Source organism: Rana temporaria, chromosome 5 (assembly GCF_905171775.1).
Source record: "Rana temporaria chromosome 5, aRanTem1.1, whole genome shotgun sequence".
NCBI lineage: Eukaryota > Metazoa > Chordata > Amphibia > Anura > Ranidae > Rana > Rana temporaria.
In genome coordinates, this window is record NC_053493.1 from 104244955 (window position 1) to 104317043 (window position 72089).

At 43.3% G+C, this 72089-nt stretch overlaps 1 protein-coding gene across 1 annotated transcript; it reads right to left on the bottom strand.

The window, feature by feature from the left end:
* Nucleotides 1-32247: 32247 nt before the first annotated feature.
* LOC120940241 lies at nucleotides 32248-34316 on the bottom strand. Its single transcript, XM_040352963.1, has 3 exons — nucleotides 34118-34316; nucleotides 32988-33141; nucleotides 32248-32911 (listed from the first exon to the last, which is right to left on the bottom strand). Exons 1-3 carry the CDS (start codon nucleotides 34153-34155, stop codon nucleotides 32390-32392), a joined length of 714 nt encoding a protein of 237 aa, XP_040208897.1. The 5' UTR covers nucleotides 34156-34316; the 3' UTR covers nucleotides 32248-32389.
* Nucleotides 34317-72089: the final 37773 nt, after the last annotated feature.

A 72089-nucleotide genomic window follows, 5' to 3' on the forward strand; every position in this document is an offset into this window, starting at 1 on the left:
GAGGACCAAGACCTGAACTGGATAATGGATCAGAGATCCCTGAATGTATATGAGAGGAGCCTGGGAGATGTATAAACCCCGAACAGGACTTTTCCTGGCTCTCTCTGAGATGCTCTGCTACAATATACACACATAACAAGCTCACATTTTCCCCTCTGAGTTTCTTCCGGGTTTGCGGCTCCAGCGATGTGAGTGGCCAGAGCCGCGATAACGGCACTCCCACAAATGCACGCAGGAGTCTAATTTCCAGCAAGGAGCTCTGAATTTCTGGCAGCATCCACCAGAACTTCAAAACACATGCGCCGCTGACGTCAGTGGCTGTATGCATGGTAAATATCTCCTAAACCATACAGGTTTAGGAGATATTCATTTTACCCACAGGTAAGCCTTATTATAGGCTTACCTGTAGGTTAAAATTTACTATAGGGGTATACAACCACTTTAAGTGCTGTTCAGGCTAGGTTCACACTGCTGCGAATTCCAAATCTCGGTTTTGCCGCGATTTTGCCGCGATTTTGGCCGTGATTTAAGAGACATCTGTGCAGGGTTCAATGTAAATCGCGGCCCGAAATCGCAAAAAGTAGTACAGGAACTACTTTTTGAAATCGGTGCAGCGCCGCAGATGCGGCGTCGCACCAATTAGGACGGTGCCATTGCCGACAATTGCCGGCAAATGCCGCCAATTTGAGATGCGATTTGACATGTGAAATCGCATCTCAAATCGTACCAAATCGTACCCAGTGTGAACCTGGGATTAGTGTTTTTAAGAAGCCAGTGATATAAATAATATTCTGGGGTACCAGTGATGCTGAAGAGCCATTCCACGACAAATCAAAAAATCCATCCATATAATCCATTCATGTATATATTGACTCATTTACTCTATCTATCTATCTATCTATCTATCTATCTATCTATCTATCTATCTATCTATCTATCTATCTATCTATCTATCTATCTATCTATCTATCTATCTATCTATCTATCTATCTATTTATCTAACTATATATCTATCTATCTATGTATCTATTGTACTGTCTGTCCATTTCTTTGTCCATTGGTCCATCAATCCATTTACTGCCCCATCATTCTCTCTGTCTCTGTCTCTATCTCTATCTATCTGTATCCTACACCTGTTTCATTTATAAGAGGGTATTGTACATTTGAGTACATTTAAATACAAAAAATATATAAAGGAAAGCGGCTGAGGAAAATAATATGGCGTGAGTTTATCAGAAAATAATATTGTGGCGAAGAAAAAAAAACATGTGTTTTGTGGTCACTGAAAGATTGCTGATGGGTGCATAAATAAAGCATGCTAGAACATCTGTTCTTTGTTGTGCATTCAGCTTTTTAATGTCTTCAAAGAGCAGCTCTGACGCATCACTGACTACCACTCCCCATTCAAACTACATTTCACTAGAATATAATAAGCCTTTCTGGCAGTGATCATGAGCTAAGAGTCCAGTCCTAAGGCTTCTACAATTATCTTTTTTAACTGTTTCTCCTTCCTTGTTATATGCAGCGTATAATTTCATTTTTGCACAGAAAATAACACTAAAAATTCACAGCAAGGGCTTTTCTGCATTCCGTTGAACAGCGTACAGCAAACATATTTCTACGTTATCTTTTTTCTTTAATCTTTAAGAAAATTTATGGTAATGTTGCATATATTACGGTTTAAAAATGATCCAGTTTGTAACTATATATATACAATATATTTATTAGCCAGCCTCTAAACTATATGACTTTATTTAGTCCAACAATGAAAAAATAATAAATATACAGTAAAAAATAGCAGCTTGGCTTCTAAAATAAAATCTGGCAGGATGGATCTATCGCCACAGGCTATCAGACTACAGTTTCAGATTCATCCTCGGAACCATGGAAGCGTGTGCGCTGGGAAGGTAGTGTTGACATCACTGTGCATAAATATTTTTATGGGATTTTGTTGTATTAAAAAGCCTGTACGGTTATATCATGGGGAGCAGAAAGCTGTTAAGTGTTGCAGTAATCTGATGGCCTCTGCAAGCTCGTGGTGGCAATTTTCTTGTTTATTTTTAAACCGTTCTTTTTGAGTCAAAGCTCAGCTATATTTGAAAAGGCAATTTGCTATTAACCAACTACATCTGCATTGAGCAAAACTACATGAGAACAGTATCTACTTCAATGAAAGAGAACTTCAGGAAGACACATGGTGAGGTCTTTATCAATCAGATTTGCGACACAGATGCAAATCAGGCTGCCTCTTACCTAGCAAAGTTTCTGCGATCAGATTACCATTGTATTTATGACCTGCTGCACCTGTATTCCTGAGCAGCAAACTGTGACAGATTTTCAAAATTCAGCAGCTGATTAATTTTTGGAGATTATCCAAATTTACACTTTAAGCAGATGCACAAATTAAGGTCCGCAAACACAATCAGAAAATCTGAAGTTAAATTCCGTCCGATGAGCGATTTGCCGATTTTCTGATCGTTAGTATGCTGCTTTTCACAGCCGATTACAAATTTCCGTCAGACAAAAACTGTGGGCCAGATTCAGGTACATCTGCGGCGGCGTAACGTATCACATTTACGTTACGCCGCCGCAAGTTTTACGCGCAAGTGCTTGATTCACAAAGCACTTGCCTGTAAAGTTGCGGCGGCGTAGCGTAAATCCCTCCGGCGCAAGCCTGCCTAATTCAAATGATCTGGGTAGGGGGCGTGGATCATTTAAATTAGGCGCGTTCCCGCGTCGAACCTACTGCGCATGCTCCGTTTTGAAATTTCCCGCTGTGCTTTGCGCGAAATCACGTCGCACCGACGTCATTTTTTGAACATAGACGTGAGTTACGTCCTTTTCTATTCACGGTCGACTTACGCAAAAAAAAAAAAAAAATTTGACGCGGGAACGGTGGCCATACTTTACCATGGCAGGTCTATCTATACGCCACGAAATAGCAGCGTTAACTATACGCTGGGAAAAGCCGACTAGCGATGACGTAAGAGAATGCGACGGCCGCGCGTACCTTCGTGGATCGCCGGAAAAAGCTAATTAGCATACCCGACGCGGAAAACGACGCAAACTCCACCCAGCGGGCGCCAAAGTATTGCACCTACAACCCGAAGGTGTACGAAGCCGTACGCCTGTCGGATCGAAGCCAGAAGCCGTCGTATCTTGGTTTGAGGATTCAAACTAAAGATACAACGCGGCAAATTTGAAAGTACGCCGGAGTATCAGTAGATACTCCGGCGTACTTCTTCTGTGAATCTGGCCCTGTATGTGCAGGCTCCAAAATTTTTGTCTGATAAGACCACAGTGTCCGATTTTCTTTTCATTAGTATGGTTTTCGGCCCCAAAAAAATCTGAAGAGCAAAACTAGGCATGCTAAGAAATAAAAGAACACATACAAAACAATTCAACACATTACGTCACTTCTGACGTTGAATTTTGTCCTACGAAAATGTTCTGATGGTGTGTATCCTCTTCACTTTCGATTTGAGACTACCATGCAACAAAAAATGAAACAAAACAAAAATTTGTCCAATAATCTGATCGTGTGTACAAGGCTTTAGTGAGGTCGGCTACCATATGTTGTAGGTGTAAAGTAAAAAAATAAACATTGTATATTCGTTATAAGACGTGGTCAGGGACAGGTCTGTCACAGTGCTACTTTACAGCAGCTTTATTCAGAATTTATAGTTCAAGCAGTAACCTTCAAATAAATCTGTTTGACAAAAATTATAGATATCCCAGACTGTGGCCCGGATTCTCAGTGGAGATACGGTGGCGTATCTCCAGATACGCCGTTGTATCTCTGTGTTGCGCTGTCGTATTTATGCGCCTGATTCTTAGAATCAGTTACGCATAGATATCTGTTAGATCCGACAGGCGTAAGTCTCTTACGCCGTCGGATCGTAACTGCTTTTTTACGCTGGCTGCTAGGTGGCGCTTCCGTCGAATTCCGCATCGAGTATGCAAATTAGCTAGATGCGTGAATTCCCGAACGTACGCTCGGCCGACGCAGTAAAGTTACGCCGTTTACGTTAGGCTTTTCCCGGCGTATAGTTGCCCCTGCTATATGGTGGCATAAGTGCAGCGTAACAATGTTAAGTATGGCCGTCGTTCCCGCGTTGAAATTTGAAAAAGTTACATCGTCTGTGAATGGGGCTGGACGTCATTTACGTTCACGTCGAAACCAATGACGTCCTTGCGGCGTACTTTGGAGCAATGCACATTGGGAAATTCCACGGACGGCGCATGCGCTGTGTTCGGGAAAAACGTCAATCACGTTGGGTCACAGTACACTTACATAAAACACGCCCCCCCTGATCCAAATTTGAATTAGGCGGGCTTACGCTGGCCGATTTACGCTACGCCGCCGCAACTTACGGAGCAAGTGCTTTGAGAATACAGCACTTGCCCGTCTAAGTTGCGGAGGCGTAACGTAAATCGAATACGTTACGCCGCCGCAAAGATACGCGGTTCTATGTGAATCTAGCCCTGTGTGTCAAACATGAGTGAGGCTTTTTACCTGTGTCAGTTTTTTTTTTAATTCACAAATCATAGGTGTGCATTAGGGTGTGCACCCCAAAGCTCAGACACACATGCGTGTGTGTGTGTGTACATATGCACTCTTCTCCTCTCTCTCTCTTTCCCTCTCTCTAAAATACATACTATGGGCCAGATTCACAAAAGGGATACGACGGCGTATCTGCTGATACGCCGTTGTATCCCTGTTTCTATCTATGCGACTGATTCATAGAATCAGTTACGCATAGATATTCCTAAGATCCGACAGGTGTAATAGTTTTATACTGTCGGATCTTAGCATGCAGTACCGCGGCCGCCGCTGGGGGGAGTTCGCGTCATAAACCAGCGTCGGGTATGCAAATTAGCAGTTAGGGCGATCCACGAAACTTTTTCCCGTCGTTACGTCGCCGCAAGTGTTAGTTTGCCGTCGCAAAGATAGGGCACCTTTTACAAAGTGTAAAATTAGTACACCATGTAAAAGTATACCCGTCTTTCCCGCGTCGCTTTTGAATTTTTAAAAAAAAAAAAAAATTCCCGGCGCAAGTCTTTTTTTCACGTCGCGATTCACAAAACGTCAGTGTGTCGTAATTTCGCGCAAAGCACGTCGGGAAATTTGCGTCGGGAGCATGCGCAGTACGTCCGGCGCGGGAGCGCGCCTGATTTAAATGGTACCCGCCCGATTTGAATTGGCCCGCCTTGCGCCGGACAGATTTAGGATACAAGGCCGCAAATTTTAAGGTAAGTGCTTTGTGGATCGGGCACTTAGCCATAAAATTTGCGGCCGTGTAACCTAAATCGGTTAAGTTACGTTGCGCCCGGGCTACGTGAATCTGGCCCTAGATTACCAATATATAGTATATACACCGTGGGCCAGATCCTCAGCCAGCGGTGCAAATTTAGTTTGTCCTAACTTATGTGATTTAAGTTACGTTGCCCTAAGTTGGTGTCGTAAGTGCCGTATCCACAGCGCATTTGCGTCTAAATGTGCGCCAGCGTAACTTAAATTCAGAGGCGTAAGGCGGGGTTTTTGCAAGTGGGAAGGAAGTGGGCGTGCTTCATTGTAATGAGCCGTGACCCCATGCAAATGAGGCGCCGGCCGTACTGCGCATGCGCGCACGAATCGGGACCTCACTGGGCATGTGCAGAACTGATCTCGGCGCAATCAGTGAGATAGGTAAAAGGCCAAGTGTACTTAGTTTGAGGATCGCCTGTGTCTAAAAAGCACCACACACACACACTTCCCTTGCTAAAGTATATCCCATTGTTCCCCTTCCATGAGCAATTTGCTTCTGCTCTGTTTGTTTGTGTGTTGGTAAGTTGTGTTTGTGAGAAAAGTGTTTGAGGAGTTGGAGAGTCTAGTTGTTGTTTGTGTTTGAGAAGTGTATTTATTTAATTTGTTTGTTATTGTTTTTGCTGATTGTTTTTTGGTGTTTGTTTTTTGTTTGTTTGTTGGTGCGTGTTTCTTTTTGAATTACTATTAGCTGTGTCCTTGTGTGTTTAGATTTTGTTTATTTTTTGTGGTATAGATTTTTGTCAGGTTTTTGGGTGTGTATTGTCGATTGTTTGTCGGGTGTGTTTGTTGTTGCTGGGTGGTGTATGAGATGCCCCCTAAACGCAGGAAGCTTAATTTCACCCTGGGAGAGAAGCAAATTCTTGCTCGGGGCATTGTGAAATATGGGCGATTTCTGCATGGCCCTGAGAGCCAGAACACCACCCCGGCCAGGAGGAGGCAGCTTCTTAAAAAGATCACGGACCAGATCAATGCGGCGGGGGGGGGGGGGGGGACTAGGACCCCCGCTGGCATACAGAAAAAAATAAATGATCTGAGAAGCGTCGTCCGGACTAAGATGGCAAGGATCGACGCCCATACCAGGGGCACTGGAGGAGGGGGACCCTGCCCAGTCAGACTGACGGAGGAGGAATGGGCAGTGGCCCAGTGTTTCCACCCACAGCAGGTGGTGGGCCTGCCTGGCTATACGTCAGATGTTCCTAGGAGGACAGGTAGGTTTTTTGGTTTATTCTCTGTTGATTAGCATGTGTGGGTGGGGGAAGGGAAGATGTGCCAAGTGTGTGGTTCCTCAAACATGTGATTGTTTTGTGTCCTCCACAGATGGCCAGGAGGTTCCACGCCAGGAGGTTGGAGGCCAGGAGGTTCCACGCCAGGAGGTTGGAGGCCAGGAGGTTGGAGGCCAGGAGGTTGGAGGCCAGGAGGTTGGAGGCCAGGAGGTTGCAGGCCCATCGGGCCAGGCTGCAGCACCACCCCCAAGACAGGCAGATGATGAGTCCCAAGAAGGGCAGGATTCCCCAGGGGAGGGGATTGGCCAAACCTCCACTCATGAGGAGGTTGAGGGGGAGGAGGTTGAGGTTGAGTGGGAGGAGGATGATGAGGGGGAGGAGGAGGAAAATATGCAGATTGGCCGGGAAGTCCTCCTGGCCACTGATATGATGACCTTTGAGTCTTCCCCTGAGACTACCCCTGAGGCTGGCACCAGTCAGGCCACCATCAGGGGTAGCCCCTCCCACTTCTCCCCCAACAGGCCTCCAGTCACCAGGGTCACTCTCTCCCCTCCTCCAGGCCCGCAAGACTCAGCGGCAGCCAGGGGGACAACCCAGGAGACCGTGGCTGTGGGCGAGCGTCTGTCGGCCAGTGTGGTGAAGGACAATGCCCGGCAGACCCGCATTCTTGGAAAAATTCTGGAAAAACTGACGCAGATGGAGCACAGCCAGGGTGAAATGATGGAGGCACTCGGTGATGTGGCCACCAACTCAACGGCGGTCATTACATGTTTGAATGACATACAGACCGCCACAACGCGCGTGGCCCATGAGCTGAGTGCCCTGACCCAGGCTGTGCAGGACAATACAAGGTCTGGCCAGGCCAATGCGGCTGCCCTCACTGCCTGTCTCACTCGCATTGCAGGGGCCATGGAGGGCAGGCCAGCAGGGGCGGCTCCTCCTTCCCCAGCTCAACCCCCCCAGGAGGCTCCTCCTTCCCCAGCTCAACCCCCCCAGGAGGCTCCATCTTCCCCAGCTCAACCCCCCCAGGAGGCTCCTCCTTCCCCATCTCAACACCCCCCCAATGGACATCCTCCGCGACGGCGTGGCCGTGGCCGTGGCCGTGGCCGTGCCCCTGCCCGTGCCCCTGCCCGTGCCCCTGCCCGTGCCCCTGCCCGTGCCCCTGCCCGTGCCCCTGCCCAGCCAAGGCGTAGCAATCGGCGCCGCTAATAAATTTGCTGGGATACTTGTTTTTTTTTGTTTATGCATTTTTTTTTTTTTTAATTTGGTCTTCTGTACTTATGATTTGGTTTATGTGTGTGAATGATGTGTGAATGTGGGGGGGTGGCATTCCTAAGAAATTAAGGTTGTCACCCTCAGTTTTGGTGGAGAAGGGATCCCCAGGACCAGGGAGAAGTGCAATCCCAGGTTCCTGAATGGTGTATGAATGCACAGTGACATAATTGGAGCCGTGGCGTGGCGTTACTGCTCCCAAGTCCCAAAAGGGGGGGGGGACTTGGATCTAATCCAATTCGATGTGCATGTGATGTGTCTGTGCAAGGAACCACAGTGGTGTGCATTCATGCATTATCATTGTGACTTTATTGATGTGCATTTACAGTGAAAAAATACATACTTATTGTGACATTAATCATGTGCATTTACAGTGAAAAAATACATACTTATTGTGACATTAATCATGTACATTTACTGGGAAAAAATGCCTTCTGCAAGGCGTCTCCTAGCTGTTGTGCCCTCAGCAGACCGGGTAGAGTTGGTTGGGATAGTATTGCCTGGGTCAGGGGTCAGGTCATTACATAAGTCAATATGCAGTCCCCTTCTGAGGGCAAAGTTATGGAGTATGCAACATGCCCCAATTATTTGACACACAAAGTCAGGGGAATACAGCAGGGTACCCCCAGACTTATCCAGGCATCTGAAGCGGGACTTCAGAAGCCCAAAGGTCCGTTCAACCACTCCCCGGGTTCGTATGTGCGCCTGGTTGTAGCGTTGCTCTCCTGGGGTTTGGGGGTTCCTGAATGGGGTCATTAGATGAGGTCCCAAGGCATATCCTGAGTCACCTGTAAGGGAAAAGACAGGAGGATATTAGTCATGCATGTGCCCCTTGTGATGTCAGCATCATGGGGGGGACATACCTGACACACATGTCACTCACCAATCAGCCAGCTGTCTCCATACATGTTCTGGTCAAAATCTCTTGAGATCTGTGTCTGCCGGTAAATGTAACTATCATGGCAGGATCCAGGAAATTTAGCACAGACGTGCCAGATGAGGCCATGGGCATCGACGATGACTTGCACATTAATGGAATGCCAGCCTTTACGATTCCGGAACATGTGCTCAGTATCATGGGGTGGTTGTAGTGCCACATGGGTACAATCAATGGCCCCGATGGTGCGTGGAAATCTGGCAATGTTGTAAAAGTCGGTCATTGACTTTAAACGCTGATCCTCCTGGGTGGGTTTCTGAAACTGATTTCCCATGCGCAGCAGGATTGCAGGGACCACTTGGTGCACACACCTGCTGATGGAGGATTGTGCCATCCCAGCCACGCCTCCACTTGTGCGTTGGAATGAGCCAGTGGCCAGAAAATGCAAAGTGGCCAGTACTTTGGTGAGTGGCTGCAGGGCATGGGAGCGTTGGGTTGGGCTGGTAAGATCATCCTGAAGTATTGTTGTTAATTCCAGGATGGCCTCACGGGTAAATCTGTAGTTGCGGTAAACTTCACAAGCAGGCATGCCAAACAAATCTTGCCGTGGGCGGTAGACCCTCTCCTGTGCCCTCATCCTCCTCCTCTGTGCCCTCCTCCTTCTTTGTGTCTCTATATCAACTAATGCAGCTAGTATCATTGCTGGTCCTGGCATTTTGGCAGAGAGATTTCAGTCCTGAACGTGTGTGTGCTGAGCTCTTCCTGAATGGTGTTGCTTCAGCAGACATTCAGACGGCATGTGTAAAATTAGGGCTGCTTTTATAATGTGTAAAATCCCACCAAAAAACTAACAGGTGCGCACAGGGCGTAATCTACGGCGCACACACTTAATTCTGTGGATCGCCCTATCTCCCTCATTTGCATCTTTGCCTATCAAATAAAGCGGCGTGCCTAGCGTAATTTGCGCACGAGAATGCGCCGGCGTAATATTTTTAGGTAGGACGGAAAAGCCCGAATTTCAGGCGCTTCTCGTTTTGAGGATCGGGCGCAAAGATACACGCCGTGTAAATTTAGAAAAATCGAGTTAAGTCGGCGTATCTCTTTTGTGGATCTGGCCCCGTATTACCAAAAGGATTGGGATGTCTGCTTTTACACACACATGAACTTTGGGCCAAATCCACAGCCCCGCAGCGCAACGTAACTTAAGTGATTTAAGTTACACTGCCGCAAATCTCCTAAGTTAGGTATCGATCCACAACACACTTACCTGGAAATTTGCGGCGGTGTAACTCAAATCTGTCCGGCGCAAGGCGTGCCGAATCTAATGGGGCGAGTCCCATTTAAATTAGGCGCGCTCCTGCGCCGGACGTACTGCGCATGCTTCGTCTGGTAACTTACCCGACGTGCATTGCGCTAACTGACGTCGCTCCGACGTCATTTGCTTAAACGTTAACGTAAATGGCGTCCAGCGCCATTCACGAACGTCTTACGCAAACGACGTAGAGTTTAAAATTTTGACGCGGGAAGGACGGCCATACTTAATAGGGCTTAGTCAAATAGGACTCAGCCCTATTTTTAATAATAGGCGTAACTCGACGTAAACAACGTAGATTTAGCGCGACGGGCCCGTCGGAACGTTCGTGGATCGCCGTAAGTGTTCATTTGCATATTCTAGGCCGGCCGCAATGGCCTCGCCACCTAGCGGCCGGCCTAGAATTGCATCCTTAAGATCCGACAGTGTAATTCAATTACACATGTCGGATCTTCTGCCTATCTATGGTAAACTCATTCTGTGGATCAGTTCCATAGATAGAAACAGGGATACGACGGCGTATCAGTAGATACGCCGGCGTATCCCTTTTGTGGATTACCCCCTTTATTCTTATGTAAATGAGTCAGTGCTTATTGTAAAACAATTATGTGAATAAACCAGCTGCATGCAAAAAAACAGAGATATATAAATATATATAGTGACAATAAATTCAGAATAAAGCAGCGCTAGAAAAAAGGGATATCAAATTACATAGGTCCGTCTTTTTACAAAATAAACATGGACAGGCGTTTTTAAGCTGTAAAAAAGGCTAACAACAGTGGCTGTAAAAACGCCAGTGGAAATGAAGCCTAAAAGTTGTTTGATAAGATCCACCACGGAGGGAAATGCTTGCTTACCAGATCTCAATGACCCCCTATTTCAGAGGATCAAAGACAGCCTTGAAATAAAACAGATTAGTCTGCTCCAGCCAAATCCAATGACGATGGTTCAGATCAGCACACTCACAGACCCGATGCATTCCAATAGCAGATATCATGAGCTTCATCAGCAGGATCTGCTTCAAATAAACGGCTAATAGTCTTCTTAGGCACCACTAGGAAATGTACTGGAGCTTGCGGAGAGATATCATGGAAGGCGATACATTGCTCATCCTCATAGAAGACTTTGGCCGAAATCTCTTTGCGGATGATCTTTCCGAAGATCGTGTCTCCCCCGGGCCTGGTAATGGACTGGGGGGGGACCCACACTGTTTTTTTCGATGATTTTTATCTATATTGCCAGGATCCAACAATACATTACAGGCGCGAGCAGTTTTAAATTACTTTTTTTCCCCTAAGAAACTTAATCTTGCTGGGAAAAGATGTGCTACTTTATAGGCAGACTAAGAAGACCCCCCAGGCATGATATTTAAAGGAATATTACATTTTTATTGTTTCACTTTAAGCATTATTAACCACCTCCCACCCGTCCGCCGACTTTTTACGGCCACAATGTGGCTCTTAATTGCCGGGAGGCCATCTATATACAGCCTCCAGCCACTCCCGCGTCACTCAGGTGCCGATACACGTGCCTGGCGGCCGCAATGTCCGCCGGGCACCCGTGATCGGCAGTCACAGAGACAGGGACATGGATCTCTCTATGTCAGGGAGAGGAGACCGATGGTGTGTCCCTTGTATATAGGGATAACCATCGGTCACCTCCCCCAGTCACTCCCCTCCCCCACAGTTAGAAACACTATGCATGGCACACATTAACCCTTTCCTCGCCCCCTAGTGTTAACCCCTTCCCTGCCAGTCACATTTATACAGTAATCAGTGCATATTTATAGCAATGTTCGCTGTAAAAGTGTGAATGGTCCCAAAAATGTGTCAAAAGTGTCCGATGTGTCCACCGTAACATCGCAGTCCTGACGAAAATCACAGATCGCCGCCATTTCTAGTAAAAAAAAAATCATAATTCTATCCCCAATTTTGTAGGCGCTATAACGTTTGCGCAAACCAATCACTATACGCTTATTGCAATTTTTTTTTAATTGGATATTTATTATAGTAAAAAGTAAAAAAAAAAAAAAATTTCAAAATTGTCGCTCTATTTTGTTTATATCGCAAAAAATGAAAACCACAGAGATGATCAAATACCACCAAAAGAAAGCTCTATTTGTGGGGGAAAAAGGACGTCAATTTTGTTTGGGAGCCACGTCGCACGACCGTACAATTGTCATTCAAATCGTGACAGTGCTGAAAGCTGAAATTTCGCCTGGGCAGGAAGGGGGTATATGTGCCCAGTAAGCAAGTGGTTAAAATCACTGCTCCTGAAAAAACTTGTTTTTGCATTGATACATGTCCCCAGGTCCCTAAAAACTTTTTATGGCAATAAGTTGCATATAAGCCTTTAAAATTAGCACTTTTGATTTTTCATGTTTGTCCCATAGACTTTAACGGTGTCTGCATGTTTGCACAATTTTTTTGCCTGTTCGCATGTTCTGCTGAGAACCAAACTGGGGGGTGTTCTGCACATCCCTACTGCTGTCAGTTTTTTTGGGTGAGTTACTAGTTATTGTCCTAGAAAGGGATCATCCCTACATATCTCATCAGATACATACATATCTCATTTTACAGATCATCCCTGTTCTAAGTGGAGGCGCTGCCAGTTATATATTCATAGTCCACTCTTCCTTTAGCGAAGGCTCTGTCTCATTTGGTTTCCTGCAGGTTAGCGCCATATCCTGTGTGGAAAGGGCAACTTCATATGACCCCCTTTCCCCTATAACAGGGCTACATAGACTATTGAGAAGATAGATGATGGATGTTACAATGTGTGGTTATTGATAATTTCTCATGATTTATTTTCATTTGATGACTCATTGGTATTTATAAAAATGAATAAATTCCTTTTGCACCAATAGTATCTCACGCAGCTGCTATTCCAAATCGTTGATGGGTATTAACCTACAAATACAGGCTCATAGGTTGAACCCTATGTGCTAATAACGCTTGCAATATAATAGATATTTAAAAACATATGCTCAGTGCAATTAATCAAATCCTATTAATGTGTAGAAACCCCACAATGGATTCCTATGTACAACTAACATCAATCAATAAATGTCAGATCGTATACAAAGTATATATATATGTGCCAAAAAAAAATGTTTTGTGCTCAGTCCCAGTAAATTTGAGCAAATTGTGCAATCTTCCACATAAATAAAGTGCCTTGCTTTTCTTCATATATTGATTTCCTCTCCAGTACCACCAATTCACCACGTGTGTGATACTGTAAGGCCCCATACAGATGACCGAACATGTCTGCTGAAACTGGTCCGCAGACCAGTTTCAGTGGACATGTTCGGTCGTCTGTACGTCCGACCGGACAATTTTCCGGCGGATCGGACAGGTTTCCAGCGGACAAATGTTTCTTAGCATGCTAAGAAACATGTCCGCTGGAAGCCTGTCCGTCGGACATGTTCGGTCGTCTGTACAGACTCACCGGACATGTCCGCTCGGCCGAAAGCCCTCGCATGCGTCGAAGTGATTCGACGCATGCGTGGAAGCATTGACCTTCCAGGGCCGCGCACGTCGCCGCGTCATCGTCGCGGCCACGTCACCGCGTAGCGTGTCCGCGCGGATTTCTGTTTGATGGTGTGTACAACCATCAGACAGAAATCTCCGAGCGGACATGTCCGATGAAAACGGTCCGGCGGACCGTTTTCATCGGACAGTCCGTCCGTGTGTACGAGGCCTAAGACCGCATACACACGGTCGATCCATCTGATGAGAATGGTCCGACGGACCGTTTTCATTGGTTCTCCGCTGAAGCAGCCTGATGGTCTGATGTGCGTACACACCATCAGTTCAAATTCCGATCGGGTCAGAACGCGGTGACGTAAAACACAACGACGTGCTGAAAAAAACGAAGTTCAATGCTTCCAAGCATGCGTCGACTTGATTCTGAGCATGCGCAGGTTTTGGACCGATGCTTTTTTTGTACTAACCATCGGTTTGGACCTATCGGTCAGTGGTCCATCGGTTCGATTTTAAAGCAAGTTCTATAATTTTTGTCCGAAGAACAAAAGACCGATGGGCCGTACACACGGTCGGTTTGGACTGATGAAACTGAACTTTGGTCCGTTTTCATCGGTTTGGACCAATGGTGTGTACGCGGCCTCAGTGTTTTTACTCACCAGATATAGCTGACCCTCTTGTCATATGACAGAGAGGAGTCATAAATCACTTTGGTGGCCTCTCACAGACCCGTGGTCACCTCAGATGTTCACCAGTATAATTTTCCCTCAATGGATTCTTGTGGCATGTGGAGTTGATTGTGTAGAAAACAGAGAGAAGAACAAGCCTCTCATGGTGTAAAAAGTTCCAGTTTTTATTAAAAAAACAATCCGTAGCTGGGTACATAGAATGAAGTAATGACACAAGAGAAAATATGGGCATCCCAATGAACAACAAAAGCCACGCTATGCTCCGGCGTGCGTTCCAACTGCGTGTAGGTCTACACACTGCGTTCCAACTTGACGTGTTTTGTCATTACGTAACATAAAAGGCCGAGGGACAGTGGTGCGTGCCTCAACCATTTATTACATCCCCTCTTTTACAGCGCTACCACCCCTACATCTCGTACCCTTCATTTTTATACATATCAAGTGACAAATCTTCAGTCTTGACCCTTGTCCCTATATTAAGATGTTACATAAAGGAGATTACGTTTTGCCTCTGAATATGATATGGGCATAGAATATATACCTATTCCAAAATAGGGCCATCTAGTGTGTGGGAAATGCATGACATGTATCTGATGCATCTTGTTGTGCTTCCCATTACTACCCATGGATGTATGTACAGTATCTCACAAAAGTGAGAAAAGAAAAGAGTACACCCCTCACATTTTTGTAAATATTTTATTATGTCTTTTCATGTGACAATACTGAAGACATTACATTTTGCTACAATGTAAAGTAGTTAGTGTACAGCTTGCATAATTGTAAGTTTGCTGTTCCCTCAAAATAACTGAACACACAGCCATTAACCACTTCAGCCCCGGACCATTTTACTGGTCAAAGACCAGGCCACTTTTTGCGATTAAAGCACTGCGTCGCTTTAACTGACAATTGCGCGGTCGTGAGACGTGGCTTACAAAAAAATGATGTCCTTTTTTTCCCACAAATAGTGCTTTCTTTTGGTGGTATTCGATCACCTCTGCGGTTTTTATTTTTTGCGGTATAAACAAAAATAGAGCGAAAATTTTGAAAAAAATTCAATATTTTATACTTTTTGCTATAATAAATATCCCCCAAAAATATATAAAACAATTTTTTTTTCCACAATTTAGTCTGATATGTATTCTTCTACATATCTTTGGTAAAAAAAAATGCAATAAGCATTTATTGATTGGTTTGTGCAAAAGTTATAGCTTCTACAAAATAGGGGACTGTTTTATGGCATTTTTAATAATAATTGTATTTTTTACCATTTTGGGACCATTGTCATTTTTACAGCGATCAGTGATATAAAAATGCACTGATTACTGTAAAAATGACACTGGCAGTGAAGAGGTTAAGTGTGACTGTAACTGTTAGGGGGCGTGGCTTGGCTTGACACGTCACTGATCGCTGTTCCCGATGACAGGGAACAGACAATCACTGACAGTGTCACTAGGAAGAACGGAGAGATGTTTGTTTACACTTACCTCTCCCTGTTCTTCAGCTCTATGACACGATCGTGGGACACCAGCGGCGATCGGGTCCGCTGGTCCTCAGTTTCTTTAGCAAGACAGTGGTCATCTTGGAGGTCTGCCTGGGGTCGTTATCATGTTGGAATACTGCCCTGTGGCCCAGTCTCTAAAGGGAGGGGATCATGCTCTGCTTCAGTATAACACAGTGCATGTTGGCATTCATGGTTCTCTCAATGAATTGTAGCTCCCCAATGCCGGCAGCATTCATGCACCCCCAGACCATGGCACTCCCACCACCATGCTTGACTGTAGGCAAGACACAGTTGTCTTTGTACTCCTTACCTGGTTGCCACCACACATAAGTTTAACTTGGTTTCATCAGACCACAGGACATGGTTTCAGTAATCCATGTCCTTAGTCTGCTTGTCTTCAGCAAACTGTTTGCAGGCTTTCTTGTGCATCATCTTTAGAAGAGGCTTCCTTCTGGGATGACAGACAAGCAGACCAATTTGATGCAGTGTGCGGCATATGGTCTGAGCACTGACAGGCTGACACCCCACCCCTTCAATCTCTGCAGCAATGCTGGAAGCACTCAAAAATGTCTATTTCCCAAAGACATCCTCTGGCTATGACCTGTCTTGCTATACCGCTGTATGGTCTTGGCCACCATGCAGCAGCTCAGTTTCAGGGTCCTGGCAATCATCTTATAGCCTAGGCCATCTTTATATAGAATGAATGAATGAAACATTTATATAGCGCGGCACATGCGAACTGAATCGCCTCTGGGCGCTGGTTGTTTGTGTCTCATGCCTTCAGAAAAGCAGGGTTTTGATCTGCTTTCTGAAAGACAGGTGGTTTTGCTCCAACCAAGTGCTGGTTGGTAAAGCATTCCAAAGCCTGGGGCCCTGGAAAGCAAACCTTCTTTCTCCTTTGGACTTGTATTTGGTTTTAGGAACCTTGACCAGATTTTGGTTGGTGGATCGCAGAATGCGGTTGCAATTGTGTGGTTTGATCTTGTCGCATAGATATCTAGGAGCCTTCCCATGGATGCACTTATGTGTCAGGCAGAGTGCTTTGAATGCAATTCTGTCTTTCACTGGCAACCAGTGAAGGGATCTCAGTGAAGGTGAGATTGATTCCCACGATTTTTTCCCAGTCACCAGTCTAGCGGCCGTATTCTGTACGACTTGAAGACGAGCGATTTGGTACTTGGGGAGCCCGAGGTAAAGGGCATTTGCATAGTCCAGTCTGGAATTCACGATTGTTCCCACCACGACTGCTACGTCTTCTTTGGGGATAAATGGAATAAGTCTGCGTAGTAGGCGCATCAAATGGTGCGCCCCGCTGACTACTGACCCTATTTGTGCGTCCATTGTCATGAAGGTGTCAAACGTGACTCCTAGACTTTTGACTTTGGAGCTAGGGGCGATGATTTGTCCCAGAATGGGCGATGGTGTCCAGTTAGTTGCCGGTTGTCTCTTCCGACTGGCATCGAACATAAAGAGTTCTGTTTTAGCGCTATTGAGTTTGAGATAACTCTTAGTCATCCAGTTTTCTATTGAAGAGAGACATTTCTCTAATCTGAGATGATGATCCTTTTTGTGGCAGATGCGAAAATACAACTGCGTGTCGTCTGCATAAGAGTGATAGAGTAGTTCTTGGCTACTGATAATATCAAAGAGAGGACGAAGATAGATATTAAACAGCACCGGTGATAGGGGGGATCCTTGGGGGACCCCACATGGCACCGTGCGTTTTTCTGACGTGAAAGATCCCAGTTTCACTGTTTGTGATCAGTTTCCGAGAAAAGAGGAGAACCATGGTAAGGCATCTTTTGTGACTCCGGCAACTTCTGTTAGTCGTCTCAGTAGCAATTTATGGTCTACTGTGTCGAAGGCTGCGCTTAGGTCCAGCAGATATAGAGCAACAATTCTTTTTTTTTTCAGATCCTCAGAGAGTTCTTTGCCATGAGGTACCGTGTTGAACTTCCAGTGACCAGAGAGAGTGAGAGCGATAACACCAAATTTAACACACCTGCTCTCTATTCCTTGTAACACCGATGAGTGACATGATGCCGGGAGGAAAAATGGCTAATTGGGCCAAATTTGAACATTTTCACTTAGGGGTGTACTCGCTTCTGTTGCCAGCAGTTTAGACATGTTACTTGTTTTATAGACATTAATGGCTGTGTTGAGTTATTTTGAGGGGACAGCAAATTTACACTGGTATACAAGCTGTACACTCACAACTGTACAGTGTAGCAAAGTGTAATTTTTTAAGTGTTGTCACATGAAAAGATATAATAAAATATTTACAAAAATGTGAGAAGTGTACTCACTTTTGTGAGATACTGTAAAAAAAAAAAAGAAACTAAAAAAATTCAATAATAAATATATATATATATATATATATATATATATATATATATATATATATATATATATATATATATATATATATATATATATATATATATATATATATATATATATATTCCAATTTGCCATGTGATAAGCACATTACAACATATTAATAATTTGTTAGAAAGCAGTTTAGATCAATGTTCATACCATTTGGATGCATACTGGACAGCCCATATATCCAGCATGTCTCATTTTGAGCCACAGCTTTGCACATATCAGTACCCCTCCAATGTCTCTCTACTTTGTCTATCTCACAGAACATGAGCAGACTGACGTCTGTTATGATATAACCTAAAGTGGTTAGATAAGCTATGCTTTATAAAGCTTTTCTTGATATTATTGAGGTGTTCCCTCACTCTCACTTCTAGCTTTCGAGATGTGCAGCCAACATATCGCTGGCCACACGGACAAGATAGTAAATATATGACATGTGTGCTTTGATTTTGATCTCATATTGTATTTGGGTTACATTAGAATGAAATGTAACTACCTTTCTACTCCTATTTTTTATTGTTTTACATTGTTTACATCTACCGCAGGAAAAAAAACTTTGAGATCATTTTTTTTTCCTATTCTCCTAGGTGGATCTTTTATATTGTGCACCAATTCTCTTAGGTTTCTTGTCCTACAGTATACAAAATTAGGTTTTTCAGTTATAATGGTGGCTAGATTATGGCCCCTCATTAAGATTGGCCAGTGTTTTCTTACTATCTTTTAAATTCTTTTTTAGTGTTAATTATATTTAGTAATAAAAGATAGCTTGTGATCTGCTTCTTTCCTGGGTTTATCCCCTAGCAATTCTTTCTATCAACATCGTTTTATTTGTTGTTTCAACTGGAAAAGGGATGAATCTTTATACCCCTTTACCTTAAATCCATCTTTAAGTAAATTGGCCTGTTGGTCAAAATCATCCCCATCTTTACAATTTTGGCGCATTCTCATGAGTTGCCCTTTTGGTATGCCCCATATCTACATTGGATGGTGGCAGCTATGTGTGGGCATGTACCCATTTCGGTCTTTTGTCTTAAAAAAAGGTCTTGGTGTATATTTGGCCTTTTTTCTTATATATTCCAAGATCTAGAAACAAATTAAAATGTCTCTGTCCCAACCACCTGAGAGCTTTCTTCTAAAAAATGTTTAAAGGGGTTGTAAAGGATTTTTTTCCCCCTAAATAGCTTCCTTTACCTTAGTGCAGTCCTACTTCTCCGTAATGCACGGCTTTCTTCCTGGTGTGGAGAAAGCCTCTTGAGGGGGTGAGCAGGAGTGTGGAGTGTCAGGACGCCCACTTACACACAGCTCCTTTCTCTATCTGCAAGGTAGAAAGTGTCCTGACCCTCCTGATTGCCCCCTGCCTTGCATTACGGTGTGTAGTTACAGACAGAAGAACAGGAAGTGAGCATTTCTCAGAAGAAATAAGGACATTTAAGAGCAAAATGGAAGGATGAGGTAAGTGAATAAGGACTGCACTAAGGTAAAGGAAGCTATTTTGTGAAAAAAAAATGTTTCCTTTACATCCCCTTTAAGCCCTTCCATTGTTCCCTTCCATAGAATGAACACGTCATCAATATATCTTTTGTATAGAGACAGTTCTGGTCTAGGCGTAACGTATCCTATTTATGTTACGCCTCCGCAACTTTTACAGGCAAGTGCTGTATTCTCAAAAGAAAGTTGCGGCGGCGTATCGTAAATAGGCCGGCGTAAGCCCGCCTAATTCAAATTGTGAAGAGGTGGGCGTGTGTTATGTAAATTAATCATGACCTGACATGATTGCGCCGTCCGTGGAATATCCCAGTGTGCATTGCTCCAAAGTATGCCGCAAGGACGTATTGGTTTCGATGTGAACGTAAATGACGTCCAGCCCCATTCACGGACAACTTACGCAAACGAGGTAAATTTTTAAAAATTCTACGCTGGAACGACGTCCATACTTAACATTGGTACGCCGCATGTACGCCACCATATAGCAGGGGTAACTTTGCGCCGGGAAAAGCCTAACGTAAACGGCGTATCTGTACTGCGTCGGCCGGGCGTACGTTCGTGAATTTGCGTATCTAGCTGATTTACATATTTCTAGGCGTAAATGAGCGTACACGCCCATAGCGGCCAGCGTAAATATGCAGTTAAGATCCGACGGCGTAAGAGACTTACGCTGGTCGGATCTAATAGAAATCTATGCTTAACTGATTCTAAGAATCAGGCGCATAGATACGACCGCTCAGACTCAGAGATACGACGGCGTACCTGGAGATACGCCGTTGTATCTCCTTTGAGAATCTGGGCCTTATTGTCCATATAACAGCACCAGTATAAACAAGTAATATATATAACTGTAAGCAAATATATCTTTTACCTAGCTGTTAGTGTTATACCACCAGGTCTATATTTTAAATCCTATTTGTTTTATCATCTAAATAATCTTTTTCAATTATATTACACATAAATAATTGTGATACTTTTGTGTATTTAACTGGCATTTTTCAAAATTGTATATAGGAATACATGTGTACTATAGTCACATTAAAGGTGTGCTATGCTTTGTTTTCAGTTGCTCTAAACCATACCTAAGTAAGTGAATCAGTTTGCAAATATTAAGAAATTTCAGAGCAAAAGGCTTACTAATGTACGTGCCTCTGAAAAGTGTAGTCCCTGTTTTTAAACCACCTGATTAATATGTCTCAAGCTGGGAATTACATTGCAAATGTATGCACAAAAACATCTGTTTTCAATATAAATGTTAACACAAGTTACTTTTAATGCTGCTGACTAGTTGAGTTGTGTGCTTTGGAATGTTTGTATTGTTCAGTATACTTCCCTACTCATGTACGCCTTTTTTGTACTAATTATATATTGTTTTGAGTAGCTGCCATATTGTACGATGCCAAAATGTAGGTGCATTACATGGTTTGATGTTTTTAACATAGTATGGACAGTTTGATGATATTTTAGCATACTTGGGCCAAATCTGGTTAGCATTTGTTAGTATAAAAAATGTAACAAATACAATGATAAGTTGAACCTAAGTTTGGTCAAACATTTTAATCAGCACAAAGATCAATACTTACTATTGATGCGATGTGCCCCTTGTGCTGATGACTGCCCTCTGTATTGATCCTAAATAGATATAGTTCAGGACCATGGTAAGCACCCGACTCCATTGTAATCCAACTAATCCCTCCATGCTGTTCTCATGGAACCTCTTATGCACACAATCGAAAATTCCAGCAAGAAAAGTCCCATGTGAGCTTTTGGTTCGGAAATTCCAACCGTGTGTATGCTCCATCGGACTTTTGCTGTCAGAATTTCCACCAACAAAAGATTGAGAGCAGGTTCTCTGTTTTTCCGATGTAAAAAATACCTATCGGAAAATCCGCTCGTCTGTATGCAATTCCGACATGCAAAAAAAACAAGCATGCTCAGAATCAAGCAGAAGAGCCCAACTGCCTATTGAACTTCATTGATCTCGGCTCGTCATAGTGTTGTACGTCACCGCGTTCTTGACGGTCGGAATTTCCGACAAGATTTGTGTGACCGCGTGTATGCAACACAAGTTTGAGCCAACATTCATTCAGAAAAAATCCACGTTTTTTTTGTCGGAATTTTCGATCGTATGTACGCGGCATAACTGGGTGACACAGGAGGCAACTGCAAATTTAACCTGTCAGTATGCTAAACAATAGCTATCCTCAGCAGCTATTTAGGTTGGAGACTTGTATTACTTACAAGAACAAGTCTCCTGCGCTCTGATATTTTATAGGGAGTACAATGAAGTGGTGCGGTTCAATTGAAAGTTATCATCTAGAGTCTTGCAGCCCTCCTCAGAATCGTGGGTATTCATGAAACTATAAAAGAGAAGAAAGAGAGCGGAGGGCGCACTGCAGACCACGTTAGCTCTGAGGAAAGGGGTACGCCCCCGAAACGCGTCAGCTTTTACATCTACTGATTGGTTCAAACGATTATTCGTGTTCCACTGACGATGCTGGACATCTGCTGTACTCATTTTTAAAGCCTGTTTTTAACTCCAATTTTGTGAGTATAACCATTGATTTTACTATTGGAATAAATATTTTTTATCAGTATCACACGAGGTCGGTGCGCCCTCCGCTCTCTTTCTTCTCGACTTGTATTACTTAGCATTTGTGGACCTCTGTGTAGAACAGTAAATTACCAGCACCACAATATAACATTTGCTATTTTGTTTACTTTTGTCTACCTGACATTTTCCGGACACTTTTGCTTAAATTCATCAATAGAACTGATTGGGGGATGGGCTAGAGGTGTAACACTGCATTCTTCCCCTCATTATCCATTCATTTAGCTCTTTTTTTCACAGACGCTATAGTCCAGTTGCTATGAATGAAGAAGCTTGGATGGAAACAGTTGGCCTAGTCAGCACTTATGATGACTGCCTGCAACAGGACACTTGACTCTATTAACACCACTGCCAGGGTAGGTGGAGGTTCAGAGGACAAAGGATTTCAACCAAAGCAGCAGCCATCAGCACAATTCACATTGATGTTAAAGTACTGTCCCTTGTGCTAGCTAAAAAAAAATTGCCTAAACGAAAGCTGTGCATACATAGATTGAAATTCCCCCGGTTCAGCAGGGACTGGCTGAATTCCAATCCATGTATGAACGCTCCTATTCATCAGAAGTCAATCTATTGATCGACTTCTCATGAACAGGCTTGTTGGTAAATTCTCGTTTGATCAGCACATGCAGCCAATATTTATAGTTGTTAGATCCGCGCTTAGGAAATATTCCTGGGCTGCTGCCTCCCCTGGAGGTCCCTAAGAAAGTGATCTAAATTGTGTAAAATGTATATGATGATGGGGTGTGTGGCGCTGCCCTCCACTCAAATCGTGGTATGGGTAGAGAAGTGGTTAAGTGCTAACGTAAGTTAATTTATAATAGTGTTATTAATAACAACCATCTGCACGTGGGTGATTGTATCCAATCTGGTAGTGAACCTTCAAAGAAAACTTTTTACAAAATAGTGGTTGTCAGCTGAAGTCCATTGCTGCATGCCACCTATTAAAAGCGAGTTGGTGTTCGAGATGCTCTTCCTGGGGGCCAGTCATCAATGGATGTGTGTACAATAAGTGGTTAATGTTCAATCCATACTCCTTTTAATATAAGGTGACCAGATTTTTAAATTCGAAATCCGGGGACAAATTTTTCTTTATCAGTAATGGCAACAATCAGCAACTCTCTGCCCGTCGCCGCCCACCTCACAGCCTCTCAAGTCTTACTCTTCGGGCCATGGCTACTACTGGATGGGGAGCGGAGGAAGATCACTCCGCCAGGGAAGGCAAGGAGTTAGGCAGGTGGCTGGCCAAGATTTGAGCCAAGGCAGAAGAACATGCGAGCGAAGCTAAATGGGCATGCGCCCCGAAACTGAAGAAATATTCCCTCCGCTCCGACCAGCACATCATCATCAGTAAGGGGCACAGATAATGGGAAAAATACAACCCCCCTATGCTAGTAGGTACGGCGGAGCGGGAGTGTGTAATTCTATTGTTTTTATTTGAATTCTACACTGATTGTCTTTGAAATTGCCCCTGCCCCCTATTAAATCCAATCTGGGGACAAAACCAGGGACAGACTTGGTCCGGGGACAGTGTCCTCAATCAAGGGGACTGTCCCTTGAAACTGGGGATGTCTGGTCATCCTATTTTAATACCTTTAGAACAGTTTTTTTCCTTAAAGTTGTAAAATAATGGTAATATCCTAAAAAAGTGATCCAAACTAAATAGCCCCTTCTATGGGTGATAGCAACCCGTGTGTATTAGATATAAATACCAAATCCTAAGTGTATCCAAAACTAAACCAGATATTAAAACAACTTGTGCTATATAGCAAAACAGCTGTTCATCCAAAACATACACTACAATTGCCCTGTCTTCAAACACCTGTGAGCAATGAAAGGTGAAAGGTAAGGCCGGGTTCACACTAGTGCGACACGACACTCTTCCTACTTTGGATCCGACTTTGCCCTGCGACTTGAAGCCGACATATGTCTGACTTTCAATGAACAGGGATCTGACTTGGATCCCTGCCAATGAAAGGCAATGTGTTTGGTATGAATCTTGAGGGGGAACTTCATGCCAAATTTTAAATAAAAAACCTGCATGGGTTCCCCCTCCAGGTTCCCCCTCCAGGAGCATACCAGGCCCTTGGGTCTGGTATGGATTTAAAGGGGAACCCCTACGCTGAAAAAACGGTGTGGGGGACCATACCAGACCCTTATCCGAGCACACAAAGGCTGGTCAGGAAAGGGGGTGGGGACAAGCAAGCGCCCCCCTCCTGAACCATACCAAGCCACATGCCCTCAACATGGGGGGCTTTGTGGCACAGTCCCATCATGCCCCGGGACTGTGACATCATAAGAGTGACATCACCCGGTGACCATGCCCCATGCCTATATAAATCATTGCGCACCGCACACAGCATTACAGCGGGAGAGAGCGTCCTGTCAACATCGGGACAAGAGAAGAGGGAAGAAGATGACGGGGAAGACCAGGCCACCGCTAGTAAAAGAGCTGGAAGAAGACAGCGGAGGAGCCCGGCAGAAGGCAGAAAGCACCGGAGAGCGGCAGAAGAGGCTGGAGAGTCGGAAGACCCCTGAAGTCAGAAGAAGACCCTCGAAGTCGGAAGAAGACCCTCGAAGTCAGAAGAGCTGCCTAATAAATTACTTTAAAAACCTGTGTAGTGTGTTTTTTTTTTCTTGACAGTTTTCCTCCAGGTGAATGGGTAGGGGTACGATGTACCCCATAATGACTCACATAGGGTGGGGGGCCGGGATCTGGGGGCCCCCTTATTATTGTCGGGAAGAGGCCCTTGTCCTCATGAACATGGGGATAGGGTGCTTTGGGGTGGGGCCTGGTACGGTTCAGAAGGGGGAGGCGCTTGCTCGTCCCCACCCCCTTTCCTGACCGGCCGGGCTGCGTGCTAGTATAAGGGTCTGGTATGTATTTTGGGGGACCCCCACGCCATTTTTTCGCCATAGGGGTTCCCCTTTAAATCCATACCAGACCCAAGGGCCTGGTATGCTCCTGAAGAGGGAACCCATGCCGTTTTTTTATTTAATATTTGGCGTGGAGTTCCCCCTCAAGATCAGCATAGCACAAGTCGCATGCCAAAGTAGGAGCATGCAAGACGGTGTTCCGACTTTGATCCGACTTCAATGATATTCAATGGGCTGAAGTTGGATCAAAGTCGGACCAAAGTAGTACAAGGAGCATTTTCAAAGTCGTTCCGACATATGTCGGACCAGTTAAGATGGCTCCCATAGGGAAACATTGATTTTCACAAGTCATGTGACATGAGCTCCCAAAGTAGAAGCGTTTGTCGGACCAGTGTGAACCCAGCCTAAATGAATAAATAAGTGTGCCCTGTGTATCCTTCCCCAACAGGGAATGTCCCAAAAATGCAATAAGTATCCACTGATAAGCAAATCCACAAATAAAGTTTATACTGAGTAGATATAAGTTCAGCTGCAGTGTCCAATATTCATAAAATAAGTAAAAAAGAAGAAATATAATTTCACTAGATCTTCCAGTAAGGTGACTTTTGTGATTGTCCTCGGTGTCCTATGAAGACTTTATCCTAAATGTACAGATCAAGGTGACTTTTGTGCTCCCCTTTTGATACCCCAGATACACCTTCAGGGGTGGTAGGCGACAGTGAGTGTGTTGGTTCGCTCTATGCCAGGTTTCTGCTTCTCCGCTCAGACTCCTGGGTGACCGGTCCAATGGTTCGACCTTGTAGCTATGCTACGTTACTGCCTTCCCAGCATATCAGCTCCTGATGTCCTCATAAAGCCAGAAAAAAACGAACTTGCATCGTGTAATTCCGATTATTTATTTTAAAAAAGTGTTTGTTTAAAAAAGCGATCCTAATCGCATCATCAATGCAGATAAAAAAAAAATATATATATACAATATTTAAAGGGCTGAGAGTCGGCGTGTGTTCCACGGCTCCATACTCAACAACCGGAAGTGACATATTGCGTGTGAGATACGTACGTACGTTTCGTCAAGTGACTTCTTTTGAGGCAATGACATTAACCACTTGTTGTACACACATCCATTGCTGACTGGACCCCAGGAAGAGCAACTCGAACACCAACTCGCTCTTCATAGGTGGCATGCAGCAACGGACTTCACCTGACACCACTATTTTGTAAAAAGTTTTCTTTGAAGGTTCACTACCAGATTGGATACAATCACCCACCTGCAGATTGTTGTTATTAATAACACTATTACAAATTAACTTATGGAAGCAATAAGACCCCTTTCACACTGAGAGCGTATTGCAGGCGCTATTGCGTTAAAAATAGCGCCTGCAATCTGCCCCCAAACAGCTGCTCCATTGTCTCCAGTGTGAAAGCCCCGAGGGCTTTTACACTGGAGCGTTGCGCTAGCAGGATGGTAAAAAAAGTCCTGCTAGCCACATCTTTGGAGCGTTGAAAGAGCATGGTTATACCGCCCGCAATGCGCTGCTTCAGGTTTTAACCCTTACTCGGCCGCTAGCGGGGGTTAAAAGCGCACCGCAAATCCGCCCATAGCGTCGGCGGTACAATAAGCAGCGTTTTACCGCCGACACTATGGGCGGCTCAGTGTGAAAGGGGTCTTAACCACTTCTCTACCCATACCACAATTTGAGTGGAGGGCAGCTTCTCACACCCCAACATCATATACATTTTACACATGCAGCAAAAAGGCTACAGCGCTGATCAGTGTATTCTAACGGCTTTTTAAATGTCCTTAAAATCTATTGTGACGTGAAAAATGGCCATTAAAAATTTAGAACATGCTTTAATTTTTCACGCCGCTTTTCACGTTGTCGTTTTCACGTTGTGAAAAATTATTGTGTGTAGGCTTTAACCACTTCCATACAGGGCACTTATACACCTTCCCGCCCAGACCAATTTTTAGCTTTCAGCCCTGTTGCATTTTGAATGACAATTGCGCAGTCATGCTACACTGTACCTAAACTAAATTTTTATCATTTTGTACCCACAAATAGAGCTTTCTTTTGGTGGTATTTGATCACCTCTGGGATATTTATTTTCTGCAAAAAAAAATAAAAAAATAGAGAAAATTTAGAAAAAAAAAACATTTTTTTTCTTTCTATTATAAAACATTGTAAATAAGTACGTTTTCTCCTTCACTGATGGGCACTGATGGTACTGCACTGATGGGCACTGATAAGGCGGAATTGATCGGCATCGATGAGGTGGCACTGATGGGCACTAATATGCGTCACTGATGGGCGGCACGGATAGGCACTGATAGGCGGCACGGATAGGCGGCATGGATGGGCTTGGATAGGTGGCACGGATGGGCACGGATAGGTGGCACAGATGGGCACAGATAGGCGGCACGGCTGGGCACGAATAGGCGGCACAAATGGGCGCGGATAGGCACGGATAGGTGGCACAGATGGGCACTGATAGGAGGCATGGATGGGCACTGATAGGTGGCACGGATGGGCACTGATAGGTGGCAAGGATGGGCATAGATGGGCACTATTGTATGTGTTTTACTAATGGATGCCAATCAGTGCCAAACAATGCCTGCCAATCAGTGATGCCCATTGTGGGCACTGATTGGCATCCATTGCGGCACTGATTGGCATCCATTTTTTGTGTCCTCATCCCTGGTGGTCTAGGGTGGCATACCTTTTATTTTCATTTTTTTAATCCCTGGTGGTCCAGTGGGCATCCTCGGGGGGCTGTGCTGATAATCGATCAGCACAAACCCCCCCTGTCACAGGAGCAGCCGATCGGCTCTCCTCTACTCGCGTCTGACAGACGCGAGTGAGGAAAAGCCGATTACCGTCTTTTCCTGTTTACATCGTGATCAACCCGTGATTGGACACGGCTGATCACGTGGTAAAGAGTCTCCGTGAGAGACTCTTTACCTTGATCGGTGTTGCGGGGTGTCAGACTGACACCCTGCAACAACGATCGCTGTGATGCGCGCCCCCGTATGACGTCCAGTCAGGATTCTACAACCACTTTGCCGACGTCAATGTGTCATTGGCGGGCGGCAAGTGGTTAACGAAGAGAAGAAAACACGCATGCTCAGAAGCAAGTTATGAGACGGGAGCACTCCTTCTGGTAAAACTAGCATTTGTAATGGAGATGGCACATTCGTCACGCTGTAACAGACTGAAAAGCACGAAGACTAAAAAGCGCAAATTGTCTCTCACCAAACTTTTACTAACATGAAATCAGCAAAAGCAGCCCAAAGGGTGGCGTCATCTGAATGGAACTTCCCCTTTATAGTGCCATCGTACGTTTTTTTCTACGTCACCACGCTTTTCTCCAGCATTTTTTTTCACGATCGTGTGTATGCAAGGCAGACTTGACAAGAATGACGTAGAGAAAAACGTTGTTTTTTCTAGGACATGAAAAACGGCCGTGTCTATGCGGCATAATTGTTAGTGGACACTGAAAATTGTTAAGGGCCTTATAAACTTTCCTACCTGAACTTTTTGCTTTTCACCTGCATACAATGTGCAATGAATATATAATTTCATGGTGTAATTGGTTGCTCTTTTTTGCACAGCTAAGGCTGGGTTCACACTACGGTTTTCCCATCCGTCAGCCGCATACGATTTCAGTATTGAAAACGTACGGGCCCGGACGGGAAAACGTAGAGATAGAGAATGCATTGCAAATCGTATGCACTCGGATGCATCCGGGTGCGTACGATTTGCTGGCAAAACGTTTTTTAAACGTACGCAAAACCGTGTTCAACCACGGTTTTGCGGTCGTTTTTAAAACAGTATGGCAACCGCATACGTTTTCCTTTAACATTAATGTTAATGGAAAACGCACATATGTGCGGTGCCATACGTTCCCGTCCGTTTCAGCCGCATACGTTTTTTCATATAAATCGTATGCGGCTGACGGACGGGAAAACCGTAGTGTGAACCCAGCCTTACAGTAAGGGCTCTTTCACACGTCCGTTCCGTTCGTCCGTTTTTTGGACGTCCGTTAACGGACTGCAATGCTTCCCTATGGGCTAGTGTCCGTTAGCGGATGAGCATCCGCTAACGTCCGTTAGCATCCGTCTGCGTTCAGTTCCGTTTTTTTGGACGGAAGAAAACCCTATTTTTCTTCCGTCTAAAAAACGGAACGGACGAAAAACGGACGTTAACGGATGATCCGTTTATCATCCGTTCCGCTAACATCCGTTTTTCTATGTAAAAGGCCAAAAAAAAAAAAAAAAAAAAAACGAATGAAAAAACTGATGGAAAAACTGATGCAAAAACTGATGCAAAAACTGATGAAAAACTGATGGGAAAACGGATCAACTGATGAAAAAAAAACTGATCTGAAAAACTGAACGGACGTGTGAAAGAGCCCTAAATCTTTAGACACCTTTCACACGTGCGGACCGTTTTTTAGGTCCGTTTTTTTCCTTCAGTTGATCCGTTTTTTCGTCAGTTTTTCATCCGTTTTTCATCCGTTTACATCCGTTTCCGATCCGTTTTCCGTCCGTTTATGTCCGTTTTTCATCCGTTTTTGCATCCGTTTTTGCATCCGTTTTTACTTCCGTTTTTTTTTTTTTTTAGCTTTATTTCATCAGCTTTTCAAGAATTTTCCCATAATTCTTTGTTTCCCCCAGCGTGCATTGTGCTTTCTTCTTGCTGTATATTAACAGCAGGCTGTTTGCTTCGTGATCAATCGCTGCACTTGCTTATAAGATGGATTTCGGGCAATATTGTGATGATGTGACATCATTTGTCATGTTATATTATATGAGGAGAGAAAAAAGCAGGACCAGAAACATGTCTGCGAGGAGACGCAGGTACTGGTCACATCCCATGCTGCTCAAGAGACCAACAGAGGGTTTTTTTGCTCTGCAATACGCAGATTTGCGACGGTACCCTCAAAAGTTTTTTAATTTCACCAGGATGAATCTTTCAACTTTTGATTATTTGCTAGAAAAGTTGCATCCAAGGTTATACCGGACAAACACAGAAATGAGACGTTCTGTGCCTCCAGAGGAGCGACTTCTCCTTACCCTCAGGTAAGCCAGCCAGCCTTTTTGCTTGATTATCCACTTGCTAACTGGGCACATAAACCCCCTTCGTTTCCAGGCGAAATTTCAGCTTCCCGCACTGCGTCGCTTTAACTGACAATTGCGCGGTCGTGCGACGTGGCTCCCGAACAAAATTGGCGTCCTTTTTTCCCCACTAATAGAGCTTTCTTTTGGTAGTATTTGATCACCTCTGGGGTTTTTATTTTTTGTGCTATAAACCAAAAAAGAGCGACAATTTTAAAAAATATATATATTTGTTTTACTTGTTGCTATAATAAATATCCCAATTTAAAAATAAAAACATTTATTTTTTCTCAGTTAAGGTTCATACGTATTTTTGTTAAAAAGTTATAGTGCCTACGAAATGGGGAACAGATTTATGTATTTTTTTTAATAGTAATGGCGGAGATTTGCAATTTCTTGGTCAAGGCTGCGATATTGCGACGGACGTATCGGACATTTTTGACACAATTTTGGGACCATTCACATTTATACAGCGATCAGTGCTATAAAAATGCACTAATTACTGTATAAATGTGACTGGCAGTGAAGGGGTTAACACTAGGGGGTGAGGAAGGGGTTAAATGTATTCCCTCATTGTTTTCTTACTGTGTGGGCGGAGGGGGGTGACTGGGGGAGGTGACCGATGCTGTGTCCCTATGTAATGGGACACAGATCGGTCTCCTCTCTCCCTCACAGCACGTGGAGCTCTGTGTTTACACACCGAGCTCCACGTCCTGCTGTGTTACCGACGATCGCAAGTGTCAGGCGGACATCGCGGCCGCCAGGCACTCGCATCGGCTCCCAAGCGATGCGACGGGCACATTGTTTCCCCACTGCACGCCCCCAGTGGCGCGCACAGGGAACAACAACAACAGGACGTCCATAGACGTCCACCCGGGCACTTGAGAGCCGCGCTGTGGACGTCTTTCGACCATAGCTTGGATCTCAAGTGGTTATGTCCTGTGTAATGTTGGATTCCTTTCATAATGGATTCCTTTCATAATATTTCTTCTATTCTTCACAGGTTTCTTGCATCTGGGGTATCTTATACTTCCCTAAATCATTTTTTTTTGTTGGGAACCTCCACAATATCGGGAATTGTTCATGACACTTGTGAAGCTATATGGGAGGAGCTTCGATCCTCTGCAATGCCAGTTCCTGACACATCCATGTGGCAGGAAATCGCAAAAGGAAAAAACACAATTCCCTAATTGTGTGGGAGCCTTGGATGGAAAACACATCAGAATCCAGATGCCACCTGGATCCGGCTCTCAATATTATAACTACAAAAAATATTTTTCCATTGTGCTAATGGCAATCTGCGACAGCAATTACCGGTTTGTAGCAGTGGATATAGGGGCATATGGGTCTAATGCAGACGCCAGAGTCTTTTCAGCATCACACATGGGGAGAAGACTACGGGAGGGACAATTTAATTTGCCATCTGAGAAACCACTCCCAGGAACTGAAGGACCAGATCTGCCACATGTTATTGTTGCTGACGAGGCATTTGGACTGTCCCACCATCTTTTAAGGCCTTATGCCAGGCACAATTTAACCAACTCGAAAAGAATTTTCAACTATAGGCTGAGTCGTGCAAGGCGCCTTATTGAATGCACCTTTGGGATTTTGAGCAGCAAATGGCGAATATTTCATTCCACAATACAATTGAGCGTGGAGAATGCCCAACTGGCAATCCAAGCCTGCTGTGTCCTCCATAATGTAATCCGGGAGAAAGAAGGGATTTCTTTTGAGGAAGAAGACGAGATCGACTTACCCTCTGTACGCTTTAACGCACAGCGACCCAACAATTCTGCCATTAACATGCGTGATCAATTTGCACATTTTTTTATGTCCCCTGAAGGAGAGGTTCCGTGGCAGTATCATCATGTGTAAAAACCTTCACGAGCCACTATAGTATGTGCACCTTGCTATCAACCATTTTTGAGCCCTTGATGCTAACCTGCATGTTCTTTGTTTTCCCACTGAAAATGATAATGGTGACTTCTATCAGTGTGTGTTTAAGCTGAGAATTTTCATTCTCCTAGTGTGATCATCACAGACCCTATGACCATCACATTATTTTATATCACTTGCAGTTGGTTTATATAGACTACAATAAAAAAATTACAGTTTCAAGCAGTCAATAATATTTATTTTGACCACACCATACATAAAGAACAAGTAAAACATAAGAAACATAGGTTAATATTAGACATTTTGCCAACGGGACGACTGGAAATGGGAATTATAAAATAACAAAATAAAAGTAAAATTAAGGAAGTTGATGGTAAAAGGGTCTAGGGGAAGGGGAATATGGATAAGGAGTAAAAGGTTGGGAAGTGGTGGGCTGGGAAGTGGAGGAGTCATTGGTGGGTTCTCGAAGTAGGGGTAGGAGATTCTGGGTAGTGGTGGCTGGGGCACGGGGATGGTGGGAGCTAAAGGGTTGTTGGTAGGTGTGCAATTGTGGTGTTTGCTCTGGTTGATAAGGCCTTTGTTGCTGCCTTGTGAACACCGGCATGGGTTCACCTGCCAGAGCAGCTTGGACGCACGCCCCCGTGAAGTTGCCAATGGCAAGATGGACCTCAATTTTCCGCTCGTCCGGAACTTGGTCCAAGAAAAACAGACTGTTTCTGAGAAAGTTGGCATTGACATGAGTAGGATCCAAGAACGGATCCTTCCTTTCAGGGACATCCTTTCTCATCGCCCTCATGTCCTCCATGAACGTGAGCATGGCTGCATCCATGTCCTTTTTTTTCGGGTGGCGTTTAGACCTTGAAGTCTGTACAGAACGTATCTGAGGGGTAGAACATTTATTAGTACATTTTATTTAGTCAAGCTTTCAGCAGAAGTCTTGAATATAGGATACTTACAGGCACACGTGGGGTATTCTCGGTGGCTGGATTAGTGTTCACCTCAGGACTTGGATTGGCCTCTGACAATGGCATATCCCCCGCAGCCTCCTGAATGGTATCCTCTGCATCACTGTCTACTTCCTCCTCACTCCCCGAGATGTTACTGGCAGTGCTGTAAAATATTTGTTGAGAGATGGATTAATGATCAATACCGAATAGTTATTACAATACATAGATCTATGTGTATGATAACTTTTGTGTTGAACCCTACACACCACTTTTACCTAGAATTGTACCTAGATTTAAAAGGCTTATCTGTAGGTGCAAGAAATATTTTCTAAACATACACGGTTTAGGAGATATTAGCAGAAAATATGTAGACAAGGGTTGATTGCGGTGATAAAGGATAGGAAAGAGGACCACTGTGTGGGCTTCGATCTCGGGTAAGTAATTCTTAATCACTTGACCACTGGGCACGAAAATCCCCTTATCACCGGACAAATTGTCAGCTTTCGGTGCTCTCACAATTGGAATGACAATTACTCAGTCATGCAACATTCTAACCATCTCAAATTTTTGCCCTTTTAATTTTTGGCGCTATAAAAGAAAAAAAGACTGAAAAAACTAAAAAAATAAAAAAAGTAGTTTCTGTCATATTAGCTGGTTATTTCTCACACACAGCATATGTATACAAAAAACTGCAAATCAAAACACATTATGCTCTTCATTGCGAGTATGGGTCCCCCCTCTCCTATCACACTGTACCGAACGGTGCAGCGAGGAGAAGGAGGAACCGGCGGCATGTAATGACGCCGGTTTGTTTACAAGTGATTGCGCCGTCATTGGACGGTGCGAGCACGTGGTAATGAGCCACTTTCATTGGCTCATTAGCGCGATCCATGTTGCTGCGGGTCCCGCTCTGGCGTGACGGTCTGATTGTCCTGGAGGACGTATATTGACGCCCTCCCAGATTAAGGGAATCGCCTTGTAGCCGTATTTCGGCTATAGGGCGATTATTAAGGGCTTAATAAGCTAGTATGCTTTGCATACTAGCTTATTAGGTCTTTGTCTTGTAGTGTTTTGTTTTTGGGAAAAAAGTCTACTTGCCAAATAATATAATTTATGGGATAAGCAATTATTTCAATTACCTGTTTACGTCCATGACATTTTTTAAAAATAGGAGCATCTCATGAAATGGACCATGCTTTTTTTTCCTTCCTCCAGCTCCACTTCTGGTTTTCTCGTCGTCGGTTATTTCCCGCCTAAAACGGTCACGGAGAGACCTCCATCTAGTGGTGATTTGTTCTCCTGCAAAGGAACATTAAACACAATCAACTGATAGTACTCCAAAACACAAGTATACTTTTTGAAATACATATTAGGAATACAGTAGTATCCTTACAGGTGACGTGGCCAATGGCAAATAAAAAAACTTGTGGCAGGTGACGTGGCCAGTGGCAAATACAAAACTTGTGGCAGGTGACGTGGCAGGTGAGGTGGCAGGTGACGTGGCCAGTGGCAAATACAAAACTTGTGGCAGGTGAGGTGGCAGGTGATGTGGCCAGTGGCAAATACAAAACTTGTGGCAGGTGACGTGGCAGGTGAGGTGGCAGGTGACGTGGCCAGTGGCAAATACAAAACTTGTGGCAGGTGAGGTGGCAGGTGACGTGGCCAGTGGCAAATACAAAACTTGTGGCAGGTGAGGTGGCAGGTGACGTGGCCAGTGGCAAATACAAAACTTGTGGCAGGTGACGTGGCAGGTGAGGTGGCAGGTGACGTGGCCCATGGCAAATACAAAACTTGTGGCAGGTGACGTGGCAGGTGACGTGGCCAGTGGCAAATACAAAACTTGTGGCAGGTGAGGTGGCAGGTGACGTGGCCAGTGGCAAATACAAAACTTGTGGCAGGTGACGTGGCAGGTGAGGTGGCAGGTGACGTGGCCAGTGGCAAATACAAAACTTGTGGCAGGTGACGTGGCAGGTGAGGTGGCAGGTGACGTGGCCAGTGGCAAATACAAAACTTGTGGCAGGTGACGTGGCAGGTGACGTGGCCAGTGGCAAATACAAAACTTGTGGCAGGTGACGTGGCCAGTGGCAAATACAAAACTTGTGGCAGGTGACGTGGCCAGTGGCAAATAAAAAACTTGTGGCAGGTGACGTGGCCAGTGGCAAATACAAAACTTGTGGCAGGTGACGTGGCCAGTGGCAAATAAAAAACTTGTGGCAGGTGACGTGGCAGGTGAGGTGGCAGGTGACGTGGCCAGTGGACAGTACACAACTAGTGGCAGGCATATGGATGCTGACATATGGATAAACTACAGGTTTTATCATGCCAACCCACCCCCATTCCACATACTGCTTACCACGTATCCTGCGCTTCTTGGTGCTCAGTGTTCTCCAGTCAGGTGTCACCATTTCATAAATTTCCTCCCAGCGCAAACTAGTGAGATGCTTGTTGCTGTATTCAGCGCATCGCTTGTCCCACAAAGCAGGGCGATCTTGCACTAGTTGGATGAGGTGCTCCTGAGAAACATCCTTTGCCATCTTGATTTTCTTGTTTTTCCCTACAAATCTCTTACAACAAAATCTCACCAGGCACTAGACAACATGTGCTGCATAAAACACTTCCCGGGTCAAAGGGTATTGAAATATATGCAGAGAGCATGCATATTATTAAAGTTTATTGAATTTTGACATTTTTTCAATATTTTGACAAAAAAACTGATCTGAGCGGAACGGATGTTAAACGGATCGTCCGTTTACATCAGTTTTTCGTCCGTTCCGTTTTTTGAACGGAAGAAAAAATAGGGTTTCTTCCGTTCAGAAAAACGGAGCTTGACTGAGACGAATGTAAACGGACGTTAGCGGATGGACATCCGCTAACGTCCGCTATCCCATAGGAAATCATTGTGGTCCGTTTTTCATCCGTTAACGGACGGATGAAAAACGGAAAACGGTCCGCACGTGTGAAAGGACCCTTACGTTCCTTTGTCATCAATTTATGTTTGTGTTCAAATAGGAAGCATGCCACAGGAACTGCACAGGTGAATGCATGACCTTAGTCCTATAGTTTGGGAAATTACATATCCCAAAATGTCCTAGGTCTCTCAGTCTAGTGCTTTGCAGGTGGGAGCTAGCTACACAAAGGTTAGATCTGACAGCCACAAGGATTTCCAGTCACCTTTTGGAATCCAGTGAGGATTTTTCTTTTAGGACCACTGGGGCTGAAAGTGGTTGCACCCACTGAAGTGACTAGCCTCAGGTGATACTAAGGCCCCTTTCACACTGGGGCGGGAGGCGTGGTGGCGGTATAGCGCCGCTAAAAATAGTGGCGCTATACCGTCGGAATTGCCGTGGGATTCGGCCGCTAGTGGTGCGGTATTAACCCCCCGTCAGCGGGCGATAAAGGTTTCCCATTGTTTTAAATGGGAAGAAGTGGTGAAGGAGCGGTATACATACCGCTCCTCTCACCGCTCCAACGATGCTGCTTGCAGGAGATTTTTTTCTCTCCTGCCAGCGCATCGCCTCAGTGTGAAAGACCTCAGGCTTTCACATTGAGAAAGCTGGGCAGGAGTTTTTCAGGCGGTATTTAGGCGCTATTTTTAGCGTTGTACCGCCTGAAAAACTCCTCAGTGTGAAAGGGGTCTTAGAGATAAAACAAATCCTAGTACATAAGTTACACCTGTTTATATGCAGCCTTCTCTCCTCCACAAACATTAAAAGTGCAAAGTTTACTCAGCAGGGATCAGATGTTACACACTACACAGCACACAGTAATGTGTAGACACACACCTCCCAAACAACCTTATGAAGAAACATGCACAGATGAGGCTGTCACTCTCCTGCTGTGTGCTGGGTGGTTAGGCATCTCCTGTGATGCCATGGTTTTGGGATAAACGATTGAAAGAGATTCATGCAGACAGCAAAATAAGGAGAAAAGCCTATAGATCACACAAGGTTCTTTGTAATGAGGCAAGTACACATTACAGAAGGATCTACTTTATTCATTTTTAATTTCAGAGGTTTAAAATCACTTTAAGGGGTGAGAACCCCTGCCAACTGTGTAATAATTGCCTTAAAACAAGGGCAGTAGCAGTATGTTGCCCTGTATTAAGTAGCAGAGTGTTAAGTAGTAGACATGTGCATTCGTTTTCGTCCGAATGCATTTTCGTTTGAATTTCTGGTATTTTCGTTATCGTTTTAACAAACGAAAACGAACACGCAGAATCCAAAATATGAAAGATCCGACATAAAAAATGCTTTATTTTAGTTTTTATTACTAACACAGTTCGATATAGATAGGAGTTTCGACATGACGCTGACAATAGCAATCTGTGTCTATCGAATCTGCGGTCGAATGTGCCTAACCTTAACTCTATTAGTCCAATATTATTCTACATAGAGAGGAAAGATTCGACATAGAGAGAAAAGATTCAACATTATAGAGATAGTGTTGGGGTAGACCATTCGACATGAACAACGAAGATTCGACGAAGCAGCGAAAAACATACAAACGTCGAATCTGTTATTGAAGGCTTATAGTGTCTGTCGAAAGTTCTAAGAAGATTCGACAAGCAGCTACTAAACTGTACGATGCCGCAATCGTACATTTCTGGTCAAATGCTCGGCCCATAGGCTATAGAAGAATTAGAATGTTGGTTGACTAGTCGTAATAATTTATAAATATAATTATTACTAGTCATACAACATTAGAATTCTTCTATAGCTTGTAGGCGGAACATTCAACCGGAAATGTACAATTGCGGCGTCGTACAGTTTAGCTTCTCTGTCAAATCTTCTTAGAACGTTCGACAGACACCATAAGCCTTCAATGACAGATTCGACCTTAATTAATTTGGATTTTCGGATTAATGCATTTTTTAACTAAACAAAATAAATAAAATCAAATTTCGGGAGTAACTAAATAAATTTATTTTTTAGACGAAAACGAAATTCCGAAACAAAATATTTCAGTGTGCACATGTCTATTAAGTAGCTGAGTGTCGTACTGTGTTAAGTAGCAGAGTATTATACTGTGTTAAAGCGGAGTTCCACACATATAAAAGTCAGCAGCTACAAAAAGTGTAGCTGCTGACTTTTATTAATCGGATAGTCACCTGTCCCAGGTTCCAGTGATGCTGGCGTATAAAAGCCCCGTTCGTCTCCCCCTCCTCTCTGCGGCACCGGCATCGTGACTGTAGGCACCCGGCTGCGGCTTCACAGCCAGGCATGCACAAGCTGCTCTGTATGCCGTAATTGGCCAGGCAATCATCTGGGACCTGTTATGTGTCCCAGAGGATTGCCGAGAGGGGGGGTGAGGTGAACTTCCTTCCGACGCCGTAGAGCAGGGATGGAGGCGCATGACTTTACCCAGTCATGGCTTCATTTAAAGTCCCAACTTCCCAATCCCCCTCCAATAAAATTGAAGAGTACAAAATCTGGTGCAGTCAATTAGCTTCTAACTTCAGCTTGTTTCATTAAGCTTTGACAATAAAACCTGGAAGCTGATTGGTTTATGTGCAGATCTGCACCAGATTTTGCACGCTCCAGTTTTAGTAAATCTACCCCAATATCACTTAAAATCCAAACTTCTTGTACTGATTGAAGGCTAACACAGTATAACACTCAGCTACTTGACACAGTACAGCACATCACTTTCCTTCTTAAAGCGGAGTTCCAGGCTTTTTTTGTCTATTAAAAGTCAGCAGCTACAAAAAGTTTAGCTGCTCACTTATAATAAACAGACACTTACCTGCCCCATGGTCCAGAAATGCGGCCGCCCGAATCATCGCTCCTCTTCCCCTCCTCTCCGCCAGTGGCGTCATAGCCACTGTGGGCACCCGGCTGTGACAGCTTTCAGCTTCATGGCCGGGCATGCACTGCGCATGCGCAAGTCACACTGCGCGTTCCCAGTGGACAGGCAATCTTCTGGGACCTGTCACGTGTCATAGAAGATTGCCAAGAGGGAGGGGCCACCTAGGAGGAGGAGAAGAGTCGCCTAAGCGGCCCGTGGGAGGAAGGAGAAAGTGGGACAGGAAGTCCCCTTCAAAAGTACCCACCCACTCCCCCCCAAAGAATGACATTCCAAATGCAGCATGTAAGGGGGCGAGGAGTACATAAAGCGGAAGTTCCACTTTTGGGTGGAACTCCACTTTAATACAATACAATAGTCTGCTACTTCACACAGATAACACTCTGCTAATTCACACAGTACAACGCTCTGCTACTTAAACTTCCGTTTTAAGACCAGGTGACCACCCTGACATTTTTTTGGGGGGGGGCCCTTTTTAGAGGGTTCCAGCTCCCACTTCCTCCTGTGTCATATTGACAAATGGGAGCAAAGTTGCAAAACAGCAAGATTGCAAAAACAAAAAAGGGGTGGGACTTTATATGAAGCTTGTGGTGACAAAATGAATAACATGATGGAATAATGAACAATTTTGATACATAAAAAACATGTTTACACACATTAGAGTGGACTGGATGAGGGAAAGGTGGGGCAAGGTGAAGAGTAGGTGGGTGGCTGAACGGAGGTGAAAGGTAAGAGTCCATGGTGAAAGGTCATCACCAAAATGCCCGGTGGGGGAAAGGAATTGTGCCAAATGAAGTCCACACTATACCTGTGTAACTAAAAAGCCAGTCCAGCAGTGAGTGTGAGGCCAGTGTGAAGGAGCACTCGGAATGACCCAGACCCCACCAGGGCAGCCGCCCATAAATGCGCAAACGCCAACCCTACCACGCCCCCTACATCACAGACACGTGTGTAGAGGGGAGAGGAGCAACGACACCAGCCGACGGATGGTAATTCGCCCGGCAGCTGGTGCCAACGCAGCCCCGCCCATAGCCACATGGGGATGGACAGTGCCCGGACGGTGATACTGCATCATGGAGACGCTGTACGTCCGGCGCACAGCTGTGATGTCGACGCACAGCGGCGGCACACCCGTCCCCCGAGCGTCAATAGGCGGGAGGGGGTAAGTCCCGGTGCGTGACGCGGCTCCCGCACCGAAAGTACGGGCAGCTGAGGGGCTAAGACAACAATGCAAAGCAAGGCATACAATTGAGGTAAAAAAAGCAATGGTTTACAAACATTGAGGATGTAATAAAGGTAAAATAATACACAATTAAGCAGATAATCAAGCAACCAGGGAAAGCTACCATAGAGCCATTAAGGCAGGGCACAGAACTAAGGGTAGATAAAAATAAGACTGTAGATGCCGCCATGAGCTTCCATCCCTATTGAAAATCATGATTATTGGAGGGTGATTGGGAAGTTGGGGCTTTAAATGAAGCCATGACTGGGTAAAGTCATGCGCCTCCATCCCTGTCAAAAGCAAAGTTGCAAAACAGCAAGATTGCAAAAACAAAAAAGGGGTGGGACTTTATATAATGCTCGTGGTGACAAAATTAATAAAATGGTGGAATAATGAACAATTTATTGATACATAAAAAACATGTTTACACACATTCGTTATAAATACAGAGAAATGCACCAACCACGTGGTGCCAATTCCTAACCCGATAATAACTAGTAGTAACATGGTTTTGAACATTAATCACATGGTACAGTTAGGGGGTCCACCATATTCATAGTTTGAGTAAAACCAATACAAAAAATAGCATCTGCACAGTCTATGGTCTTTGTATTCCCTATAATTGTAAGGATAGTAGAAAACATATCTCAATGGGTGTGTAATTGGATACACGATAATGCTAGTAGCTTGACGCATTTCGCGGCTTTAAACCGCTCATTAGGAGCAGGCATTTGAAGCATCTGCAATAGAGTAATTAACTAGGTAAGTAACTGTGTCAGATTAGGGGAGAAGCATATGAACCCCCCAAAAACCATATAAGACAAAGTGACTTACAGATATGTGTGCATTGGAGCATATGATGCAACAGACCAGAGAGCCACCCGAGAACATCAAGGCCGGGAGCCGAGGGGGCATGTGCAGCGGTGGCGGCGACACCCAACAGGGAAGAGCAGCCCAGGCGCATATGGGCCCCCCGAGCACCCCTAGTGAGAACATAAATGTGAAATGTAAATTAATAAATGGGGGATGGAATTATGAATAATTTAAGATAATTTAGACTATGTGAATAAACTAAGAATGGTGAGAGTGGACTGGATGAGGGAAAGGTGGGGCAAGGTGAAGGGTAGGTGGGTGGCTGAACGGGGGTGAAATGTAAGAGACCATGGTTAAAGGTCATCACCAAAACGCCCGGTGGGGGAAAGGAATTGTGCCAAATGAAGTCCACACTATACCTGTGTTAAGGGTAAAACAGAATAAATAAAAAGCCAGTCCAGCAGTGAGTGTGAGGCCAGTGTGAAGGAGCACTCGGAATGACCCAGACCCCACCAGGGCAGCCGCCCATAAATGCGCAAACGCCAACCCTACCACCCCCCCCCCCACGTCACAGACACGTGTGTAGAGGGCATCTTTTCTACTATCCTTACAATTATAGGGAATACAAAGACCATAGATTGTGCAGATGCTATTTTTTGTATTGGTTTTACTCAAACTATGAATATGGTGGACCCCCTAACTGTACCATGTGATTAATGTTCAAAACCATGTTACTACTAGTTATTATCGGGTTAGGAATTGGCACCACGTGGTTGGTGTATTTCTCTGTATTTATAACTGTGTATTTTTTATGTATCAATAAATTGTTCATTATTCCACCATTGTATTTATTTTGTCACCACAAGCTTCATATAAAGTCCCACCCCTTTTTTGTTTTTGGAATCTTGCTGTTTTGCAACTTTGCTCCCATTTGTCACTCTTTAGTTTTAGTAAATCATCCCCATAATTACAAAGAAAGATAATATGTTTAGAAAGCTTAAAATTATCAAATAAAAAGGTATCAACTCAACACTACTGCCTGAACTGTCAAGACAGATACAGTTTTTATTGACTGTAGACCAGGAATATGTGCTCTGATACCCACTCAGGGCACTTAACAAATAACTGATGTCACCAAACATGGTACCTTTGGTTCTCCAGATGTAACAGTAGTGAAATATGCATCCTAAATAATATTGTCAAAATATTGTCTATTTTAAATATTACAATTACAACCTGCTATTTCTAGAGGTTACAGCTGTTGATCCTAAATGATAAAGATTCCGTTACTCACTTAGGTGACCTTCTTTTTTTCAAAAACAGTTGACATTCTATAAAGATTAACAGAACGTTATTAACAGTCTCAAACTTTAGTATGTCACAGGTGCCCTAAATAGGACAAAAATATTGTGGAAAATGGTAAATTGTACAATTATAACCTTAAAGAAACTTTGATTAGGTCACTCATATTACAATTTCTCACAAACTCAGCTAATGCTATTCAATGTAATTGTATAAAATAAAACTTTACAAAGTATGTTTTCCATTATATTTTTAATTCAGTGAAATTATTGTCATTAATTTCCCCTAATTATTCCTTATATTAAAAAATAGAACGCAAATTAAAAACAATTATATTGTCTACAATCCGCTGAGGCCTTCCTTTGTGATGATTCTTATTGGTTTTTAGGAAACGTTAAACTGTTATCATTAGGCTACAGTATTTCAATAATGTTATTTTAACTACTTAATACTACTGTCATTTATCTGGCATTAAATTAAGGCCATTCACCATTCCTCAGTATAGAAATTGTACGGTTTTAATTTCCTAGTTAGCCATTAACTCTTTCAGATTTTGGATACTTGGTCAGTTGTCAGCAGACAAGTACCTACTAGGGGTTTTTACTTTCTGGGTATAGAATTTATATTAACACCCCTCACCAGGGGGCCCCTGCACATATCCCAAAGCAGCTGGTCCTTGAGCCCACACTTCCCTGAAATTGGGGGCCCCACGATGTCACTGAGAGTGATAGATGCAAAGGGGAGGCAGTCTGCCTCCTACCTACTTAATGTATGTTTACCTGCACTGTCATCATTGTAGGGGCCCCAGAGCATTATTTTGCCCAGGGGCCCATGATGCTATTAAGACAGCCCTGCCCCTCACTCAGTTAAAACATTGTAAGAAAAACTTAAGTCACACCCCAGCTTTGCATGTAAATGTCTTTCGGTTCCTTGCTCATTTTTATACTATATTTCTCCAAATAATTCTGGTAAAAGTGTGGTTTTAGTTGTCAGCCTCATGCACAGACCCCATAGGATTTTTTTTATATTTTTATTTATATATTGTGTAGTAGCAAACTTCTTGCCTTTTGCCTCCTGACAGCTACACTAGATGCAATCCTTCTGTTTGATGAAAAAATATTAGGACAATATTAGTAAAAAAATAGGTAAACTCAAGAGGAATAGAGAGCGCTAGGGAAAAAGAGAATATGTATGCAGCTAACAAGTAAGGTAAAGCGGTCTCCCATCCAAGTACTGTGTTTTCAATTTCTTTTTATTAGTCTTTTTTTTTCCTTAAATACAATTTTTTTTTACATTTATACAAAATTCAGTTACAATATACATTTGTTCCCTCTCGTTATTCAGTATATAAAATCGTGATGCATATTCATTAATTGCTTTATCTTTAAAACATAAATCCCCTTCAACATTTATCTACATATACTCCTACTGACTTCTATACCCATTCATCTTCCATCCATTGACAAAAAAAAAGGCTAGAAAACATATCTCACCCATATTTCTCTCCCCTACCTTTCCATTTGCTAACTTTTCGCTTCATTTAAACTTCCCCTTCCTTTTCCCCCTTATTTTCCATTTATACATATATTTTTATTCCTTTCGAGAATCGGAATTCCTCCCATTTTTGCCATATTACTGTCATTTGACTATTTATGAATCCTTCTTCTCTTATCTGTCTTTCCATATATTGTATTTCGTTCATTTCACATATCCACTCTGCTATATTTTGGCTTTTATTTTCTCCCATCCAAGTACTGAACATGCAGATAGCAAGTAAGGTAAGTATACACTCCCAAAAAATAAAATGTAAAAACAAAAGTCCAGTGCCTAAGTGATCAAGAATAAATATATCAAACTTATAATCAAAAACAAAACTGTAAATAATATACTCATGACAAAAATACCCAACAAAAACTTGACTTTAAAAAGTGCATTAAAAGTCCCACACATGTGCCTCTTCTTAGTGGCAAATAATAAATCCAACAGTTGTCCATATGTAGTATTCATCCAACAGTTCAAATATATCATCACATGTTGCTCCAAACCACCATCTTTGCACACTCACCAGTTATTAAAGCGGAGGTTCTCCCTGAAAAACAACTATATGCCATTACATCCAGCATACTGCTGACATCTGCAGTATGCTGGTTTTTTTTTGCTGTACTTACCATCTTATAGTTGTTTTCATCTGGCTCCGAGTTCTGACTCCCGCGGGGAATAGGCATTCCTAACACGAGGCATAGATGATTGACTTGCGGGTAAATCGCATCACGCCTTCCGAAAATATCCGAGCTGGGACTCGGCTCTTTACGGCGCTATACGGCGCCTGCACCTGCCGTGTAGAGCTGACTGCGCAGGCGCAGTAAAGTGCCGAGTCACAGCTCGGATATTTTCGGAAGGCGTGACGCGCTTTACCCGCACGTCAATCATCTATGCCACGTCTTAGGAACGCCTGTCGATGTCAGCAGTATGCTGGGTGTAACGGTATATAGATGTTTTAGGGTGAACCCCCGCTTTAAGCTACATCAGAAAAGCAGCAGACAGCAGTTTAGCACAGACAGGGCATCACAGTATGGGAATACATCCACAATGTATGCCTCCACTCGCACAGGGAGAGCCAGCACCACCGATAAATCAAGCCTAGGAGGAATGCTCGCCACAGAAAAGGGCATATAGTGTAGTAATGCATGTATCAATTCAATAAATCCATACATCAAAGTTTACAGGTATAGCAGAGTGTAAATGAACCATGTAGGGACATTCACTTGCTAAGATGGCTGCCGGTCCAAAAGCCAAAGTGGTGGCATGACGTCAGCGTGTAGCTTCTCCCAACACATTTTAAGCAAATGCACGTCTTTAGGGCTTTCTAGAGTACTAGTAGATCAGGCTGTCATGGACCAACCTCTTTGGGGAAGACATTCCCAAACCATGCTAAGGCACATCCTACAGCATAAAACATAGTTAATCCTCAAATAGAAATTCGGTTTATGGGCCCTTTAGACATGGGCATGGTAATCTGGTTGACATCAGCAGTTAGGGGATTGTGCTTGCTCAGACAAAGGTTTAGAACTGACTTTCAGACATTACAACCAATATGTTTAAGTCTGGTGGTCTGTAGTATAATGAAGTCTGGCTCTTGGGGAGTTTTCTAGTTTAGGTTCCTGCCCATTTGGCCATGAACTTCATCATCCTGGCCATGATTGTTCTCTGCCTGCCCTGACTATTGGTACAACCCCAATCCAATTTGAATTCTTTGTTCATGTTCTGAACACTAGTGCATTTCGTGGTATTGACATTTGGCTTGACCCCAACCAAGCTTCGGATTGTATCAAACTGGATAGAACCTTATACCAATCACCACACCATCATTTTTTATTTTGTTTGCTTTTTGGCAGTAACAGTTACATTACAATAAGTAGGGGCAGCCACAACATTTTTACATGTATAGTTTAGTCTAACCTTTGACCTTCAATTTTTTACATAGAAAAAATATATACACTACAAATTCACACATTTTAAATAAGTAGCTGTTTGGAGCAACAATTGTAAAAGAGAAATGCAGAACAACAGATGTTTAGTTGTCTAAGTAAAATTAGTCTGTGGCCTCAACCTAACTAACAGTGAACAGGTGCTTACATCATAAAACCACAGTCACATTTGGCAGGAAAGTTGGTGGTTTCACAGAGACCAAAAATTAAATAGGCATGAAAATGAAATTAATGTTTCAGCACTTTGTTTAACAGTGTAAAGCATCCAGCATGTCCAACCAACAAATAAATGGTCTACCACTTTTGTATACTTTTATATCAAAAAGTAGTAAAAAAAAAAAAAAAAATCTAAAAAAATCACATTTAAACTTCGGTATGAGATATACTAGATATATTATATAGCATTGTATGCAGGGTCTACAATATGAGTTTTCTAGTGGGAGCTGCCATGATCATTGAGATGTAAATAATAACAAGAGCAAAACATTTCTAAAGTGCAAAGTAGAGCATGGAATTGGATAAGTCAACGCTTCTGTATATAGATACGTTACGCCGCTCTAACTTTGGGCGCAAGTTCCGTATTCAGAAAGAACTTGCGTCCTAAGTTACGGTGGCGTAACGTATGTGGGCCGGCGTATGCCCGCCTAATTCAAATGGGGATGTGGGGGGCATGTTTTTTTAAATTTTGCTTGACCCCGCGTATTTAACGTTTTTTTTCCGCCGCAAAACGTCATTGCTTTCGACGTGAACGTAAATTACGTCCAGCCGTTTTCTCGAACGACTTACGCAAACGACGTAAAAATTTGAAAACTTGGCGCGGGAACGACGGCCATACTTAACATAGGATACGCCGCACATACCCCTCATATAGCAGGGGTAACTTTACGCTGGGAAAAGCCAAACGCAAACGACGTAAAAAAAAAGCGCCGGGCGGTCGTTCGTTTCTGAATCTACGTAAATAGTAATTTGCATATTCCTTGCGTAAACAAACGGAAGCGCCACCTAGCGGCCAGCCAGAAAATGCAGCCTAAGATACGACAGTGTAAAACACTTACACCTGTCGGATCTTAGGGATATCTATGCGTAACTGATTTTCTGAATCAGGCGCATTGATACGACGCCGTCGTATCTCTCTCTGAATCTGGCCCACAGTCTTTACATTGTAATGCCTGTTTCATGGTCTAGCTAGCAATAATATGATGAATAAAGCCCTGTACAAATGATCAGATATCTGATGGAATCTAGTCCGATGGATTTTTTCAACGGATATCCGATGAAGCTGACTTTCATCAGTCTTGCCTACACATCATCAGTCAAAAATCCAATCGTGCCAAAACGCGGTGACGTACAACACTACGACGAGCCGAAAAAAATGAAGTTCAATGCTTCCGAGCATGCGTCGACTTGATTCTGAGCATGCGTGGATTTCTGTCCGATGGAGTTCCACACAGACGATCAGATTTTTCTATCGGTTTTTTATCCATAGGAAAAATTGAAAACATGTTCTATTTTTTTTCACAGATGGAAAAAAGACCGAAGGGGGCAACACACGATTGGTTTGTCCGATGAAAATAGTCCATCGGTCTGTTTTCATCGGACAAACCGATCGTGTGTACACGGCTTAAGAGTGTTTCTGATACTAGTAAAAGGGCAGTTTGACTAATTTATTTATTGACTATGTGGCTCTACTCCAGAGCCGCAGGATAAATTGGTCACTCTGTCACCCCCCCCCCCCAGTGGTAACTCACCTCGAACTGACCCAACACTCACTAAACACGGCAAAAGTATAAAATGGGCTTTATTACAGACAGAATAAAAGCCCTGCCTAAAAGGGTTTGTTAAAGCAATATAGCAATAACAAACAACTTAATAACAGTTTAAAAAAATGAACATGTTAATAAACAGCTATAGACAACAACTATGTGGCCTATCTGAAATTTTAGGGCCCTAACTATGCCACTGATCAGTGGGCTCTAAGCAGAGTCTGCCTGTGTTGAGGCCAATTAACTCCCATTGGAATGCTCTCTCCTTAGAGAATATTTATATTCCAAAACCAAGGAGACTATTTAACAATTCTGAGCGGTTTCCATGTGAAGTAGCATGTTAATTACTAGGCAACAAAAGTCCAAAAACACAGGTGGCCAAGTGCTCTCTCACCACTAGTGATGTTGCGAACATAAAATTTCCACAAATGTTCGCGAACGGACGAACCGCCATAGACTTCAATAGGCAGGCGAATTTTAAAACCCACAGGGACTCTTTCTGGCCACAATAGTGATGGAAAAGTTGTTTCAAGGGGACTAACACCTGGACTGTGGCATGCCGGAGAGGGATCCATGGCAAAACTCCCATGGAAAATTACGTAGTTGACGCAGAGTCAGGTTTTAATTCATAAAGGGCATAAATCACCTAACATTGCTAAATTGTTTGGAATATCGTGCTTTAAAACATCAGGTATGATGTTGTATCGATCAGGTCGTGTAAGGGTTACGCCCGCTTCACAGTGACAGACCAAACTCCTCGTTTAACGCACCGCAAACAACCACAAACAGTCTATTTGCACAACCGCAAACTCCCCATTTGCACAAGGTTGGATACCAAGCTAGCCATGTCCCGTTCCTTTTCCTCACTTGCAGACAACTAACTGCTATTCCATTACAGTCATTTTTTTTTTTTAAATGTAAACTACTGTGACACCAGATATGAGTGGTGGCACTGGGCAAGTGGGTACAGTATACGCTGTGAGCCTGACACACACGCTGGCAGGCAACTGACTGCAATTCTATTACAGTCAAAATTTGTATTTAATTTTTTTATGTAATCTACTGTGACACCAGATATGAGAGGTGGCACCAGGGGTCAAGTCCTGGGGAAGAAAGTGTGGGTACTCCCACCCAAGATCCACTCCCCCACCAAAAAAAAATAAATAAAATGATACGCTCATATGCATAAAATTACTAAACCGCATGTTTTTTTTTCTCAATCCACTGTACCTTAGTAATCCTTTATGTTACTGGCTGCTTCCTGTATATGGATTCATCAGGTAGTGTGCGGGTATTCCGTCACTTCCTCGATGCCGTAATGTCTCCTGGGAGCTTTTGTCATTGTTCCCAGGAGACATTGCGGAGGTCTGCCACGAGTTATCGCGGGATTTAGAAAGAACTTGCTTCTTTCTAAACCCCGTGATAACTCGCGTCAGACCTCTGCAATGTCTCCTGGGAACAATGCAAAAGGGAAGTGAGTTCCTGCTGTGAAAAAGTGCAGGAACTCCGTTCCCATGCGTTCCCGCAGGACTTGAGCCCTGGGTGGCACTGGGCAAGTGGGCATAGTATACGCTGTGAGCCTGACACACACGCTGGCAGGCAGCTGACTGCTATTCTATTACAGTCAAAATAGTTTTTTTTTTTTTTATGTAATATACTGTGACACCAGATATGAGTGGTGGCACTGGGCAAGTGGGCACAGTATACGCTGTGAGCCTGACACCCACGCTGGCAGGCAACTGCAATTAGATTACAGAGGGAAAAAAAAAGCAGACTGATGTACTAGCTCTAAAAAGGGCTTTTTGGGGTGCTGTCAGGATGCTGTCCTTACAGCAGAGATCAGATGAGTCTTTCAGGACGGGAGTGGACACTAAATACACTGGCCTAGCTATCGATTTCCCTATTAAATCAGCAGCAGCTACACTGTCCCTCCTCTCACTAAGACTGCAGCTTCCGAATGAATCTAAAATGGATGCTGTCCAGGAGATGGGAGGGTCTGGGAGGGAGGATATGCTGCAGATTGGCTGGAATGTGTCTGCTGACTGTGAGTTACAGGGTCAAAGTTTGCTCAATGATGACGAATAGGGGGTGGACCAAACATCGCATATGTTCGCCCGCCGTGGCGAACAAGCTATGTTCGCCGGGAACTATTCGTTGGCCAATAGTTCGGGACATCTCTACTCACCACTAACGCTGGACAAGGTCTGTGCCTCGAATGCCAGGAGAAAGGCCACATGACACGCAAGGCTCCCCTCTCAAGCCGGCACCTGATGGATCTGTAGACTTCTCCTTCTAGGGAGCTTACAGCCTTCTTTGCAGTTTGGCACAGAATTACAGCAGCTTGTGTCTCTCTGCTCTCTGCAGCTCTGTCAGCAACTCAGTCATCTCCTAGCTGAGGTCAGTAGTCTTTCTTACTGTAGCACTGTTCTTTGAAGAGCAGCAACTACTTTACCTGCCCACCATACAGAACAACATAGCAATCCTGTTGCCACAATCTGGTATTCCTTTATTAATGTCTTCTTTCCACGCTTCTTCTCCCATCTTCTTCTTTTCTGCATTCGGGTTTCTTCCTCCATCTTGTTCTTCCTCTGCTTCTTCCTTCGGTCTTCTCATCCGCATCTTGCACTGGCTTCTTCTTCACCGCTTGGTTCTCCGGACGATCCGCTTCCATGTGAAGTTCCCGCTGTGGGACGCTTCTGTTCTGCTGGCAGTTATTTTATAACTGAGGACGTGGTGTCACCCGGTTTCATGCTTTTCTTTCATCAATAAAGTCTTGCATGGTGACCGTGCATACAGGCCATGGCGGTTGAGTGCATTACTTTTTTTTTTTAAACAATTGTACCTGCTAATTCCAGGTCTTTCTGAAGCCCTCCACAAGTGGTCCTTGGCTCTTGGACAAGTCTTATGATACTTCTTTTCACTCCTATGTCAGAAATATTGTGAGGAGCTCCTGGTCGTGGCCGGTTTATGGTGAAATGATGTTCTTTCCACTTCTGGATTATGGTCCCAACAGTACTCACTGGAACATTCAGATGTTTAGAAATGCTTCTGTAACAATTGCCATCAGAATGTTTTTCAATAATAAGGTTGCAGGGGTCTTAAGAGAGCTCTTTGCTTTTACCCATCATGAGATGTTTTTTGTGTGACACCTTGGTAATGAGTCACCTTTTTATAGACCATTAGTTGAGACTGAACCAGCTGATATTCATTTGCACTGGCAAGGGGCAGGGTTGCTTTTTAGACATGTGCACACTGAAATATTTTGTTTCTGAATTTCGGTTTTGTCCTAAAAATACATTTATTTAGTTACTCCCGAAATTCATTTTTGTTTATTTTGTTTTGTTAAACATGCATTCGTATAAAAACCTGAATGAATTAAGAAGATTCGATGAAGCAGCTAAACTGTATGACGCCGCAATTGTACATTTCCAGTCAAATGCTCCACCCACAAGCTATAGTAGAACTCTAATATTATTTGACTAGTAATAATTATAATTATAATTATTCTATAGCCTATGGGAGGAGCATTTGACCGTAAATGTCCGCTTGCGACGATCGTATGTTTTTAGCAGCTTTGTCAAATATTACCGTATTTATCGCGATATAACGCGCTCCCGCGTATACCGCGCACCCTAATGTTGCCCCCAATCCTGTGGAAAAAACGTTTTTTTTGTACTTACAGTTTTGGTGTCTTGCGTGGCGTCCATCGGTGGCCTCGTCGGGTCCGGCGTCCGTCTGCGGCTTCGGGTGTCCTCTTCGTCGGGTACGGGTCCTTCTGCGGCTTCCGGGGGTCCTCTTCGTCGGGTCAGGGGTCCGTCTGCGGCTTCGGGTGTCCTCTTCGTCGGGTCCGGCGTCCTTCTGCAGCGTCCTTGCATCCACCCCGCTCGTTTCCCACGCCAAGTTTGAATACTGTGCCGACATATACCGAGCGCAGTACACTCGTGTATCATCGGGCAGGCTCGGCAACTCTTGCGCTGACGTCCTGTACGCTCAGGACGTCAGCGCGAGAAGTGCCGAGACTGCCCAAAGATACACGAGTGTACTGCGCTCGGTATATGCCGGCGCAGTATTCAAACTCATGGCGGGAAAGCGGGTATCGGCGTATACCGCGCACCCACGATTTTGCCCTGATTTTCAGGGCAAAATAGTGCGCGTATACGCCGATAAATACGGTATATAATAATATAATATAATTAAAAAAACCTCTCTGTGAAAAAACACATGCAGCCTGTTATCACTGTACTGCGTGTAGAAAGGGACTGCAAGCCTGCAAAACCTCAGCAGCTTTTAGATGTTACAAAGGATAAAATCCCCTTTCTCAACCACCCCCCCCTAAGTTACACAACATGTTTCTATCTAGATGGCACTCAATTAGAGTTTACATCTATTTAACACACCTGCCACTGTCCCTACACACCCTATACTAATCTCCTACTATGCTGTATGTCAGCAGCACTCCCAATGCTTTCCCAATCACAGATAAAGCAAATATTGAATATGAATGCTATGACCTCATCATTTTATAGTAAGGGGCTGGCTTTTCCAAAATCCCCCTTATTGGCTTTTCTAAGCAAGATTAGCACCTAAATTCAAGTGACAGTCAGGGCGTTATGGTCATAAAGAATTTTGCCTGGAAACCACAAATGTATAACTCGCTGATTCTGTCGCAAACCCATGGTAGAGCCAAACATGAACTTCTTCCCTAATATTAACACAGTTTACTAATAAATATTTTTAAGGTCTAGAGTAATAGTGTAGTGTATGCCCATATAATGCCCCACTTAGTGTTTATTTATCTCATACTTGCAATGTGCAAATGTACTTGAAACTGCAGTTACAAACTGGTAATTTCACACTTATGCTGAGTTCAAATATGAAAACATGAGCACCGTATAATTCCCCAAGCATACTGAGTGATCCTAATGTGTGTGACATTAATTCTGTTATTACAAAACCAGTATATGTTCTTTTTTATTTCAGATGTGCCATGCATTCTGGAATACTGCAGACTTTAATTTAATGCATAAATCTTAAAGAAAAATAATAATACAAATTATTCTATCTAAACTGTGCATAACAAGGCACTGGATGATGCTGGAAAGAAAAAAAACTGCACACAAAAATATCTTGAGACTCAGTGCCATTTGAACATAATAAACACCTTCTGGGAGTTCCATAGTAATTACTGCAAGAAAAATAATTTCCATCTTGTTGCTAACTATGTTGGATTTGAAGCCAGTGCCTAGATTATCCTTAAATACCTTTTACTACTGGGAAATCTAAATCTAACATTTTGTGACATCATGTTTGCCAGTTTAAAATTATTATTATTGTTATTTAAGCATTCACACATCTGAGCACTCATTCTTAGTGACCTACCATTATGAGATTGCTGTGCTGAACACTATGGAACTGGCTACTATTTTAGTATTGTCTAATAAATTATTTGCATACAGATATAGTAACATAATGCAGATAGAGTCTAATGCTCTTGTTGCAGAAATCAGTAAGGTAATGTTATGACATCATCAAAAGCAGGGCTTTTTTTCAGGGGGAACTTGGGGGAACTCAGTTCCACCACCTCTGGCTTAGACCGTTTGGTGCCTGCTCACCACAATCACTTGTAAACACAGAAGTCTGGTTTCTGTGTTTACAAGTGACAGCTCTGAACTCTGTGTGTAACCCCCTGAACTCTACACTCTGTATGTAATACAATCCTGGTATTTAATGCCCCTTTAAGACCCTTCTACTGTTTTTGAAATCTGAACGGGGTCGTGGTTGAGTTCCTGCACCTATTTTCTGAGAAAAAAAGCTCTGATCAAAAGTATAAGATGATCTTATACTTAACATGTTACCCACTATATCATCATCATCATATTTACTGTAATGACTCTTGGAGGCCTTTAAAGAGTCAATGGTGGTATGTCAAAGCAGTTTGACATTCAGTCCAACTGATCTGGAGCAAATTTTACCAGATTTGGACATATATGTAAAAAATAATTGACCACATACTAAGTCAAACAATACCTAAAGTATTGCTACAAACATTTACTTGTAGATCAGATGCTGGCAACAGAAGTGTCCTAAGCCCAACAAAGCACTCAATGACTTTCGAGAAAACAGCCATAAAATCAAATGGACCTTAAAAGTCTCTACCTCAGACTTTTAAGTGGTCAAGGGTTGAATTGCACATAGACTTCTTGTATCACTTGGCAACTCCATTGGTGAGATATTATTCCAGTTCCACCAAATTTCCAAAGACATTACTAAAGGAAATTATAACCAACTGACTCAAGGTTAGGGACTATTACTAGAGTGTTTAATGGATAAATGGCACTGGAGGGTGTACACACTGTACACAGGCCACTCCAGTACACATATTACAAGGGAATCACGTACCAAATGTATTTTTAGCAAAGCACACAAGGTGGTTGATTTACTTAAACTGAAGAGTGCGAAATCTGGTGCAGCTGTGCATGGTAGCCAATCAGCTTCTAACTTCATCTTGTTCAATTAGGCTTCGACAAAATAACCCTGGAAGCTGATTAATTTATATGCAGAGCTGCACCAGATTTTGCACTCTCCAGTTTTAGTAAATCAACCCCCAAGTCTGCTTGATGTTTGTGCCAACAAACCCTTTAAAGTGACTCTGTCATTTTAACAAGCAAACAAGCTGCTGACATGTATAAAGTGTAAGCATCTAGAAATGCTTGAACCCATCTGAAAACAGCTTTAATTGTTCCTGATCTAAAGCTTGCCATAGACAAATTCCTCCATCTACACAAACATGGTGGATAGAGGAATCCCACCGCTGGGAGACTGTTTTCTAACAGTGGGCATCGCCGCTGTTTATAAAAAACTTTTTCCAGCATGTCCTTTTCAACCAATCAACTCCTGCCTGTCAAGCAGGGCTGGCCACACACTGATCAAAATTTTGCAAACCCCTGCAAAACTGGCCAAATTTCGATCAGTCAGCTTAACTGAGTGCCACACAGTTCTGATTAGAAAAGCTCTCACACTTACCATTCCCTAATCTGTCCCTTCTATATATTCCTTCTAGGCACTCTCTATGATGGGTTTCCCAAATGGCCAGTATGAGCTGCTGCACTCAAAGGTTCTTGACCTTTACTAAAGTCATGTTTAAGGAAATGTTACAGATAAACAGAGTAATCATAAGAATTGTTCTTTCAGGGCAAACCAGTCATATTGCTAGAAAGGCTGTGCACAAACATTAAGATTTTACAGGTCAGTAGTGGTCAGTAATTATAACAACCTGGAAATGTCCCTTTTATGCCTGGAGGAAACATACATAACAAATCATAGCAACTGTGAGGCCTTTAGTAAGTGCAACAGTTTATTCTATCCCTAATGAGTACCGTGTAATTGTCTGAAAGCAGACAGCATAGAAACATGGTATGTTGGTGTTGGGCCTGAATCAACGTGTCTCATATACGGGCTGCAAATGTCAACAAGTTTGTTTCTAGGACATTAACACTGCATTCCAACAGATAAAATGAACATTTTATCATTCTATTACTACTTCAAAGCTACAAAACATTCTAACATTTTGAAACAGTAAAAATAATTTGGTTTGATGTTATCTATATATACAGTATTTTTCTTGATTTCCCTAATGAAAAGAAATTAACACATTAGGGAATAACTTCATTATTATAATAATCCCAAATTGAAAGCATAAAACGTAAAATGATATATTAATTTCTCTATTGCATTTCTACTATTTCTAGCCTACTCCTATTAATCTGAACAATCAGGAAGTTTGTAAACTTACTTTGAGAAGATCCCTACACATTTACTTCCTTGAATTCTGTGATATGTATGTCCTATGACTAGGGATAGGCACGGACCTTAGTGAAGGACACCAAGGTACATTTCAAATTTAAACCAAAACCATCAAAAAACCCTCTTTCTACTCTGTTGTCTAGTTCTGTTTAAAATAATTTTTTTAATAAAGACTGCTTGTAGTATACTGTTATAAAATGTTTAAAAGATTCTCAAAAGTATTACCTTTTATATTTTTCGGTTGTATCGAGATGCAGCAGCAGCATCAAAGTCCTCTTCCTCCCTTATCCCATATACTCCTCCATCCCATGTCCTCCTCTTCCTTCAGTCCCATCATCTCCTTCCCATGTCCTCCTCCTCCTCCAGCGCCATCTCCTCCTTCCCATGTCCTCTTCTTCCTCTTTCAGTACCATCTCCCCATGCCAGGTCCTCCTCTTACAATCTCATCTCCCCCATCCCATGTCCTCCTCGATCCCATTTTCCCTCATCCACCCATGTCCCCCTCCTCCTCCATCCCATGTCCTCTTCCTCTTCCAGTCCCATCTCCTCCATCCCATGTCTTCTTCCTCCTCCAGTCCCATCTCCTCCATCCCATGTCCTTCTTCTCCTCCATCCCATGTCTTCTTCCTCCTCCAGTCCCATCTCCTCCATTCAATATCCTCCTCCATCCCATGTCCTCCTCCTCCTCCATACCATGCCCCCTCATCCATCTCATGTCTCCTCCTTCTCCATCCTGTGTCCTCTTCCCCTCCATCCTGTGTCCTCCTCCCCATCCCATGTTCTCCTGCTCCATCCCATTTTCTCCTCCTCCATCCCATGTCAATAGGGCAGGGAACGGTGTCAGCATGGGCGTCCGCTCCATAGGGCAAGGGGGGTAATTTGCCCCCCCTGGAATCGACAGGGAGAGCCAAGAGTAGGGCCAAACTGGCCCTGGGGCCGCTTTATGTGGCGACTGCAGCGCTACCCTCCTTCTGTCCTCCGGCGCTCCTATCGTATGTCATGGAGCTGGGTCTGTGTGCAAGGTCCCATCCCCTAGTTCGGCTCCTCTGATAGTCTTCTAGTGTTCCGCCTATCACACAAGCCGAACTAGGGGGGCGGGACCTTGCACACAGACCCAGCTCCGTGACATACGATACGAGCGCCAGAGGACAGAGGGAGGGGAGCGCCGTTTTATATCGTTTACCAGGCCTGTGCTTTGTTTGTTCCAACATCTGTTGCCACAGGTAACACTAGACTATTTTCTGATGTGTTTTTAGCAAGTCTGGAAACGCAGAGCAAACACAACACAGAGTTGTAGCCTATGGCATAGTTTCTAGTTGTCCCTTATTTAGAGTGCCTGTCCCTCTTCTGGAATAAAATCCATTTGTCCCTCATTCCAAAGGGTTCCTCTTTTAGACCTTAAATAAATATACTGTCAATATAGTGTAGTGTTTCAGTGAAGGAAAAAGGAGTGCTGTGTAATGTAAAGGGGTCCAGTGATGCAGGGTGCTGTGTAATGTAAAGGAGCCCAGTGATGCAGGGTGCTGTGCAATGTAAAGGGGTCCAGTGATGCAGGGTGCTGTGTAATGTAAAAGGGTCCAATAATGCAGGGTGCTGTGTAATGTAAAGGGGTCCAGTGATGCAGGGTGCTGTGTAATCTAAAGGGGTCCAGTGATGCAGGGTGCTGTGTAATGTAAAGGGGGCCAGTGATGCAGGGAGCTGTTTAATGTAAAGGGGTCCAGAGCTGTGGGGTGCTGTGTAATGTAAAGGGGTCCAGAGCTGTGAGTTGCTGTGTAATGTAAAGGGGTCCAGAGGTGCAGTTGTGGAGAGGGGGTACACAGTAGTGACAAAGAGATATTGAAAGATGCAGGGGGCACAGTGGGGTGTTTTTACATTTTAATGTGGGGGCACGCTTTTAACCCCCACTTGCGGTCGAAGAAAGGGTAAAATGCGACTGTGTATCGCTGCTGCTGAAGCACCCCCCCCCCCTGAAAAAATTTCAGTGGATGCCCATGGGTGTCAGAAAGATTTTTTATTATTATTTTTAGGGACCTGGCAGCTGAAAGAGGTGATAATTCAACAGCAGGAAGTGATAGTAGCAAAAGCTGATATCCAGATTGACAGAATTGCATGGGAAATTGGTAAAATGCATTAATCTATAAGAGCCACAATCCCTCCACTAGGCATGAGGCAATTACAGTGATGTTATTTAGACTTGATATTAGGGATTCTGTATTCTTGCTGGAATGTTTGTGCAGCACTCTGTAGTGATCAAACGACTGGATTGGGCTAACATAGATTATTGGCATTGCAGCAAGCATAGTGAAGGGAGATTAGATGTGAGCATGAAGACCATAGGCACAAATCAATAACAGGACAGATTCTATAGTTAGCAGACCCATATGAAAAGTTACCTCGGTGGGGGGGATACATAAATTGTGAGATATCGAAATAATCCAGCCACTTGTAACATAAAGTTCCACTTAGTACATGTGTGTACAGACACATAACATTGTCCAGCATCTGCAGGGGGAGGAGCCAGGACATTGATGCAGAAAAGGGGTAGAAGAGAGCCCTCCCGATGCATGCTGATGACTGGAGGGGCGTGTCAGGGACAGAGAAGTGCTCTTCCTACCAATCACCTTTGATCCCTCCCCCTCTCTATGCTCCTCTGACTTACTCCCCAAAACCCAATGCAAAACAGGCAGAACGAGTGGCTGTGGACCCTACAAGGACCACTCACTGACACCCTGTGTCTGTGAACAGACACCTTGCTGATCCCTGCCTATGAGCAAACAATAGTGTGCCACAGAATTTACAGAGCCTGCCTTATGAATGATAGATGTGCTACGAAGAGGGATTACAGGAGGCAGAGTCAGTTTAGGAATCACTGCTTTTAGGCAACAAGTTACCATGGCAAATGTAGTCCTTTGACATTGAAAGTAAACAGTAGGATGGACACTACAAAACATGCAGAGACCCCAGGAAGTTGTGGAAAAGGATGACCAACAGACAGGCAGAACTCACAACATGAACAGAGATGTTTAAGTAAGATTATATTAAATTATTACATATAACCATTGTTTATTTCAAGTCTATTGTGAAAAACACATATTCACACTAAAGCATGGGGTTATCCTTTATTAACCACTTAAGCCCCGGACCATTTGGCTGGCCAAAAACCTGAGCACTTTTTGCGATTCGGCACTGCGTCGCTTTAAGTGACAATTGCACGGTCATGCGACGTGACTCCCAAACAAAATTGAGGTCCTTTTTTCTCACAAATAAAGATTTCTTTTGGTGGTATTTGATCACCTCTGCGGTTTAATTTTTTTGCGCTATAAATAAAAACAGAGCAACAATTTTGAAAAAAAGCAACATTTTTTATATATAAAATTTATTTATTTTCCTCAGTTTAGGCCGATACATATTCTTCTACATAATTTTGGTAAAAAAAATTGTATAAAGCGTTTATTGATGGGTTTGCACAAAAGTTATAGCGCCTACAAAATAGGGAATAGTTTTATGGCATTTTTATTAATATTTTTTTTTTACCATTAATGGCGGCGATCAACGATTTTTATCATGACTGCAACATTATGGCGGACACATCGGACATTTTTTACACCATTTTGGGACCATTGTCATTGATACAGCGATCAGTGCTATAAAAATGCATTGATTACTGTAAAAATTACACTGGTAGTGAAAGGGTTAACCAGTAGGGGGCGCTGAAGGGGTTAAGTGTGTCCTAAAGAGTGCTTCTAACTGTAGAGGGGATGGGCTATGTGTGACACAACACTGATCACTGCTCCTGATTACAGGGAGCTGTGATCAGCTGTCACTAGGAAGAATGGGGAAATGCTTGTTTACATCAGCATTTCCCCATTATTCTTCTCCGCGACACGATCGCGGGTATCCTAGCGGACATCGAGTCTGCTGGACCCACGGTCGGACTCACGGAGCTCGTGCCCACAATGCTGCATCTTAAAGGGGACATACAGGTACATCCATCTGCCCAGCCGTGCCATTGTGCCGACGTATATCGTCGTGCGCTGGTCCTTAAGCAGTTAAGCTGAAATGTAAAATAAGAATTGCATACAATACATATTAAAAATTAATTTGTTCCTAAAGATATACACTTTCAGAAGTTCAGATAGAGTTGGCCAAAAAACACTGGGGAGGCAGAGACAGAGGTGCTGTCTGGAAAAAGGCTATGGTGGATTAGGCATTACGCAATAATTTAAACTTGGTTTGATTTCCGGATTTTAGCTCAGGTACATTGTTTACTAAATACCATTAGTTGGTTACATACTTCACTTGTTACTTGGAATTGCTCTTTGACATAACTGAGTCAATTGAAGCCCAACACTGGGATAGAAACAATTAATAATAAAATTAAACTGTTTAATGCATCTGAAAATAAAAAAGCAGCTTCCCCTCTTCTTCCCTGTTTGCTGCAGACACTCCATTTGGTCCTCTTTTTTTCCCCACTGCTTTCCCGGTTGGAATAACGTCCATCATCTTTCAATTGACCCCCTGTGAGCTAAGGATATCATGGAATTAGACCCTAGGGGTCAACTTCATGCTGACCTGTGCTCACAGGAGAATGCTGCAGAGAATAGAGCTTACATATGGGAACCATTCTATGCAGCATTTAGGACCAATAGACATGTGCATTCGTTTTCGTCCGAATGCATTTTTCGTCCGAATTTAACAAACGATAATGAAAGCACAGAAAACGAAAACCGAAAGATCCGACATAAAAAATGCTTTATTTTCGTTTTCGTTGTGGTCGAATGTGCCTAACCTTAACTATTAGTCCAATACTGTTCTACATAGAGAGAAAAAATTCGACATAGAAAGACATGAAGAGTCAACATTTTTTTTTTTTTAAGATTCTATCGAATCTTTTTTTATTTTTTCTTAGAACATTCGACAGACACCAAAAGCCTTCAATGACAGATTCGACATAGAGAGAAAAGATTCGACATAGAGAGACATGAAGTCAAGATTTTTTTTTTTTTTTAAGATTCTATCGAATCTTTTTTTTTTTTTTTTTTTTAGAACATTCGACAGACACCATAAGCCTTCAATGACAGATTAGACCTTAATTTGGATTTTCGGACGAATGCATTTTTTTAACGAAAAACTAAATAAATAAAAACGAATTTCGGGAGTAACTAATTAAATGTATTTTTTGGACTAAAACGAAATTATGAAACAAAATATTTCAGTGTGCACATGTCTAAGGACCAACCACTGCTAAGGAAGAGAACAAGGGCACCCTACTCATCATTTAGCCATTCAGATTACACTAATATTGTTTACACATTTTTTGAAGAAATGCATGTTGGGTGTGGGGTTTGGAGGAACTAGAGCTGGGCTTTATGCTTTGGGTCCTTATATTAAATAACACTGGGTCCAGGGCCATTTTAACTATGTATACAAAAGCCAGATCAGAGAAGTTAGGAAGAGCTTTTATTTTATGTAATGATGGTCCAAGATTAAATGTATAACAAACCATCTGTAATAAACCCTTGAACACCAAGAGATCTTGACATATTATGACAAAACTGCACTTACATGCATGCATTCTAGTACCTTGTTTCGGAGTAAGAAGTGGCCGGATTTTATTACACAAAGAGGAGAAACTGAAGCGCCTCTGGAGAAAATGCAGAGAAGGACAACTAAATTGACAAGAGGTGAGGAGAAGCTCAGCTATGAGGAAAGATAATCTCTTGGGGGGGGGGGGGGGTACGCTCTCCAAATACATACTGTAAATGGTCCATGGTGAACTTGATGTTGAGTTATTCACTATCAGGTCACTACAAAGGATGGGGCACTCTACTTCTGGAGGAAAAATATTTAAAGTGAAGTTCCACCCAAAAGTGGAACTTCCGCTTTAAAGATCTCTCTTGGGATCGCTTTAAGATCTCTCTTGGGGGGGTATGCTCACCAAATACATACTGTAAATGGTCCATTGTGAACTTGATGTTGAACAGGTCACTACAAAGGAGGGGGCACTCTATTTCTGGAGAAAAAAATATTTAAAGTGAAGTTCCACCCAAAAGTAGAACTTAAGTATTCCTCGCCCCCTTACATGCCACATTTGACATGTAATTTTTTTGGGAGGGAGTGATTTCTTTGTTTTGAAGGGGACTTCCTGTCCCACTTCCTCCTTCCGCCTAGAAGGCTGCCTGGGTGACTGCTCCTCTCCCCCTAGGTGGCCCCTCCCTCTAGGCGATCTCCTGGGACACGTGAAAGGTCGCAGAAGATCGCCTATCCACACCGAGAGCGCAGCAATCTGTCACAGCCGGGTGCCCACAGTTCCAATGGAGGTGCCGAGGAGAGGAGGGGGAGAGGAGTGGGCCTCTGTGCAGCCGCATTGCTGGACTGTGGGACAGGTGAGTGGCTGTTTATTAAAAGTCAGCAGCTATACTTTTTGTAGATGCTGACTTAAAATAAACTAAATATAGCCTGGAACTCCGCTTTAATCTCCACATGCGAAAACAAATCTTTACAGTAAGAGCTGTGAAAATGTGGAATAGACTCCCTCAAGTTCTGGCCAACTCTGCAGATTCTTTAAAAAAAAAAAAAAATTGATACTACTAATGCCCCTGCATCATGTAGGAATATCCTCATCATCGGTCATATTGATGTGCAATTTGACCTATTTGTTTCATATCTCTGATATGTTCTCTCTCTTCCCTATTAACAGGATGTTAATTGTTTACATAGTTGTTTTTGTTTTCTACTACAGTATGACAAAAAAATTAAATAAACAGATTGAAATATAAAATAGTTGGAAGAATTCATAAATTTGCAAAATATACTGTATTTATCGGGGTATACCGCGCCCCGGCGTATAACGCGCACCCCAAGCTTAGCAAGGTAAAAAAGAAAAAAAAATGAAAACTTACATTTTTGCCCTGCGTCCATCGGCGGCCTTGTCTGGCATCCATCTGTGGCACCCATGATTACGGTAACTGGATACTTACAGTTAGGCCCTGTACACACCAGAGGATATGCGTTGGAAACGGTCCACCGGACCGTTTCCAGCGGACATTTCTGCTCCCGATTTTGATCTGATGGCTGTACACACCATCAGATCAAAATCCCCGCGGAAAACATACGCGGTGACGTGGCCGCGATGACGTGGCCGCGACGTGCGCGACCCTGGAAGGTAAATACTTCCATGCATGCGTCGAATCACTTCGACGCATGCGAGGGATAGGGATCGCTTGGACTTATCCGGTGAGTCTGTACAGACGACCGGATCAGTCCAACGGACAGGTTTGCAGCGGATAGATTCCTTAGCATGCTAAGAAATTTTTATCCGCTTGAAAACCGTCGGCTGGAGAAATGTCCGCCGAAAAATGTCCGCCAGGCCGTACACACGACCGGATTTGTCTGCTGGAACTGATCCGCGGATAAATCCCAACGAACAGATCCGGTCGTGTGTACGAGGCCTTATAGGTAATAAAACCAGGGATAGTTTATCCAGGAAATATCTGATTTCCTCCTGGGGAATCAGAAAGGAATGTTTTTACCCCCATGGAAGAAAATTGGATCATGCTTTGTTTTTTTGCCTCTTTCTAGTGTGGGTGTTCGATTGTGCATATATAGCTTCTTTCTTTGTATTTTTTTTTTTTGCGATTGGTTGAAGTAGATGTTCTTGTGTCTTTTTTTTTTTTTCAGTCTAGCTAACAATGTAAATATGAAACTCTTGTTTGTAAATGCAACAGGTTCTAAATGAAAGATTGCATACTGGGTTACTGAAATGCTAAAGTGGAAGATTGTTGCACACATACACACACAAAAAAAACCCAATGCCAATGTATGAAATAAATTAGTGCATTTCTAGACTTTGTACCCAGAATATGTAAAGAGAGAGATAAATCTATATGGCACTAAAAGGTCCAGCATGCATGCTGGGATTTGAAGCTCCATAAAGCCACACGCTTTCTCCCTCTCTGGTTCTTTACTTGATATTAGCGTGATTTTTATTTTGGGAAGAATGAAAACATGAGATGTTTGCTCTGGGCACACTAGTGTTTTAAAACAGCCCTGAATGGATCAACTGAAATGATGCCTAAATGTTTGTATATGTATTATTTTTCTAGATTAGATAGAAAATAGGCATCAGTATTTGCAGCACCATATTATATTTAAATTTGTTTTCTGCGCAATCAACAAAACTTGTGGTGTGCAATCTTTGTAGTAGGGAAAGCTTACATATCTGTTTCAAATATTATATGTTTGACACATTCCCCTGTAAACACAAAGAGCAAGGCACTAATGCGTTTCTGCCTCAGAGCACCTTATGCCGCATACACACATTCAGAATTTCCCAAGGAAAAAGTCAGATGGAATCTTTTCATCGGATATTCCGACCGTGTGTATGCCTCATCTGAGTAAGAAAGAGAACATGTTCTATTTTTTTCTTTTTTGAATTTCGATGGAGAAAAAAAACACGGATGCTCCGAAATAATTTGACGCATGCTCGGAAGCATTGGACTTCATTTTCTTGACTCGTCGTAGTGTTGTACGTCACCACGTTTTTGACGCTCGCAATTTGGTGTGACCGTGTGTACGAGGCATAAGATTACATTTTGGACTTAAGCAAAGCCCTAGAAATGGGGTTGGGTTGGGGTTATAGGCTAACTTGTTCAATAGAAGAAGGAAAAGCACCGCTCAAGGTGGGTCTGCTATAGGGTCATACACAGGTGTAGGATTCCAAGGGTGCTGGCAGTGCACTAGGCAAGCATTGGCGTAAAATGAAGGATGGATGGCCGCACTCCAAACCAAACAGGTTGTCTTTATTTAAACGAACAGCAAAAACATACCAGATCACAGCAACAGAAACAGGAGGATAACCGACGTTTCGCACTGACTTAGTGCTTATTCATGCTTTATTCATGCTTAACTTGTTCAATACATTAGTCTCATAACTCTTCAGCTAACAATGGCAGTGACGCCGTCGGTTTTCCTGCATATCTCCTACTACACATTTGATTGTCCAAGAGTTTTTCTTTCTTTTTTTTCTTTAAGTTTATTACACATTTCAACATATTGTCCCTGATAAAGGGGGCTTTTTGAAGCCCCCAAAACCCCCAAACATGTTGACTGACTGTTGCTTTCCTGTATAAATAATTAAAGGGTTTGGACTCCCAAGAAGTTGTTTTACTGCTCTTATTGGTCCTATTATTATATACAGCACAGCCCCAGAGATTACATGGGTGTAATATGCATTTCTCAACTCTCAATCTGACAGCCAAATCAGTTGTGCATCAGGGGCAACTGTCATCACGCATGTGATATTGTAATCTCCAGAGTTTGGCTGTTAGTTCGACATCTTGTCCTACTCTGTGTCCCAGAAAATCTGTATGACTGAAAGCCCATAGTAAGAACATCTCCCCCAGTGTAAATTGCAGCCCCAGCTGTGCCACTGAAACCTGTAAAACAGACCAGTACATGTCCCTGGAACCAGGGTGAATGTTTAAGGACCAGTACAGTACAGGGAAAAAAACAGTGCAGCTGGAAGGTCTGACAATGTTTTCTAACTTTAGTATTTGTGTATTTTTAAACTCAGAAACATATTTAATGCAGAAAATGTAATGTAATTATTTTTGCCTATTATTATTAGTTAGAGAACTATCACTTTTTATTTATATCGTGCTAACATATGTGCTTTCCAATCTGGAGGAATTAAAAATGAACATAAAAGATATAATAAAATGTTGGAATGATACAAAAGGTGGGAAGGCCCTGAAAATGAATAATGAAAAATGAAGGGGAAGTAAGGAACAAGGATCAGCAACATCTATAGTTCATAATTATATTTAACTGTTTCATTACCAGAGGCGTTTCACTTCCCTCTGTCCAAAATAATGTCTAGTTTCAGAGAGATGAAAAATTTAATTTTCTTATGCCGCGTACACACGACCGTTTTTCGGGTTGTAAAAAAATTTGTTTTTTTTAATGTCATTAATTTGACAATGTAAAAAATGGGCATTAAAAATTTAGAACATACTCTAATTTTTCACGTCGTTTTTAACGCTGTCGTTTTTAACGTCGTAAAAAATGGTCGTGTGTGGGCTTTAACGACGTGAAAAAAACGCGCATGCTCAGAAGCAAGTTATGAGACGGGAACGCTCGTTTTGGTAAAATTAGCGTTCGTAATGGAGTAAGCACATTCATCACGCTGTAACAGACTGAAAAGCGTGAATCGTCTTTTACTAACACAAAATCAACAAAAGCAGCCCAAAGGATGGCGCCATCCGAAAGGAACTTCCCCTTTATAGTGCCGTCGTACGTGTTGTACTTCACCGCACTTTGCTAGAGCATTTTTTTTTCACGATCATGTGTAGGCAAGGCCGTTTTAACGATCGGGTTGAAAAAACTTTTTCTAGACCATTAAAAATTTCATTTTTTACAACCTGAAAAATGGTATGTATGCGGCATTACTCTAGCCTGTCCTAGCAAATTATGCATTTTCAAGCTAGATAGGACTTTTATTTAATAACATATACAGTGGGTAAAATAAGTATTGAACACGTCACCATTTTTCCTAGGTAAATATATTTCTAAAGGTGCTGTTGACATGCAAGCCATCCATACAAAGAAACCAAAACAAATAAGTTCAGAAATGCAGTCGTGTAATAAAATGGAATGACGCAGGGAAAAAGTATTGAACACGCTAATTTAACCACTTGACAACTGGGCACTTAAACACCCTTAATAACCAGACCAATTTTCAGCTTTCGGTGCTCTCACATTTTGAATGACAATAACTCAGTCATACAACACTGTAACCAAATGAAATTTTTGTCCTTTTTTTCCCACAAATAGAGCTTTCTTTTGGTGGTATTTGATCACCTCTGCGGTTTTTATTTTTTTCGCTATAAATGAAAAAAGAACGAAAATTTTGTAAAAAAATGAATTTTTCTTCATTTCTATTATAAGATTTTGCAAAAAATGAATTTTTCTTCATAAATTTGGCCTAAAATGTATACTGCTACATATCTTTGGTAAAAAATAAAAATAAAATTTGGATATTATTTAGTCTGGGTGAAAGTTATAGGGTCTACAAGCTATGGTACCAATTACTGAAAATTGATCAATTTGATCACATCTGAAGTACTGACGGCCTATCTCATTTCTTGAGACCCTAACATGCCAGAAAAGTACAAATACCCCCTAAATGACCCCTTTTTGGAAAGAAGACATTCCAAGGTATTTAGAAAGAGGCATGGTGAGTTTTTTGAAGTTGTCATTTTTTCCCACAATTCTTTGCAAAATCAAGGTTTTTTTTTTTTTTTTTTTTTTTTCCACAAAAGTTTCATATTAGCAGGTTATTTCTCACACACAGCATATGCATACCACAAATTACACCCCAAAACACATTCTGCTATTCCTCCCGAGTATGGCGATACCACATGTGTGAGACTTTTACACAGCGTGGCCACATACAGAGGCCCGACATGCAGGGAGCACCATCAGGCGTTCTGGAACACCCAGACCAATTCTGACATTCCTCTCCTACATGTAAAAATCATCATTTATTTGCTAGAAAATTACATAGAACCCCAAAACATTATATATGCTTTTTTAGCAAAGACCCTAGAGAATACAATGGCGGTCGTTGCAACTTTTTATCGCGCATGGTATTTGCACAGCAATTTTTCGAACGCATTTTTTTGGGAAATAAAACAGTTTTGTGCTTTTTAAAAAAAAAAACATTAAAGTTAGCCCAATGTTTTTGCATAATATGAAAGACGAAGTTACGCCGAGTAAATAGATACCCAACATGTCACCCTTCAATATTGCACACGCTTGTGGAATGGCGCCAAACTTCGCTACTTAAAAATCCCCATAGGTGACGTTTTAAATGTTTTTACTGGTTACATGTTTTTAGTTACAGAGGAGGTCTGGGGCCAAAATGATTGCTCTCGCTCTAACGTTCTCAGCGATACCCCACATGTGTGGTTTGAACTCAGTTTTCATATGTGGGCGGGACTTACGTACACATTCGCTTCTGTATACGAGCACGCGGGAACAAGGGGCGCTTTAAATATTTATTTTTTATTTTTATTGTTCATTTTACTTAATTTATTTTAGTTTGACACGTTTTTCCCCAAAAATAAATGTTTTGATCACTTTTATTCCAATTACAAGGAATGTAAACATCCCTTGTAATAGGAATATAGCATGACAGGTCCTCTTTACAGTGAGATATGGGGTCAATAAGACCCCACATCTCACCTCTAGGCTGGGAAGCTTGGAAAAAAACAAGAAAAAAAACAAGAAAAAAAACGATCCTGGCTTCGATCGCAGCGGTGAGTCAGAAGAAGCACCGGAGGGCGAAGGGAGTGGGGACGTCCCTTTTTGCCTCCCGTAAGAACGATCAAGAGGCGGAACAGCCGCCATGATCGTTCTTATGGTGTAGAGAATCGCCGGCTGAAAAAAATGATATCTGAATGATGCCTGTAGCTGCAGGCATCATTTAGATATCCCTGCACAAAGTCAAGGACCTCATATGACGTGGGCGGGAAGTGGTTAAAACACATTTTTTTCCCCAGAGTATTTTCTGGGTATTGCAAAGTATTGGCCGGGGTATTGCAAAGTATTGGTGTGGGGGTATTGCAGAGTATGGTGCGGGGGTATTGCAGAGTATGGTGCGGGGGTATTGCAGAGTATTGGTGCGGGGGTATTGCAGAGTATGGTGCGGGGGTATTGCAGAGTATGGTGCGGGGGTATTGCAGAGTATTGGTGCGGGGGTATTGCAGAGTATTGGTGCGGGGGTATTGCAGAGTATTGTGTGGGGGTATTGCAGAGTATGGTGCGGGGGTATTGCAGAGTATTGTGCGTGGGGTATTGCAGAGTATTGTGTGGGGGGTATTGCAGAGTATTGTGTGGGGGGTATTGCAGAGTATGGTGCGGGGGTATTGCAGAGTATTGGTGCGGGGGTATTGCAGAGTATTGGTGCGGGGGTATTGCAGAGTATTGGTGCGGGGGTATTGCAGAGTATTGTGCGTGGGGTATTGCAGAGTATTGTGCGTGGGGTATTGCAGAGTATTGTGCGTGGGGTATTGCAGAGTATTGTGCGTGGGGTATTGCAGAGTATTGTGCGTGGGGTATTGCAGAGTATTGTGCGTGGGGTATTGCAGAGTATTGTGCGTGGGGTATTGCAGAGTATTGCGAGTGGGGTATTGCAGAGTATTGCGCGGGGGGTACTGCAGAGTATTGCGTGGGGGGTATTGCAGAGTATTGCGCGGGGGTATTGCAGAGTATTGCGTGGGGGGTATTGCAGAGTATTGCGCAAGGGGTACTGCAGAGTACTGGCAGGGGGTACTGCAGAGTATTGCGCGGGGGTATTGCAGAGTATTGCGCGGGGGTATTGCAGAGTATTGCGCGGAGGTATTGCAGAGTATTGCGCGGGGGTATTGCAGAGTATTGCGCGGGGGTATTGCAGAGTATTGCGCAAGGGGTATTGCAGAGTATTGCGCGGGGGTATTGCAGAGTATTGCGCGGGGGTATTGCAGAGTATTGCGCGGGTGTTTTGCAGAGTATTGCGCGGGTGTTTTGCAGAGTATTGCGCGGGTGTTTTGCAGAGTATTGCGCGGGTGTTTTGCAGAGTATTGCGCGGGGGTATTGCAGAGTAATGCGCGGGTGTTTTGCAGAGTATTGCGCGGGTGTTTTGCAGAGTATTGCGCGGGGGTATTGCAGAGTATTGCGCGGGTGTTTTGCAGAGTATTGCGCGGGTGTTTTGCAGAGTATTGCGCGGGTGTTTTGCAGAGTATTGCGCGGGTGTTTTGCAGAGTATTGCGCGGGTGTTTTGCAGAGTATTGCGCGGGTGTTTTGCAGAGTATTGCGCGGGGGTATTGCAGGGAAGGCAGAGCATTGCAGAGTATTGCGCAGGGAAGGCAGAGTATTGCAGGGGTTAATGCAGGGATGGCTGAGCAGGGATGGATGGATCTGTGACTGCAATAGTCACAGATCCATCCCACACTGCTGCTGCCATCCGCGCTCTCCTCTCACACTGTACCGATCGGTACAGCGAGAGGAGGGAGGAACCGGCGTCATCAGATGACGCCGGTTTGTTTACCTGTGGTCGCGCCGTCATTGGACGGCGCGATCACATGGTAAAAGACCGGCGTTGCCGGTCAGTTACCGTGATCTGTGTAGCGCCGGGTCTCATAGACCCGGCGCGCACAGAATTTTCTGTGTGCGCGCCCGAGGCGGCGCGCATTACTGCTTCTGGTGGGCGCCGTTTCAGAACGGCGACCCCCAGTTAAGCAACCACCTTGCCGCCGTTTGTAGACGGCGGCTGGTGGTTAAATGTATTTAATACTTCGTACAAAATCCTTTACAAAATCCTTTGTTGGCAATGAAATCTTTAACACTAGTTACATGCAATGCTCAGGTGTGATTTTGGCCCATTCTTCCACACAAACAGTCTTCAAATCTTGAAGGTTCCATGGGCCTCTTCTATGAACTCTGATCTCTAGTTCTTTCCATAGATTTTTTATTGGATTCAATCTAGGTGATTGGCTGGGATATTCTAGCAGCTTTATTTTCCTTTTTTGAAACTGATTGAGTTTCCTTGGATATGTGTTTGAGATCATTGTCTTGCTGAAACGTCCACCTTCCTTTCATCTTCATCATCCTGGTAGATGGCAGCAGATTTTTATCAATAATGTCTTGGTGCATTTTTCCACTTATCCTTCCTTCAATGATATGAAGTTTGGCAGTACAATATGATGAAAAACAGCCCCACACCATGGTGTTCCCAACTCTAAACTTCACTGTTGGCATGGTGTTTTTGGGGTGATGTGCAGTGCCATTTGACCTCCAAACATGGTGTGTATTATGGCATCCAAAGATTTCAGTTTTGGTCTCATTTGGCCAGACTATATTCTCTCAGTATTTCATAGGCTTGTCTAAATGTTGTGTAGCAAACTTTAAACAAGCTTCAACATGTTTTTTTCTTCAGCAATGGAGTCTTACGTGGTGAGCTTGCGTACAGGCCATGGCGGTTGAATGCATTACTTATTGTTCTCTTTGAAAAAATTCTGCCTGCATATTACAATAACAGTACACCTTTCTTTCTGAAGCTCTCCACAAGTGGTCCTTTTTCAGAAATCTTAATTTTTTTTGCTAGAAATTTACTTATAACCCCCAGACATTATATATGTCCTGAACGCAGAGACACTGTAGAATAAAATGGTCAATGTTGTAATTTTTTATGTCACACAATAATTGCGTAGCCATTTATCAAACCAAAATTTTCAGGAAAGATACACATAAATTAATTTTAGTGCACATAAACACAATATAATACCCAATTTCTTGGTAAAATATAAAAAATTATGTTGCTTCGAGTAACTAGATACCAAACATTTCAAGATTTAAAACTGCACACGCCTGTGAAATGGCAACAAACTTCAGTACATAAAACTATCCATAGGTGATGCTTTAAAAGCCTTTATAGGTTATCAGTTTAGAGCTAAACATGAGCTCAATGTTTTCTATGGGCAGTCAACTTGATCACTTACAGTGGATGGTGGGAGGGGGGCCCATTCCGAGCCCTGTAAATGTGATTGGGTGCCAGTAAAGCTGCTTAGGTCACTGTAACATGAAAGCCAATCATTGGCTGTAAGAAATAGTACCAGGGTTATGGCTGTAGCCTTGATCCTGGTATAACTGCTCACACTTCAGGACATACTGGGGTAGATTCAGGTAGCAATTACGCCTGCATATCCATAGATACGCAGCGTAATTGCTAATTTGCGCCGGCGTATCGACTTTTCTGTATTCAGAAAGCTCGATACGCCGACTGTAGCCTAAGATATGACTAGCATAAGGCTCTTATGCCGTCGTATCGTAGGCTGCATTTTTACGCTGGCCGCTAGGTGGCGGAACGCATACTCACGCCGATTCACAACCATACACGCGCCCGGCATTCGCATTTTACGTCGTTTGCGTTCAACGTTTTCTGCGTAAGGCTGCTCCTGCTATTAGCAGGAGCAGCCAATGCTAAGTATACCCGTCCTTCCCGCGTCGCGATTTTTGAAAATTACGTCGTTTGCGTAAGTGAATCGTGAATGGCACTGGACGCCATTTACGTTCACGTTGAAGCAAATGACGTCCTTGCGACGTCATTTACCTCAATGCACGTCGGGAAAGTTTCCCGACGGAGCATGCGCAATACGTTCGGCGCGGGAACGCGCCTAATTTAAATGATCCACGCCCCCTACGGGATCATTAAAATTACGCGCGCTTACGCCGGCCATTTTTACAGAGCGCACGCGCAAATTACGGAGCTACTGCTTCGTGAATGAAGCGTAGCGCAAGTAATTTACGGAGGCGTAGCGTTAAAACGGTACGCTGCACCTCCGTAAGAGTGCGCAGCCCTACCTGAATCTACCCCACTGTATAGTACATCCTGGACAGCAAGCAATTAAGGATAATCATGCTATTGCTAATGGCCAAGAAGCATCAAAAAGCTGTGTACAGTTGAAATAAATGGCTCTATAATATTACACTGTATCTGTATTGTACACCAGCAATTGTGGATGAACAGTTGTCTCGAGAGGCATAAAGGAATGACATGCATGGCTTTACCCACATTTTTTTAATTATGGAATGAGCCCCTTATTTTTTGCACTGGTAATGTAATTGAGATATGCAGATACACTATATTGTCAGAATTATTGAAACGCCTGCCTTTACATGCACATGAACTTTATTGGCATCCTAGATTTAGACTGATGGGTTCAATATTGGATTGGCCCACCCTTTGCAGCTATACCAGCTTCAACTCTTCTGGGAAGGCTGTTCACAAGGTTTAGGAGTGTGCCTATGGGAATCTTTGACCAGGATAACTGCTGGCACGCGTGGCGATCAGTGGTGCTGCGTGTCAATCTGACACACC

Coding starts and splice junctions, on each gene's coding strand:
- LOC120940241 (XM_040352963.1), bottom strand. CDS start 34,155: ATGCTCCTATTTTTAAAAAATGTCATGGACGTAAACAG. Junction 33,142..34,117: donor AATGTCATGGACGTAAACAG/GTAATTGAAATA, acceptor AATATTTTACAG/CACTGCCAGTAACATCTCGG. Junction 32,912..32,987: donor AGAATACCCCACGTGTGCCT/GTAAGTATCCTA, acceptor TCTACCCCTCAG/ATACGTTCTGTACAGACTTC.